The sequence below is a fragment of the Agelaius phoeniceus genome, chromosome 1, assembly GCF_051311805.1.
Source record: "Agelaius phoeniceus isolate bAgePho1 chromosome 1, bAgePho1.hap1, whole genome shotgun sequence".
Taxonomy (NCBI): Eukaryota; Metazoa; Chordata; class Aves; order Passeriformes; family Icteridae; genus Agelaius; species Agelaius phoeniceus.
The window spans coordinates 72,701,985-72,774,073 of record NC_135265.1 but is presented as its reverse complement, the minus strand read 5'-3'; positions in this window follow the sequence as shown (position 1 = coordinate 72,774,073).

Here is a 72,089-nt window from a genome sequence, read left to right as displayed (position 1 = left end):
TGTTCCACATAGTGGCAATGATAGAGGGAAAAGACTGAAGAGAACAGGAATGGTAAAAGGGTAAAGGAAAAAGATCAAATACTTGAGCAAAAATGAGTACAAATCAGCAGAGTACAAAACAACCCACTATCAAAATGATACAGAGACTCAACAGAGGGGCTAAGGAGAATTTTTGATCTTGCTAGATTGCATGCTTCGTGTGGTTTCCTTTCACATGAAATATTCATGTGCCTAATAATGTGACTTATTGGTAGCTAAAAAGTTATTTTTCTTTCCATGAGCATATTTTCAGAGTTAAGAATTTGAAAATATTTCTAATTTAGTAATAACAAAAAATGTTGAACCAATCACAGAATCACAGAATAAGAATATGCTGAGTTGGAAGGGACCCATAAGGATCTTTGTGTCCACTTCTTAGCCCTGCACAGGCCATGCCCAAGAATCACACCATGTGCCTGAGAGCATTGTCCAAATGCTTTTTGAACTCTGCCAGGCTTGGTGCTGTGACCATTTCCCTGGGGAGCCTGTTCCAGTGCCCAACCACCCTCTGGGTGAAGAACCTTTTTCTAATAGCCAACCTAAACCTCCCCTGACAACTTTAGATCATTCCCTCAGGTCCTGTCACTGGCCACCGGAGAGAAGATATCAGTGTCTGCCACTCCTCTTCCTCTCACGAGGAAGTTGTAGACTGCAATAAGGTCTCTTCTCAGACTCCTCCAGTCTGAACAGATCAAGTGACCTCAGTTCCTCCTCAAATGGCTTCCACTCAAGGACCTTCACTATCTTCTTAGCCCTTCTTTGAATGTTCTCTAATACTTTAATGTCTTTCTTATATTGTAGCATTCAAAACTGCCCCCAGCACTGGAGGTGAGGCTGCCCCAGCTCAGAGCAGAGCAGGGACAATCCCCTCCCTTGCCTGGCTGGCAATGCTGTGCCTGATGCCCCCTAGGACACACTTGGCCCTCCTGGCTGCCAGGGCACTGCTGGCTTGTGTTCAACTTGCCATTGACCAGGACCCCCAGGTCCAGCATCTAATTCCTCAGTCTGTATGTACATCTACAGTTATCCCATCCCATCCCATCCCATCCCATCCCATCCCATCCCATCCCATCCCATCCCATCCCATCACTTTCCCTCATTGAACTTTATACAATAGTTGATTGTCAAGTCCTTTAATTTATCAAGGTCTCTTGGCAGAGCCTTCCTGCCTTCAAAGGAGTCAGTAGCTCCTTCCACTTTTGTATCATCTGAAACTTACTTAATATCCATTCCAGGCCTGCATCCAAGTAATTTATGAAGATGTTAAAGAGCACAAGGCCGAGGATGGAGCCCTGTAGAACCCCACCAGTGACAGATGGCCAGTTTGATTTTACCCCATTCACTGTAACCATTTGTACCTGACCCATCACCTCTCCATGATGTGTTTATACGGCTGTGTTCTGGACATTTTGTCCAGAAGGATCCTGTAAGAGACATTATCAAAAGATTTTCTGAAATCCAAAATGATTACATCAAATGTCGTCCCTTGATCAGCTGTGTGGGTTACCTTGTCATAAAAGGAAATCAGATTTGATAAGTGGAACTTTCCTCTCATGAAGCCATGCTGACTGTCACCAATGACTCTGTTGTCTTTTGGGTGTTTTTCAATACCGCCCAGAATAATTTTCTCCATAACTTTGCCATGCACTGAAGCGAGACTAACTTTAGTTCCTGGGGTCTTCCTTCTTGCCCTTCCTGAAAACTGGGACAATGTTTGCCAGTTTCCAGTCAGCTGGGACCTCTCCAGATTCCCAAGACCATTCAAAAATCATGAAGAAGGATTTTTCAATGACATAAGCTAGATATTTCTAGCTAGAATCTAGAGGATTCTTGGATGAATCCCACCAGGCCACGTAGATTTGTAGGGTTCCAGCTGGAGCAGCAGATCCTGCACAATTTCAGGGTCAGCTGAGAGCTGATAATTTTCACAGTCATGATCCTCCAGCTCAAGGCACTGAGACACCCTCGATCCATCATCTGTGTTGAAGACAGAAAATGCAAAGAATGCATTAAACACCTCTGCATTGTTCTGCCCTTGATTGTGAGGTGATCATTCTCATCCTGTAACAGGACAACGTTATTTTTACACTGCCTACTGCCATTAATATATTTGAAAAAACTCTTTTTATTGTCCCCCATAGTTCTGGTCAGCTTCAACTCCAGTTGAGATTTGGCTGCACACATTTTCTCCCTACAGCATCAAACGGCACCTCTGGATGATTCCTATATCACCTGACCATGCGTCCACTGAACATCTCTCTTTTTTGCCTTATTTTGAAAGCAAATACCTGATCAGCTCTACTTAATTAACACCATGAGACAGTTTAAGATTCCCTTGTATTCCTGATGCTCATAACACTTTAAATAGCAGAGTTATTTCTGGCACCTCTCTGAGTGGGATGTGTGGCATCTCCAGAGCACCCTATTCTGCTGAAGATCTTTCTGCAAAGAAAGAATCCCAGCTCACTTGGGATGCCAGGTTTTGTTTGCTTGGCTGACAGGCTGATGGGTGATATCTCTTCACCTACAACATGTTTGCTTTATAGAGACATATTTGTCCTTGACAAATGTGGAAGCCCCTGGACTCAGACACAGAGAGCAGCTGACAAGAGGGGAGGTGTGTTTTAACTGCTGTGATTTAATGGACGCTGGGGAGTTGAGCAGCTACTAGATGGGATCAGGTAAATATTTTATGTTAATAGTTACTCTGAACTTCTTGCATACAGCTAAGAATATGCAGCTGATCATTATATCCTCTTTTTAGGTTCAAATTTTATCATTCCAAAGAGTGTCTTTGAAAATAACAAAGATAACATAGTCTCTTTTTGCACAGTTGAGCTATCCAGGATTCAAGGGAGAGACTGAGGCACTTCCCCCACTTTGCTCAATCTAAAGTTCAACTAATGTCTTACACTTTGAGGCAGGTTTGCCTCAAAAACAGAAGTGAGGCAACAACCTTGTGAATTTCTGCACTGGACAGAATTGTCTAAGATTAAAACTATACACAAATCTCTGCAACTTTTAAGACTTGATTTATGGAGAGAACACAAAGGTAACTTTCTCCTAAACCAAGGAACCCGGGACTTTGACTATGACCTAACAGGAATCTGATGCCACACCAGAATGATAGCTGAGTGATCTCCAAAACACCCCCATGGGAGGGAGAGCCAGGTGTGTGGGCCAGAACAGGTCCGGAGTGATTTACACTCAGGTGCCTAAGTCCTAGGGGGATAGAATATAAGAAAATAAAGATAGTGTAGAAAGTAATCTTTCCCCTAAGGAGTTGCAGCTGGGCCAATTATCAAAGATTAGGAAGAGGCCTGACTTTAACAGGCCACAGCTGTAACCAGTGAGAAGAAGAGTGCTATAAAAGAGTGGGGTGGCTGGTTGGGAAGGGAACTGGAGTCAGTTGGCTCCTTTGTGAAGAAGAAAGGGTCAGTGCTCTGAGAGGCAGCCCACGAGAAACATCAAGAAGGTATGAAACTCTTGTGATAAGAAACAGTATAGAACCCCTGCAATAAGATGGCAACACTAAATGACTGGCAGATCAATAGCCAGTTTTTACACTGCAATTTTCCTTGCTGTATTGCTGTGACTGATATCTAAATGCTATCACTGGGATAAGTCAGTAGAAGTTTTCTTTCATCTGATTTTATACTGTTTGATACTGATTCATTTTATACTGATTCAAGGCTGCACATAGATTTCTTTCAATGAAATATATGTACTGGCTTTCAGTGATGCCTAGGAAGCCAGTGCAACACCCAAACTAGCATTAGTGCTCAAAGGTGGTTTGGGCTATTACAAGAGGAAAATACTTGAAAGGTCTTTTTATATTCAAAAAGAAGTTTGGGAAATATATGTGAAGAGGCAGAAGAGGGGGAAGGATGGGAAAACATATTATATGACAGCTAAACCCTTTTATTTACAGTGAAATTTGATGGTTCACTTGATTTAAACTCTTTTCCCATTCAGCAGATGGATGGGAAGGTGCAGATATAAGTGTTTAGCTGACAAGAAATCTCCTTTTCATGCATGAGTGGCTGGGAAGGCTGGTCAGAGAACTAAGAATTCTCTTGTGCTTCTTCAGCATTAGCTATTGTGGATGATGGAAATGATGAAGTACAAGGGACTTTGTGTATATGTACAGGCTTTCACATGCATTTTACAATGTCTACAGTCATTTAACTGAAGCAAGAGGCAGCAAATATTAAGTAGCATCTACATAAACATTGATTTTTTTTTTTTAAGTTCAGGTAACTGCAAAGATAAACAAAAACTTTACTTTCTATGTCTCTAAGCAAAGACTTATATCTAACCTAGCAGGTTCATGCTAAGAAGTTAAAGGGTTTAGATCTCACATGCAATATAGGTTTTTGCAAAACCTCTCACCTTCCTGCTGTAGGGGAAATATTTACAAAGTGTCAAGCATTAAAACATTAATTTGAAAGCAGGAATTATTGCTTGTGCAGGAAAAAGTTTTTGAGATGACTATGTTCCTTTCAGAAACAAAGTAAACTAGTAATAAAATCTGTGCAAATTTGACTTCTAGTTCCATTGAAAAAGAAAAGTGAAAAAATATTTGAAAAATCTGAATTTTTGATTTTAAACTGAGCTGAATGGTCAAATTCAGATAAATTTAACACAGAAAATATTACAGCAGAAAAAATATTTTGTCCTGTTACATTCAATTTAAGTGATAGTACCCAGGTTTATTGTTTAGTAAAATTTCAATCCATTTTGAAAGGAAAGGGGGATGTGAATTAGTTAGTAGAAATCACCTTTTTTTTTAAGACACTGAAATAAAACTTGTTTACTGATAAGGCCACTAGAAGGACAATTGGTGCAGGGACTCTATTCAGAGGGGAAAGAAAAGAAGCTAAAAGCTTTCAAATAGAGAGATAAGGGGAGAATAAAAGAATTAAAGATAAATGCTTAACTGATATGCTTCTGATTTTTCACATTAACTAAGATTTTACATGTCTCATACTGCTTCTGATGCAGATATTTTCTTATTATAAGGAATTTTTCTGTGCCTTGGAGACAGCCACTTTTTGTTTCACTGTACAAAAAGTTGGGAAAACCTGAAGGGAACATAATGTGAGTGTAAAAGGCTTGTCCAGCACAAGGAATAGCAGTTTGGGCACATTAACTGCCAGGCTATTATCAGGTAGTATGTGGATACCACCTAGATGCAGGCTTATCCAAGTGCATGCACATTTCAAATGGTTGGTTTGAAGAGAGACAAAGATTTAGCACCTGCCATTATCTGTGTGCTTTCATGTGTAGGTATAGAACTGAGATTAGAATTCTGAAAGCCTGGTTTATCTGGATCATCTAGGAGCCTGTGGTTTGAGATCAATATAGATATACGAAGATATACATAATTATACTGCTTATTCTGTAATAAAGTTATTTTTAAATAGGAAAAAATTAAAATAACAATCTTACTATTCTGATATAAAGCTAATCACCTAAGCAGTTTGAGAACTGGCAGAAGTTTTTATTCATAACAGGAAAATGCAGAAAATAATAGGTAGATAACATGTAAAATACCTGGTTCCTGATTGTTTGGAATTACTAACTTAACAAAGAGAAGTAAAACTGTATCTATTATATGTATTTATAGCACTGTGCAGTCTTTTATGCTCACCATTGGACCCATACAGTTCTGTTTGATTTTTGGAAAATTAACACTTATTATTACAATGCATCTCTTCTCTAAATGAATGGGAATGTTAGTCATTCCACTCAATAACTGGTTTCATGGTATGGCTGGAATAGTAATGCCAGGTATTTCATGAAATGCCTGAATAATTTAGGCTTTTCTTGAAATAACCATGAAAGAGCAGTGAAATAGTGAAATAAAATACTTGTGCCAGTCGTTGTGGTGAGTGATTGAAACTCAGACATTTCACAGAACAGGTCACACATGATAAGATGCATATTTAGGCTCACCCCTTTGCAGTTTGCATCTCAGGATGCATCCAATGCAGCTAATGGTTGCTCTAGGCCATGCTGCTGAGCTCTACTTCAGTTTCCTGATCCTATTCCCAGCACCCCAGTGTTTTAAAAGACCACACTCTGAATGGAGAACTGTTCCATTTGCATCCTACTCCTTTCTTTAAGTGGTTAATTTTCAGCTGGATTAACTCCCTCATACAGCTCAGCTGTGCAAGTCTACATGCCAGGCAGAGTGGTGGGGAGTGGAAATAACTGGAAAGGGATGGCAGCATCCAGATAGTGTCATGTTGCCAGGATTCTGTGCTTTTGCTTCTTTTCAAAAGGAAGCTTCAAATGTCTTACAAAACAATGCTGTCTGGATTAAATATCCAGGCATCAGTTGACTTCTATAGCTTGGCCACCTGTCTGAAAAAAAACCAAAAACAACAGTCCAGACCTCTGGGCTCTTAGACAAATTGTCCAAACCACTTGTCCATGTATGTTTGCAGTGTTAAGTGCTGAATTTGTTCTTGCAGCAAGAATATAGTAGGAATAATACTTGGGACAGGAGAGGATTCTTGTGAAAAAGAGATATTGGGTTTTTTTTTTAATGACTTAGGTGGGGTTTTTACTCATTTCATCATTAAATAACCAACAAAAGCCACCAAATTTATTCTTTTCCTCCATATCTTAATTATATAAAAACATCAGCACTTTATTTAGTCTTTAATTAACATAATCCAGGTACGAAGTTCAGCCTCAGCAAGGACACAAAGATATTGATTATCTGTCCTTCCCAACACAGTCAAAAATCACTTCTGTGCTGTGTTTATTAAAATATGTTCATAGCCATGACATTGAAATCTATCAGTGTGATCGACCTTTATTTTCAGGCAGTCAATAGCCATTGACCCATGCAGATAAATTACCACAGTGAATTTTGCTGTTGCTTGCTCAGACTCTTATATCAATACTTGACCTATTGAATGCTTATTCTTTTTTTTTTCCTTTGCTTTTACCTATCAAACATATGAAAACAATTCACACCGATTCAAACAAATGTATAAACAAAAAGCAGGTTGCAAATCACTTCAATGTTTTCTGTGCTTGCACGGGGACACACAGTACCTTTCTTATTTCTACCTTTTGGTGTCAGCAAAACACTCTTTTTGCTGGGGAAAAGGGAAGAGCAGGAATTGTGTTTCAAATAGGTGGTAGTTCAGATAAAGAATATGTTGTCCTGTGCTACAAAAAATGTTTCATAGGTTTTGTTGACCCAGATAAAATCTTTCTGAATGGCCATAGCATGGACTGTAACATTTTGGTCTTGATTTTTATCTAAACATGGCAGTATTTAGATATTATAACATTAGACTGTTTCCTCTGTCCTCCCAGAGACCTAGAAACCTCTTCAAAATATGAGAGCTTAATCTGGCCTTTCCCATAGATTTTGAGAGTTCCGAAAAAAAATCTTACTTAGACACAGTTCTAATAATTTAAATAGCTTCTGATTTAAAAAAATCAAATAGTTTCTTAGACTAAATTCCCATTTTCTTTCTTGTTACATAAAAAATGATTAAATTGACAGGAAGAAATGAATAGCAACAAATTATGTCAGTTTGTTTGTGTCCTTTGTGTATTTGATTTGAAAAGGGCATGATTTTTAAGCAGCTTCAAAACTACGTTCTGTTGTTGTTTCAGGAGACAAAGAGGGAATCTTAACAATCAGGTGGCCTGTTTCTCACTGTGAGGAGCAACATGTAAGTTCAGAGATGCAATTCCGATGTATGTCTTGTGCCATTGAGCTGAAAAATCTCTGACATTCAGTTTTAGCCTGTTTCCCCTTACAGTTACTGTTTGGAGGCAGAATGTGAGTTTAATAGAAAAATGTTGTGCTTTTTGTGTCCAATGGGATTATTATTAAATGACATGATTCTACAGAGGCAGCTTTGAAATATTCACATCTTTCCTCTTTCTTTTTTCTCCAGTCCCATATAAATATAATTGATTAAGTCTAGGAGGCTTTATATGTATGTATATCTCCATAGCGGCTGTATTTACATTAGAGGGTTTTTTAAAAGCAGTGTTGTGGTTTTGAAGCTAAGCCTCTGTTGGCCAGGGTCCTGAGGTTATTAATTGACTGCAATGGCTCTGATTATCCTCTCCTGAGACCTCCTTCCGCTCTACACCTGAGCACTACTTAATTTCATCCAAGGGCCAGCAGTCCTGGCTAAGATACAGTGCAGGTGTGCCTGTCTTTGCTTCCTGAATCAAACTTGGACTTGTATTGTGGCCTTGCTGCCTGTCCTGTCTCCAGCCTTATCTCCTGCTGATTCTTTCAAAAGAATTTTGAACAAAGAGTTTCTCCAGAGGCAGAGGACTTGGTGGGGGAACCACAAATCTGCTAATCTGTTAACCTTGTGACTGTGCAAGAAGACCGATGAACAATGGCAAGAGTTCAAGAAGATGAAGGTCATGCTTCTGAGACCTGGAACAGCTGCTTTTTGTGTGGGACACAGTGTGTGGGCCTTGGTGCAGAGGTCTACAACAGCCTTTGGAGGGAAATGTGCAACCAAGCCAGCCAGCTTGTACTACTTGGATCCTAGGCCTGCTCTGTTGGAGGAGAGCATTACTGATGCATTTCTAAGCTCTTCATGCTGGGACCTGGCAAAGGAACCCAATACACATATATCCAGAGACCATCTTTCAGTGTGCTCCTTTTTCCACCCAACAGTGGGAGCTTCCTTTGGAAATGTTCTATACTGCCATCCCCAGTATGTGCTTTATGTTCTTTAAATGCTTTCATGGGAGGATGTGTGCAAGGCTTTTTGTGGCATCAAGGTGCTTAACTCAGAGGAGAGATAAGCACTGCTGATCTGCTGACTTCAAGGTCTGTTACATTTTCTAAAGTTATTCCTCCAGTATTTTGAGAGTGGTCTCCTTGTGTGGAGACTAATCAAGTAAAAATCTGCCCATTCAATTTCCACCCCTTAGTCCTGTTGCAAAGTCAGCTGCACATGAAGCCTTGCCCTGGAGAAGACCCCCCCCCCCCCCCCCACACACACACACCCCCAGGCTTTTTTGACACAGTTCTGCTGTGCATCCCTTCCTCCCTTCCGTGCATGCAGTAGCTAATGAGCTGGTGGAGTGATCATCATGTCCCACAAAGCAGTACTGCAGATCTCATCTCTGGCCATCAAACAATAAAAGTGGGAAGATGGTGGGATGCAAGGCAGACTGTGACTGTGAAGGTTTCCTGAATGGTAGTCAGGAGATATTGGGCTGAACAAGACAGTAATAATTCACCTAAAATGCAGGAGCTCCTGACATTTCATAGCAGGATGTCAAAGACAAGGGCCTGCCACAGCCAACTGTGGGTACCAAATTTAGGGCATCCCAAGGGCTCCAGTCCAGGTTCACCTTCTGGACCCTTTATCTGATACGTAGCACCTCATAAACAAAGACTTCAGAAAGGTCACGCTCTTTGTCCTTTTCCTTCAAGAAAAGAAGTTATTGAAAATTGAGCAATGATTCATTCAAGTGCCCTGCAGTAGTTGCTGCAGCCATGGGATTAAGGTTACCCTGCTGCATCTACCTTGTAATCAACAGTTTCAGCTCAGAGTGAGCAGGTGGGAATGTTTCCATAATGAAGAGGGTTCTTTCTTCTAAACAATTAGGAGTGGAGGACTCCAAATCCTGTCATCTTTGGTCCTATACAAAAGGTAGAGAAGAAATAAACAGTCCTGATATACAGATATTCTATCTCATCTTTGCTGAGATTATTCCTCAGTTTGAAAGTAAGGTATTTAATAGAGAGTAACTATCTGGAAATCTACTCATTTCCTGTACAAAAAGAGTAAAATTAGAAAAGAAAGAAAAAGTTTAAAGTGAAGTGTTGATTCAGTGGGATTTTTTTCTTTTTAATTTTCCTGTGCGGAGCCAGGAGCTGCATTCAATGATTGTTGTGGTTCCCTTCCAACTCAGGGTATTCTATGTTTCTATGATTCAAGCACTTCTGATAAGACAAAGACTAATACAGTAAAAAGAATAATTTAGTAATTGTAGTCATGTTTATTATTGCACAATAGCATATTATGGTGGTATATAATTATAAAGGTGAAAAGTAATGGGAATTTGTGCTTGTCAGTGGGACTGTGAAGGAGATAATTGTGCTTGCAGTAGTCAAGGCAATTAATAGTAACAAATTGTCTTCCTTCATTAGGATTTTTTTTAATGGTACAACTTATGGTCTTGTAGCACTTTTTTTGCAAAAATCAATGGAAATTTGCACAGTGAACTTTAATAGACTCAATTATGTCTTTGGAGGATAAAACCCTCTGCTTGTTTCCTTGTTTTCCTTATCTGCAGTTACCTATCTCTCTCATCTCCTGCAATCAGTGTTAGAGGTTTTTTATGTCAGCAGCTTAAATCCTTCCCCTTTGAAATGAACATGAACCAGCACAGTGGCTTTGGGTGTTTGTCGTTCAAATTATCTTAGTGAATTACTCTTGTTGTATGGATGGTCTGTAGATTACACACCTGTACAAGCCACGGTTTATGATGTACTAATCCATTAAACTAATCATGAAATGCTGTTATTCTGTTTTAAGTGGCTTATGGAGTTAAGTAACACAGCCTTTTAGGAAGTTTGCATAATAAAAGCTTTTCTCTCTTTGGCAAAGCACAAGTGAAAATTGTCGTTTTACTGGGTAATGGTGGTAGGAAATAACCACATTTATATGAAGTAAATGTGATATGGTCATGGGCACAGTACAAGTCACAATTTGTTTTATACTTCACTCAAATATTTGTGAAGGAAATAGGTCTGCTATTTGCTTAGCCCAGTAGCTGAGGAAACCTGGTGGGAGGGATATCAGCAAACACTGCTGTCCTTTCAGATGAACTGTGCCATCTCAAGAGATTGCAAGTAATCCGGTCCTCCATTTGTGCTTCATCTGAAAGACTGTTTCTAATAGTTGAGTACATCTGTGTGCAAGCTATTGACTCAAAGCAGGTCTGAAAGGCAGAGCAAAAGAGAATCAATTTAGATGAGAGAGAATTTCTTACAGGTTCACCACTGGGCCAATTGCTTTTTTCTGTACTAGGCTTCCTTTGGACATTTCCTGTAAAAGAAGTAAACAAAATTCATTCTCACCACTAACTTAATATAATTCAAGATGTACTTTATACTCTTTGCAGTAGAAACAATTGGGTGTTCTAATCATTGTAAGTACTGTATAATTAGTCTTCCAAATGAATGTTTCCACTCATCAGGATGACTAAATAACCTGTTGAGTAAAATTCTTAATTTACATAACTAAAAGCCAATAATAGTTTCATCTCCCTTTATCTGATTATATTCTGATTTTATATCCACATTTCATTGGCCACCTGCCAGTCTCTAAAGGATAAGAGGTAATTAGAACCAGTGATAGTGCACTATTGTTATACTTTTTACAGCACAGATGCAGTTGGATGTTATTATCATATCTGGTACAATTTTGTGGATAATATCATTATGTCTCTGCTGACCATAAATTTAATTGGAAATGTGAATCAATTGAAAATGCATTTTAATCTCTGAATTGTAATACATTTTGTTTAACATAATGGTACTTCAAAGTTCTAACAGAATATGTACAGACAGCAAAATCACTGTTGCCTCTGTTCTATACTCATACATTTGTACAGTATTTTTTCACTCTTTTTATATAATCTACTGCACAAGATACCATCTAAAGTATACCAAGGTAGGGAAAATAAATATGAAGTACTAATTATTATTATTCCGGCTCCTATATTGCATTTCACATGGATCAGGTGACAATACAGCACCATAATAAAAAATAAATTACCTCAAGTAATAAAATTGTTTACACGTAACCATTTCTTAAAAATGACTGTTGGACAACCTTATTTAAGTGGTGGGTTTCAATGTAGTACCAACGGGGTTTGAAGTTTATGCTTTTTAGTTTTTTCTTAATTCATCTACTACAAATAAAACACATAATAAACCTTGAAATAAAGCAGATTGCTAATGCACACTTACACTTTTTTCTACAGAACAAAGAGATGGAGAAAATAAAGAACTTCTTTGAATAATAGCTAATCGCTGGCACAATTTCCTTGATATGTTCAACACAGATAATCTCCAATGTAGCAAAGTCAAATGTTCCATCACATACCCTGCTGATGAATCTGATCTGCATCCTGGATTCTGAAGCATTAAAAGCATTTTGTAAAAATGCATGCTATTTCCTAAAGTGTCATTTTGAAATCAGTTGCTTAAATTAAGTTTCTGACAAGTCCAAAGTGGCTAATTGTCCCCATCACTTAATACATTCATTATTGTTACAAATATTCTAATATCTTAGTTGTTTTGGATTACTTTTAAGTTTTTAATTTTTTAATAACTTTGGAGTTGGTTTGTCCTGAAGCTCTATTCTCTGGTTTGAGAGAATCACATCTCCTTTTTTCCCTGATGAGACTAAAAGTCCTAAGTTACATGTGAGACTTCTGTCCTTGGTTACTTCCATCACTTTAAATCAGTTCATGGCTTTGCTCTCTTGAACTGCAGAATACAATATAACAATAATGGTCAATAACTAGGACTGTCTTAATTTGTTTTCTGGATTTGTATTGTTTCTTCTCTCTCTGTATCAGTCTCTTTTAAAATTCTGTTCACTATTGCTGCATATCTTGTAGTTTTAGATTTCCTATTCCCGTTTTTCTTGTCTTTGAAAGTGTAGAAGGACTGTCCACACTGTGTACCTCAACAGACGTTGGTGCTATGCCCTTCTTGCTGAATTCACTCTGTGTCTTGTTCTGCCTTTCTTAAAAAGCTGACAAAGTACTCTTTGCTAGTAAAGATTACCAAGTTGGTGTTAACTGTGCTTCCAAAATATATTGTACTTTCTTTAACCATTTTTGGTGTTCCACAGTGGAAGGTAAAAACACCTTTAAAATTTTCAGCTCCTGGGACAGAAGTAGGTCAGTGGTCAGTTCACATCCATGTTACAAAATAGCATACATTTGATCATTCTGTGTGGAGTAAAAGCTTAAATTGCATAAACTCTGGCAAAGAACCAAAACCAGGATTATAATTTCCTAATATCACTTCAGTGCGCAGAGATGTGTTTGCTCCTACTGTAAGGAAAAATGGAGCTGTGAACTTTACACTGTGACTAAGAAAAGCTATAATGAGTGTGGTAAAAACTTCTTATTTTAAAAATTTAAAAAAAAAGGAGGAGAGGCTAGAATTGTTGCTATAATCAGTTTTCTGTCACATATTTGGTATGTTATAAGGAAAAAGATATTTTATGTCATTTAATCAGGTTTGGGAGGTCAAAGCACCAGCATTTGTTTGAGATGTAGCACAACACTTATGTAGGATTGACTTTTTAATAATAGAACTAACATGTAAGAGAAAACTTGAGGAAAATCTGTCTGGAGTAAGGCTCAGAAAGACATGTTGGCAAGTGTGAGAATGGAAGATTGTGGATGTAGGAAGGAGATAGAAGTGTACTGCTTATGAAGACCTGACATGGAACTTATGCCACTCTGTTAGAACAGAAATGCCTAAGTACTTGCAGCTCCTTGAGGTAGATTAGGAAACAATTATTTGAACTGTGATAAATTGCTGTTGATGACCTGGTAATTCAATTGACCATGGTCATTAGTGCATCAGCTTCTGGAAAAAAGAAAGTACAGGGAAGTAAAAGGAAAAAAAATTGGAAAAAAAACCCAAACAAAACAACAAACCCTAAATTGCCAAATATCAATCTGATTTGCATGATCAGAAAGGTATATTAATGAACAATAACCTGTATTACTTCAAAAGACCTTTCTGCAAGGTATCCTGCAGAGGCATTTTCTGTAACTAATGGTGATCAGATGGCAATTTAAATAACAATAAATAAATAAACAAACAGTACATTATAATTTCTAACAACTTGACAGTTTGTATTACAACAAAGAAAACTTTTTTTTTCTGGTTGATCTTTCACAGGGGTGCAATTAGCACACCTTTACTTAACTGTATATGGAAAATGTTAAACAAGGCTGGAATGGATTTTCCATCATTCTTCCACGTTGGAGGGACACTTTCTCATGTAGTTTGTTCATTTGTTGGTCTGGTTGAACAACTTGTCTAGAGAGATGCATAGTCAAGGAATTATTCTTTCCTTTATTATGCAGAGGCATTGTAGCAGGGGAGGCTTGTATATTTTATTCTTTCTTTGCTTATGTTAGATAAATACACCTAATCAATTGCTATACATCCCCTTAAATTCCTTCCTTTAACAACCTGACTTCTCTTTGGAGATGTCTTAGGACTTTTCATTATGGTTAATCACATTGGTAACTCTCTGTTCTTGTTTTATGTTATTTTCTTTGCCTGACTATGTCATTTGCTTTTCTTTTACTTCTCAATTAAGTTTGTCTCATTTTCTTCTCTTCCTGGATAAGCTTTTTCCTATTATTATCCCTTTACATTTTTATGTTCCATATCAAAATCAAAATATGTTATAGCCTCTCATATCAATGTTCACTTATATAACATTCTTTATTGGTGCACGCTCTTCTTTTAGGCATTTCTGCTGATTTGTTTTGTCTTGCAGAATTCTATCATAAAGAAACTTTTCTAATCTCTTCCCATGACTATAGCTGAAGTATTCCCCTAACTTTTTATACCTTCTTTACCCATAGGCTGTGACTTTGTGTTTGATCTTCATTCTTTAAGCATTTAAATTGTTTGCACTTAAATTTGGGTTTTTTCCAGTTGAACACTTTGGTCCTTTTTTTTTCCCCTCATCCAGTAATTGTATGTGATCTGCTATTTATCATTCCCAAGTGTCTAATTAACCTTCCCTTTACAGATTTGTGACTCCTTATGGATGCATTTTCTGCTGCTGATGCTGTCCATATGCATGCATGTGGCTCTCGTACTCAGATTCTTAAAGTTTAGGTGTGCAACACATTCCTGATTTGTACCTGCCACCCTTGGTTTTGCATATGAATGAGGTTATTCAAAACCAATTATATGTTAGAACATTTTGTAGGTAACACTTCTCAGGTTGTTTCAGCTAATATGTGTATTCAGGCTAAGGGTAGCAACTGCAAGAAATTTCCCCTCCACTCCTAAAGGTAAAGTGCAAATCTTTTTGGTAACTCATACACCTGGATAGATGAAGATTTTTATTTTGTCTTTGTATTATGTAAAGAAAGTCCTCATGTTGTACAGAGCTGCTATAGTGACATAGCCCAGATCTTTTATTCTGTCTTTGGAAGAGAGAATGTTTCAAAGAAAGGGTCTTAATGATGATTTATTTTTTTTTTTGAGAATTTGAAATTTCTGTTGGAAATTACTCTTTGGTAACAAACACAATTCAGGACAGACAGGACCTTCCAATGGCTTGGCAGTTTTGAAACTGGGAAATTATAATGGCTGTTTAACAGCATTCCCTCCTCTGAACCTTTGTGTGAGCATACAAATAATAGATGGGATTTTTAGGTGCCTAAAACTTCTCATCACCTTGCAAAGGAACTTGATCTTCTTGATGGTGAAGACTCTGCTCTCTTGTCTATAGCAAAATCAAGTATCTGACTGTTTCAGCCACTGCCCATTTGTGTTTTGCAGCATACTTATCCACCTTTTTGGGGTGGGGTGTTTGTTTGTTTGTTTTCCTGAAGTCCCCATCCCCATAGCTCCTAAAGTCTTCTTTCTATGAATTGTGGTTCAGGTTTGAAGACCTATGGTGAGTGGCTCATTGTGATATCCTTTTTAATGTCACCTTCAGTTTAGTGGGAGTGAAAGCACTGGCAAACTTTTCTCTGCCATTGTGCTGGTGCACAGAGACTTCTGAAAGAAATCATTTGCTTATGCTGACTGTGCCAGTCTAGCCAAGAATTCTGGTGTAAACCTTGTATATTAGACTTAGAAAATATTTAGAGCCTCTATGTCTGTTCTCACCTCCATTTTCGAAGCTGGTTTACAAATCCTCATTCTCTCATGGAGAGCTCAGGAAATTGCTATTCAGATTCAGTCTATCACACCAGGCTAATCTAGTTTAACTTTCTTCATCCATACTTATCAACCCATGGTTTAATTTGGCTTTTTAGGCCCCTCTTGTGATCATTGCCTGTTTTCTCAGTGGTTTAAATAGACCATGAGAGAACTTGAAGAAACGTCCTATATTAAGAAATCAGCTAGAGGGTAGAAAAGGGGCCAATGGTTCAAGGAGACACCAGAAGGCTTCCTGAAAAAGAAAGCTGTGTGCTTGTAATATATTTCTGTGCTAACTGTTAGTTTTAGGCGAATCTGGTGGCAGAACTTTCACTAAATCATCTTGTGTGATGAGAGCTGAATTTAAATATGATGTGGAACATGCTTAGATATTAGCTTCCTATCAGTTGATTATCATATTACACAATGGCTTTAACAAACAAATGTGGTATTCTCAGTGGTTCTGTTCAAGTTATCCTGCTAAATCAGGGAAAATAACAACAAATTGTGGTGATTAATCCTATTGCTGACATGCCTGTCCTCTGAGGATGACTTTAAATGGCATATTTCAAAAAATACCTAAAAATTGGGCTCATTCTCTAGAGTTATTCTGCTAAATAATGTGTCACACTCTTCTTACATGGGGTGAATGCTTAAAAGAGGTTCTGAACCTGCTTATGCTTTCTGAAGGGAAAGACAAGCAGCAATATTCCTTGCTGTCTCAAGTGGCAATCTGCTGATGCTTTCAACTATGGTGTGAAAATATTTTGCTTGCAAACCTTTGTGTGGCATTAATGAGATCACCTAATTATTAAGTCCCTCTTAACATCCTCACAGCATACTCCAGCTTAAAGGATTTTGCAACTAAATACAAGTTAGGAAAAGGATTTTTTTAAACAAACATTTGCAAATGTAATTCAAGGTTCTTAACTTGCAATTACTGGTATTGTAAAAGAAAGAAACTTGTATGGGGGTTTGAGGGGGTTTTTGTTTGCTTGGTTTTGTTTTGTTTTTTAAGTTTTTCTTAGCAACCTCATGGAAAAAAATCTTTGCTCCGATTTTCACTCAATACTCAGTCCTGCTGAAGACCTTCTCTTATGACATAATAATAGCTCTGCAACAAATTATTCTTTCTGCCTGTTTGTCACAAACTTCTGATTTCTGTTTTATCTTCTTGGCCAGAAAAGGCACCAGTACTAAAATTTCTACTGAAGTTTCATTGTTAAATGTAACATTTTTCATGGTTTCACTCCTCTTTATTAAAACACTTGAATTGTGACATTACATTTAAACTGAAGAATTTGTAACATATACCAGAAGTCTGAGTCATAAAGGTTGAGATCATTGTCCCTAGAGTAAATATATTTTTCATCCTGCCATGAGTGAGACTTTGAAATATCTAAAAATCACATGTTGAAGATGAAGTGTAATAAAGTAAACTATCACTGTAGTGGGATGCTTCTCTTTGATGTAAATATTTAATATGTATGAAGAGCCTTGGCCTTCTCCCAGCAGTGCACACAAAGAGGAGAGTTCCTAGTAATTTACCCCACAGAGCTCCAGAGAAGATTGACTGCACTGTCCACATAACAATTTGTGTATTGCTGTTCTCCCTGGGCGGTACAAGTGAAAATTATCTCTTGTTTATCTTAGGCTGCAAGATTAAAATTAAAATATGTGTCAGTGGAAAGGTGATTTATAGTTTTGGTGTGCTCAGGACTGACTCATTTCCTGCAGACCACGTAAAGTTGCTATTCTTTCTGCTGTGTAGAATGGGACTCTTCATAGCTGCCTTAAGGGGCTTGGAGACTTGCATAAAGTCAATGGTACCTAGGTCTCCAAATGCTTGATGACAAATGGAAAATGAGGAGGGGAAAAAAAAAATCAGAAGTTTTCCTCCCATGGAATATGCAGAAGATGCTCAGGTAATGTAGGGCAGTTGTGCAAGGAGAGAAATCACCTCTTGGAGTAATAGTTGAGTGAATTAACTCTTTTGGAGATCCTTTTATTTATCTTCACATAGCTAATCTTATAGGGAAGGAACTATCCCATGTGAAGTCTGATGGCACACAAGGCAATAGCAAAACAGTCTTCTGTTATGAGTACTGGGAAGGAAGCAGTTATTTCTCCTGTTTCTTAATGTTTCAAGGTGTTCTCAGGATTCAGGTTAATAGTAAGATAATACCGTACAAAGAAAAAAAAAATACAAAGAGAATAAGTGCTTATATTGTATTATTATTAAGCCAGAGATAAAATGCAGGTTTTTGTAATTCATTCTTTTAACTTATGCATTCTCTTTGATTATAGAGGCATAATTAAGATGGGTAATTACAAACTCTGTTTCCTAGTAATATATTCATGCAGTAGTAACTATAGTATTTTACAATACCAAGCTCATATGTAAAGCAAATTATCTATTTAGTTGGAATGATATCATTAGAGCCCAATTAAATTCTCTGATAAGTACAACTATTCATTAGTTGGCTGCACATTATCTAAGAGCCACTTGCATCTCAGCAACAAAGTTGGAATATTATCCTATCCTACATACATTTGCTCTCAAAAGCATAATACACAAGTTTAACAAGATCAGTTGAGACCATTTTGGTTTTCGATTTCCTAATTAACTTGAATTAAATTGCTGCTGACACATCTGTCTTAAGTTTGGTTTCACTGAGCTTCTGATCTGCTGCAAAGTCTCTTTCTTAGGCAAAGATTCATTTCTGGAGTGCAAAAAGGAAAAGGGGTTTTCAATAGGCAGCTGGGTGAGTTCCTCTTGAATCAATTGATTTGTGCTGTTTAATTTTAAAATACACTTTAATAGTATATTAGGTGCTGAACATGCTGGAGAGGTGCCTTCAGGTATTTAAATCAAAATAAATAAAATATTGACTAAGCTGAACTCAGTAGTTCACTTTATTAAACCAAAGAGCCACATGCCAATTTCAAACATTGCATTTGCAGGGACTTATTTCAGTTCAAATTAATGTTTAAAATTCTCTATTTTCAATTGATTTGATGCAAATTTTATGTGCAAGGACAAAATCTGAGAGGTGCTGTTACAATAGTCTGAAACTTGCAGGATGATTTTTCTTTAGCTTTGTGATTTTCTCTGCTATCTTCCAGGTTCATGGGCCAGTTTTTTTCATGGACCAGTTCCAGGGGAAGGGTGAGACAGTAAGGTACTGCTTCTCTGTCCATAGCACAGTAGAAGAAAGATGCTTCTCTCAGTTCTTTTTTTCAAAAAATTCAAGGGAGGATCATATCCCCCTGCACCTGTCCTGGATAAGGACTCTGCATGGAAAGTTTAAAACAGCTATAAAAATAATGGAGGAATACTTTCTCTTTATTTCAGTGTTTCATACCAATGGTCTGTGCCAGACCCTGATGCAGAATTCCTGTTCGGTAAGACAGTACAGGATTGAGGTATCTCCTGTCAATCTGAGTAGGAAGGTTCATCCAGAAGATTCCAGTTTCCAGTGATTTACCAGGTAAGAAAAACTATCTGGATGGCTGAGCCCAGAGAGCTGTGGTGAATGGAGTTAAACCCAGCTGGCAGCTGGCCGCAATTGGTGTTCCCCAGGGCTTAGTACTGGGGCCAGTCCTGTTTAATATCTTCATCAACAATCTAGACAAAGAGATCGAGTGCACCCTCAGTTTGCAGATCACATCAAGTTGGATGGGAGTGTTGATTGTGCTGGATGGGTAGGAAGGCTCTCCAGAGGGATCTGGACAGGTTGGATTGATAGACCAAGGTTAAACAAAGTGAAGTGCAGGTCCTGCACTTGCATCACAACAACCCCACGCAGCCCTACAGGCTGGGGCAAGAGTGGCTGGAAAGCCTGGTTGGAAAAGACTTGGGGGTGCTGGTTGACAGCAGCTGAACATGACCCAGTGTGTGCCCAGGTGACCAAAAAGGCCAAAGGCATCCTGGCTTGTTTGGGCCAGCAGAAGCAGGGCAGTGATTGTCCCCCTGTACTGGACACTCACGAGGTCGTACCTCTGATCCTGCATCCAGTTCTGGGCCCCTCACAGCAAGAAGGACATTGAGGGGCTGGAGCACATCCAGAGAAGGGCAACAGAGCTGGCAAAGGACCTGGAGCACACATCTAAGGACCAAGTGACTGAGACAGTTTGGGTTATTCAGTCTGGAGAAAGGGAGGCTAAGAGGAGACCTCATTGCTCTCTACAACTACCTAAAGGAGATAGGGATCAGTGTCATCACGATAAGAGAAAATGAGCTCAAGTTACACCAGGGAAGGTTTAGATTGGATATGAGGCAAAATATCACCATGGAAAGTGTTTTTATATGTAGTTTTATAATCATTTGGCATTCTTGTCATTTATGCATTGTGAACATGTTTATAGACTGCTTTTCATATTGGTTAAGTCCACTGATTTGAATATTAGTATTACTTTGTTTCAGCGAGGACTGGTATATATATAAGTGATTTGAGGCAAAGAAAATGACTAATTTTATTCTGTTTCTGGCTTTGTCTGATTTAAAGACATTTAATATCTACAGTGGCAAAAGCATCACTGCTTATTTCTTAATAATTCATTGTTATTCTTATCCATTAAGGTATACCTGAAGGTAATATGTATTGATACAGTAAATATGCTCCATTTCTGAAATAATGTTAGAATTCAGGGCCAAGTAGAAAAAAAATTGTTTTTTCCTTTAATTAGGCTCAGCTCCTGTTTTAAAATAGTTTGCAATAAAGTAAATTCATTGTAAATGAAAGACAGTTTCACAGTAATAAGCAAAACAGAAGCACCCTTGTTGAGTGGTTCAGATTTGTTTGGCATAAATAGAACTGGCCTATAGATTTTTTTTTTTTTAAGTAAAAGGTGTCACTGCTGTGATCCTCCAGGAGCCTGTAGCTTTGAGCTAGATTTCCTACACCTTTTAAAAGTGAGGTTTCCAGTCACTGAGATCAAATGTAAACTAGAAAAGCAAACTTCTTAAAGGGTAGTAAAAATACAAAGTGAGTTGGAAATAAAATAGTCTTATAAGCCTGTATCTTTCTCCAGTTCTGGGTTCTTTGAGCGTGAATCCTTTTTAGTCTTACTTTCAACCCAGTAAATTGGGGCCTTTCTAAATCACAGCAATTGGTATACAATCTGACTTAGGTCCCTAGGAGAAGCCCTATTTTCTCTCCCCTGATGTCTGACTCTGGATGCTCACTGTAAAATGACAAATATTCTGGCCTCTGCTGGGTGAAGACTCCCTGCCAGCTCTCTCCCAAATTATTATATTCTTTCCCTTTCTGACAGCATCCATATTTTTTTCTTGAGCAACCACTTAGGGAGCAAATTTTTTAAACCTTTTTAAGATCCAGATTGCCTACTGCATGCCTTTCCCTCTTTAAATTTGAACTTTTGTCCTGTGTACTAAACATCTGAATTCTGTTGTCAAATACTGGAGTTTTTATCCCCTATGCAAAGGATCTATCTGCCTTTAAATCTTTTGTTTTCTGACAGCATGCCAACCAGGCCAGAGTTAAATGAATCACTGATGTGTCTGATACCAGGAACACAGATTATTTTATGATCAGATGACTATTTTAGAGTAAAAATTGTGCTGAATTTTTATAAGGAAGGTAAAATGCTCTAGCAGCCTTAGCATCCCAGTTCTATTGATGCATTGTGTGCTGGCTAGAGAGTAGCCTGTGAACTAACATAAGGCTAGAAAATGAAAGATCATAAGTATCCGAATCTTTTATACAAGAGAAATTCATGAGAAGGACCAGAATTGTCCACAGCCAGAATTTTCAGAGCCCTCACCTGAGATCTGGAAGGCCAAGATTAAAGTCTGCTCCAACATGTCAGTCACAAACTTCCCATCAGGAAAGAAAGGTGGAAATAAATGACACTGTGTGGTCTTCATCTTCCCTGAAGTCCTTACCAAAATTGTTCTTTAACTTTTTGGTTCTTTTCCTCTTCCTCACTTGCATATTAGTCTGAGGACTTTAGTAAGAAGTAACTTATGTGTGGTAGGCCACAAGGAGTATGTTTTTACTTGATCACTGTGGTCATCAATAATACTCCAAACATTTCCCAGAGTTGGAGGGCGCAGATTAAAAGCAAAGTCCCTGTTTCAATAGTCCCTGTTTAGTGTAGTAAGCTTTTTTGCCACTTGTTTGAAATCAGCAAGGGCAACAGCAACAAGTGTTGCACCCAAAAGAAGCAGCTTCCCTCCTTAATAATACTGGTATTTTCCTCTTTCTTTTTTTTAAAACTGAATCTTGCAACTACAAATACAAAACAATGCCATAACAATAGTATAATCTGCAGGTTAGGCTGACCAATAGCATTTTACTGTTGGGGTGGAGGTAGATGTTATAAATCATTAAATATTTAGGACTATGCACTTCAATTACCAAAAATTTCAGTTCCATTCCTACTGCAGTAATTGTTACCAGATGGGGGAATACACATGGTAATCATCAAATGTTTGGAGTTTTCTTGGTCCAAATATATAGCATTTGCACCTTACAGGTGTACTGAGAAATGATGCTCATAAGAGAATAAGAATGTATTAAACACAAGCTACGTATATCTTAAAATGGCAGATAAGATAAAATTGAAAGACAGTTTGAAGTGGAATGAAATGAGTGAAACACCAGGAATAAACTGAGTCTGTTTCTCTCACTCTAGATCATGCTTGTTAACCACATTGGCAAATATAGACTACTTAGCATAGGTGTTTACCCAAGTCAAAACTGTCCAACTGAAGAAAGGCCAAGATCCAAAAAAAAATCCTGTATGAATGTTTCACTCCACTCAGTGTTTAAGCTTGAAAACTGTGTTTCTCTATGAACTGTGAGTTGTACCTGTGTGTGTTGGCCCCTACCCCAGTACGATGCATAGCTACAGCACATAGTATTTTATGGATACTTTTACTTTTGCAGACCCATGCCAGAGTGAGCAAAGGATGCTTCTACCAGGGATCAAAAATATCACTACATGTGCTTAAATTTAGGTAGGTAAACTTGACCTTTTGTCTAGGTTTTTACCGAAGTTAATTTGCACAATAAGACAGCATTCCCATTTAACTAGATCAATTTAATACTTATGTTAATATCACACATTTCAGTGTTATTTGCTGCAACACTTTCCATGTCAAGTATTATACATTAATAAGATTTATTAGTAGGTAGTAAACAATTTTCATCACTGGCTTCATTAAAGAAAAAAACCATATATGTCCAGTGTGGAAGATAAATTCAAGGACAAAATTAAAAAAGGCTGGAATCTAGAAGATTCAATTTAGTCTACATCTTCATTCTTGATACTTTCCCCAGATACTTGTTTGCAGAGTACATAAGAGATAAAGTATTGTCCCAGTGTCTGAGTACCTCATCACAGGAGGGTTTGGTCTGGTCAGTCAGCTGAAGCACAAGTCACCAAAGGGACCAAAGGTGAAGCTGATCTTTTAATCTGTTCATTAACTTGTCTGTGTGTATAGAGACAATAGACCCAGTGAAAGCAGGGAGCCCTCTCTCCTCTTGTGCTGAGGCACGTTAATATCCCAGGAGGCCGTAGAAGAAAGAGAACCTGCTTTGCTGATAGGAGTTCTCTGTCCTAGTGTGCTAAGCTCAGATTTCAGATGAGAAAAAAGAAAGATGAAAGCAGATGGTGATCCAATCCAGACAAGGATTTTTGAGAGGTCATATCTCCTTAGAGTTGCCATGGTACCTATTCAGTAAGAATACATCTGAATTGTGGTAATAAAATGCAACAAATTTCTTGAGGACCAGTAAGTTCATTGAAACTCTTTTCTGGTTGCACATTGATTACATTTTGGATTTTTCTACTGTTTACAAGACCTCACCAAATAGTCTGCTCAAACAGTTTTTATTGTGATAATTTTCTTTAGTCTGTTTTTTCTGATTGCTAGCTTTTCTTTGCATCCAGTGCTTATTGTTGGTTCAGCTTGGATATCTGAAACTTGTAAAGCAAAACACTCAATTGTGGACAATATGAGCAGCAAATATCCTTGTTCCCATGTGAGCAGGGGCAAAAGTGTATTCACATAAAACTTTCATAAAATAAATCTCTCTTCTCTTCATGAAGTTTGAAATAGTCAAGTACAGAGCTTTAAAAGTGTGCACATTTATAGAAGACTTTATTAACTGGTATTGGGGCTGTCCCAATTTTAGGACTTGGGAGTCTCCTGGGTTGGGTTAAGAATTCTCAAAATGGTGACTCTGAATTTTTCTTGTTTGTGCTGTCTACCCACACTTTTAAATCTTACCACTTCTCTCAGGCAAAATCAGAGGTGATTTGCTCTATAATATTCTTTTGGGAGAGGGATGAGAGAAAGCTCACACATTCTGAAAGAATCTGAGCTAAAATGATTAGCATGTGAAACAAAAAGGATGCCTGTGAGTTTTTCCTCTAGTTATATATTCCTCCTCACAAAAATGGAGTGCACACTGTAGAGATTTATATGCTTTTGTATTATTAGTTTTACTTGTGTATGCAACCGTATTCCTATGGGTAGCTTCTATAAATATTCTTTAGTTTTTATACACCTCTCCAATTATTTAATCTGAAAGCACTGGATTTACTCAATTCATAATAAAGTATGTCAGCTGAGGACTTGGCTGTACTACCTCATTCTGGTTAAGGAGGCTAGATTAATTAAATTGAAACATTATATTGTCCATTAAACTATTCCAAAGATATAAAAACTTGAAGCTTCCCTTTTCTTTCTAGTTGCAAACCAAATCTTAGCTTATGCCTGTAACAAAACAAAAAGGAAACAAAAAAAGTAACCCATAATATAAGCATATATTATGCCAATTAAAGGCTGCTACTTTGAAAATTACGTTCAGTTCTGAATTATGCACTCCAAATATATAGAGGCAGAACTCCTGCTTCTCTTTTTATGTTTTCATGGCAATACTAACTCGTGGAAAGAATGCAGGCATACAGGTGCTATAGCTGACAATGGTAGGTACTAGACATGTTTGCGAAGAGGAAAGTGTGTTTTGGAGAAGCTCTCTTTTTCCTTTCTCAGTGAGATAAAGGAGGGGGAAGCAATAAAGCCCTCCAGGCTAGGAATCCCAGGCACAAAGGCAGAAGTAAAAGGAAAAGCCTCTGAGAAGTACATGACATTTTTATGCCTGAATCTGCATATCAGCCTACCTAAATCTCTTTCATTTGGGCCTGGTGATTTCAACCAACAGGAAACTACATGGAATGAATAATGAAAAAACATAATTACCTGGGATATAGATGCTGATATAAACTTAGGATCAGATTATTTCAAGGCTTTTAAGGAAGGATGGCTCTTGGCAGATACTTAGAGGGAAAGTCATCCCATGTTTTTCCTATTTCTCATCATTTTTTCCCTAAAGATTCTCCTGTTGGAGACTTGCTAGTGGGCTAAATGGGTTTGTAATCAAAATCCCAGGGGCATCACCTGATCAATTGTGACTCTAATAGAGATCCTGAGAAAGACAGGGGATTTTACAGATCTTTGGTTTATTTATTTTGAACCTTGATGAAAATCTTGTTGAAGCCTATAGGAAGCATTCCTTGATTTTAGTGCATCTATTTGCTTCAGTTCTGTGAACTAACACAGCAGAATGTCACAAGCCTTCAGAAAATAACATATAGAAAAAAGAGAAACAGACCCCTTCTGTTGATTCAATTTCCCTTTTATATTCATGACTTCCATTCACATATGTTGGGACATACTGGTTCAGTCACTTGCAGAGCACCTCTACCTTGGAGTTGCTCTTTACAGGTCCTTCCAACCTCCATCACTCTGCCTGTTTCCTGCTCCGTGTCAGAACCACATGGCCTTTTTTTGTACAATTGGATGTTTTTTACTCTTTTGGGGAAGATCAGTGCACTTGTCTCAGTGCTTGAAAACAATGGGAAAGGAAGGCTTCTTTAACTGTCTTAATTCGTCTTTCCTTAACTCTCTGCTGAGGGACACTAAAATTTGACTCAAGACTACACAAAGTTGTTTGCATGTGCCTTGTTGCCCTCTACCAGCCCCTCTGGGATTACATAGTGTTGGGGAACATCTTCCCACAAAAATGTTTATCTATATGAATGTCTCTCATGTCCTGGGTGGGTTCAGTGCTGGTGTAAATGCCTTTTCCCACACTTACTGAATTTCATAAGGAGAAAAAAAAAATGACCTGGTTATGATGAATTATCATTTTCTTTTAAAATGAAGAAATTCCAAGCACAATTTGCTAGAATCAATTGTTTTATTGAACAATAGAAATGATACCTTCTATCCAAATTAAATGCAATTGTTGGATTTCTCATTTAAAATTTTATAACAAAAACAAATTGGGATGTTTGTGGATCCCAGGTTTTGGTGTGATAGTTACAGCAAGAGATGAACTATACATTCTTTAAGAGTGGGACATGCTTGAACCCCATGTCAGTTCTCCATGAGTAGCCGTGACCTTTGCTGTACCAAGCACTTTCAAGATTGCAAATTACTGCATTTAGCCAAGGCAGAAAAACTGATATTGTATATAAATTTGGTTATAGGGTTTTGTAGGATGTTTCTGACATAGCCTGTAAAAGAGGCTGCCATTTCAGACAGTTAAATTTTGTGGTCAATGTAGTCCATATTAAAAAGTGATTAATAAGGGGATTGTCAATGCAGGCTTTATCTATGAGACATTCTTTTGGGGGACTTTGATAGTGATTTTAAAGGGGAACATGTTTTCAGTGAAAAACTGGAGAGCTGTTTAATGCTTGGAAATCAGATGTAACAAATGCTCTTGGTAAAATTTGCCCATGTCTTAAAATATGAAGTAGTAAATGACAAGTACTCATATGCACCCATCCAGAGCAATTGGACAAAGGGTTTACATTGAAGAGGATGACTTTTGACTCTGCCAAATGCAATGTTTGCAATCAAGGGAAAGTACACTGCTCAAATGTGAGATTTGGTAATGTTATCCTGGTCTTTGCTACAGTTGAAAATGTTCAGGGATATGATGAGATGAATGGGAAAAACCTTACAACCCAAGAGATCAGTGAGAAGCTATTCTAAAACAGGCCAACAAGGATACATAGAAGAAACATTAAGTATGCCTTAGTGAGAATAATAGCTTTTGTTGTGGAAAAAAAAAATTAGTCCAGATATATTTTGATTCCCCATGCCCTGAATATTCTAAATCTTTTTAGGAGAGGCTGTTATTCAAGAAGAAATTTTGGCAGGGGCCTGATGCAGAAACAACTGCATAGGGCTTTGTTACTGAGCATGTCAGTCAAAGTATCCATAGGGCTGTCTTTTGTCTTCTAAATCTATTCAAGCCCCAAGTCTTAACTCTGCAAAGGATTTTTCTTGGAAAAATATTTGTGTCTGAAAGTCATAATAAAATAAATCAAGTAAAAGCAGTAATTCTGCAGAAGTATTAGTCAAGGATTTATAAATTCACTGGCATTCCAAATTGGAATGAAATCTGTAAAACCAGTCTGGGTCAAGTGTAACAATTAGCTGTTTGCTTTGTTTTGTTTTATTTTACAGCTTTTAAATAAAGAAAATTCAGACTAAATAATCTCAGTTTTCAAGTGGTAGAGCAGTCATTATGGCTTTATGAGAGTTATTTACAAAGTTTTTCCCAAAATAAATTTTCAACAAAGCCAACCTGATTTTATTTTTACTCTCTCTTTGAGGTTGTATATTGCCATGACTCATACATCCACAACTCTTGAGTCTTGCTCCACAACTTTTTACTTTCTTAAGGAGAAAATGTAACACTAGCGTTCTGTTTAAGTGCAACTGAACAATATTTTCATTTTGTTCTCTATTTGTATTACTACTTTTAGTGGTGTCTTAGATTCTCATGGTTTGTTCTCATGTATAAGATGTACAATGGTCTGAATTTAACAATTAAGGTACCACATTACTTTGAAAGACAGAATCAGTGAGTCAAGCTGAACCTGTATGCGTGTTTGGCTCAAGTTGCCAGTGAAATTCTACAGGATGAAAACAATGAGCCATGGAATAATTCCCTCCATTCATTACACAATTTCATGTAAATGAAAACCCATTAACATTAATAGGTTTCCCCTTAGTTTACATCAGTGTAGATTGAAGGACAATGAGATCCCATGCACTCTTTAGGAAAAGAAGAAAAATCAAGCCTATCTGTCTCCACCATGGAACTTAAACAGAGGAATCACATGATGAATTTTTACCATCAAATGTGCCATCTCTGACATCACCTGCAGAGTACTACATTTATGGCCACATAATGTAGTGGCCATAAGCACTGAAGAAATATTGGTTCACAAAAGTGATTTATGTGCCTGGAGGTGTGTAATATAGCTCCAGAAGGTGGTCTAAGGACCCAGCAGCCTGTGCATTCTTCCCTGCTATTACATTTAAGAAATTCTGGAAGAATCAAAGAACATCAATGCCAAAAAATTACCCAAAAAACCCAGCTTTTTAGAGACTTCAGAAAAGTTCAAAACACTGCATATTCTTGGTACTCTCATGCTTTCACCCACAGATTATTTAAGAAAATTGTTAAAGACATCCCTCTTTTTTGTAAGTGTAAACCAGGGATTTTGACATACAGGTGTGTATCTTCTTGTATGGTGGATGAATACACCTGCAGACAGGTTGAGGTTTGTGGCTATGGATAGAGAAAAGTTTTTATTCATCCTCTGCTTTAAACTCTATGGCTTTAGCTGTCAGCTACTTAATGAGCAGGAGTACTACACTACATTTGGAGATACAAAGATTTCTGGCATGTCCCAGAAGCCAGAAATTTTTCTATATACAGAAAAATACAGGTCAGGATGGTAAAATTAAGGGAGTGATTAAAATCCATGGTAAAACTAATGTGTTCCAATTCTTCTACATATAGCAAATACATCTGATATTTTTGTAATGTCACAGTGAAAATAACTTTCTTTAGCATCAGAATGAGATCTGACTATACAATCTGTACATTAGCAGAAGCTTTGCCATAAAACTTGCAATGCTTAGATTTATTTGTCATGAAAGTGATCAAAGGACTGAACACCTCTCTTATGAGGAAAGGCTGAGAGAGCTGGGGCTGTACAGACTGGAGGAGAGAAGGCTCTGAGCTGTCAGTGTACAAGGTAGGCTTTGTTTATTGATGAAGAGAACAAGATACATAGCTTTACACCGAAATATGATAGGTTTAGATTGGACAAAAGGAAGACATTTTTTATTATGAAGGTGGTGAGGCACTGGCATGGGCGAAAGACATGAGACAGAGACATGTCCAGAAACAATGGGAATGCTCAATCAGTGGGTACTATACATGGTCAGGTTGAACAGGGCATTGAGCAACGTAATCTAGTGAAAAATGTTGCAGACGTGCCACAGGTGGGTGGATTTAGTTGATCTTTAAAGGTTGCTCCAAAAACATTTTATGATTGTGGTTTATACTTATGAAAGAATTTTTTATCTATTTTGGTATTAACATTTGTAAAAAAAATTCAGAATGTACAAAAAAGTTTTTTGTGCACTGGTATTAAATCACATCACCTCGGTAGGGGTTTTGTTAATGAAATATGAAAATACTGGATAGAGGACTCTAATTTTGACCCTATTTCCTTCACAAGATAATAAAAATAAATGAGAGGAGAAGTTCTTAATTAAAAGGAATTTTTATTTTGCCTTGACCTCAGTGGAAGTTTTACCTTTGGGAGTGGAGGAAGTGATCTGACATACAAAAGTGTTGGGATTGCTGGTTACCATCAGCAAGAAGACATGAGTTTTAATCCACCATGTGATGTGTATTTGCCACAAAGCTTTGGGCAGCTGGTTGGAAAGCTGTCCCACAGGAAAGGACCTGGGAATGCTGTTTGACAGATGGCTAAATATGAGCCAACACTGTGCCCAGGTGGCCAAGAAGGCCAATGTATCAGCAATAACATAACCAGCAGAACCAGAATATGGATTGTCCCCTGTACCAGGCGCTGCTGAAGCTGCACCTTGAATCCTGTGCTTAGTTCTGGGCCCCTCACAGCCAGAAGGACATTGAAGGGGGCTGGAGCACATCCAGAGAAGGGCAACAGAGCTGGTGAAGGGTCTGGAACACAAGTCTGATGAGAAGTGCCTGAGGGAGCTGGGGGTGTTTAGCCTGGAGAAAAGAAGGTTCGGGGGGACTTTATCACTCTAAAACTGCCTGAAAGGAGGGTGTATCCAGGTGGGGGGTGGTCTCTTCTTCCAAGCAACAAGTGATAGGATGAGAGGAAGCAGCCTCAAGTTGTGCCAGGGTAAGTATAGATTGGATATTAGAAAAATTTCTTCAGAGTATGGCCAGGCATTGGAATCAGCTGCCCAGAGAAGTGGTGGAATCCCCATCCCTGAAAGAATTTTAAAGATGTGTAGATATGGCACCCGGGGACATGGTTTAGTGGAGGTCTTGGCAGTGATGGGTTAATGACTGGACTCAATGATCCAAAGGTCTTTTTATATCTTGAAAATTCTATTATTCTGTCATTTAATAAAATCGAAATATATTGGGAGAAAAACAAGATCATACAGAGCATGTAACAAAATACTGCTCATGTGGAGGTTTTGAAAATCTTGCAAACAGCACCAAATTCTGTGAGCTTAGAGTCTCAGCACTTCCTAGTTTGTCTCCCTTGTTTTGCAGAGTTTAAATTAGGTTGGGATCTCACACAGGAAGTGTCATATGTATTGGATTTCATTTGTTAGTAATTGTAATTTATTTGCAAATGCTTTTTTTAAATCAAATTAAATTTTCATAATAAATTATGCATTGGAGCTCTATTAAGTTCTTTCCTTTTCTCTTGCATAAGAATTTTGGGGACTAGAAATACTAAAGTTTTATTTGGAAATAGGTGGATGATATATGGGATTATTTTAGTTAGCTTGTGAATTGAGCCGTTATTGGGCAGAAGTTGCACAAAAAAACACAGGTGTTAATTGCTGTCTAGACAAGACCTGATGGCCTGCTGTATTTTTAGTCTCTCTATGGTATTTTTGCAACAAAAACAAACTAGCATATCTTAGTTTTAATTAGGGGCTGAAGTTCATCATAGCTTCCAAAAGGGCCTGACCTTGCAGCAAAGTACATGGTTCCAATTTTGTTTCTATCTTGCTACTTTTGTTAGTGCTTTTGTGTTAAGATGGTGGGTTTTCATTGTGATACAAAACTTCACTTGTAAATGATGCTTCAGAGCCCATGGCTGACCCTACGGCATCAGAGCTTATTAGAGCACCATGTGCAACTTAATTAAAACAGAGGGAGAAAAAAAAGTTCTTACCCTGAAGAATGTTGTGCAAGGCTGCTCATATTCCTGGAAATGTGTTAAATTCATTGCTGCAGGTATACACAGGGCTGCAAAATACTTTCAGTGACCAGTCTGAACTGGTGTCTCTCCTGGTGAGTGCTCTCCCTCAGAGAGAGAGACCACAGTAGAGAGGAATCATTCAGGTTTGTGGAAGGCTGCACAGCCTCTCAGGGCTCTCAGAATACACCCCCTTGTGCTGAAGGCTAGCTCTGATGCAGAGTGGCTGTGTTGCTGTGAAGAACTGTGTGAGAACAGGCTGGGAGGTGTTTTTCCCTGAGCCCTTCTCTTACCCAGGGGTTTTGGTTTTGCTCAGCCTCCTGCCCTTGGTCCTTGACTGCTTGGCAGCGGAGCCTGTGGCTGTTCATGGACTGTGCTAATCCTGACCTGATCTCATGTATTGCCTTCCTGCCTTGATCTCAGGCCTGCTGCATCCCTCTGGGCTGGCTTAGTGATCTGGATTCTTGGCTGAGCCTGCTTAGTGTCGCTGAGAGAGCACCTCTGCTCTCCATGTTCACATCCTGCAGTACTGCAGTCCTTGTCAATAAGGACACTGCCCATGCCTGCCTTGTGTCATCCTCAGCCCCTGGCTTGTTTCTCTGTAAAGAGCAGCCCACTTGTGCCTCCCTGAAGGAATTGAAATGTGTTTATGCTGGCTTACTGCTGTTGCTCCATTTGTTAGTGATTCACATCCAGCCAGAAGAAAGTTTTCTGTCCTGCTATAGCTCTGGTTTGTTCTTTTTTCAAATTGTTTCTGAGAACAAGAAGACAAAGTGAATATGGATTCTGACCACGTGTTTTCTTATACAGGGACTAAGACATGGCTGCGTGTATTAGACAAGGCTCATCCTATTCCTGATTAAATATTCATAATAGTAATTACTTGTTCATATTACAATACCTCCTGCATCTCCCAGCTAAGAGTAATGCTTCATTCTGCTAGGTAGTAAACAAATAAAAGTAACCCAGGGGGAATAAATAAACATCAGAGAGGACAGGCAGGATACAAGGAAATAAATAGAGCTGATCAGGAAACAAAATTTTCTGCATTAGAAGAAAGCAAAACCAAAGCAAGATTTTGTTGAAAACAAAAACATTCCAGTGTTGTCAGAAAATGGTTGCAATTTATTAATTTATTTATTTGTGTAGTAAAATTATTTGTATGCTCCTGGCTGTAAACCTGCTGCTGAACCTTTTGGAAGGACATTTCTATCACTGCAATAGTTAGCTGCCTGCTTCTCTTAGGTTCATGGCTGCCCCTACTTCTCAGCTGTTGGGTTGCCTGCCAAGGCAGGATGCTGTGTGACCCAGGGAGATGTACAGCCCCTGTGCTGGTAGCTGGGGAGCTCAAGGTGGCAAACTAGCATTTGCTGTTGTAAAACTGATCCATTTTACTTAGCTGGGGTAAGTCTGTTACACAAGACTTTAGGGGAATGTGGTGGTAGAGGCAAAAAGAGGAGTATCAAGAATACAGATTATCCCAAGCTCCATCTTCCTCAAGAAGCCAAAGAAAGCCACAGGACAGAAGGTTCTTTCCCAATTGCTGTGTGTATCTGCATCCCACTGCAAATAGATTTTGGGCTCTTGTGATACATAAGTGCCTACCAGCCTTCAGTGGGTATGACAGATGAGTACAGTGACCAAAAATCCCCATCACTACATACAGGAAATGCAGTGCCACCACCAGTCAGTGGAGCTGAGAACTTTTTGGATATAGTTGCCCTTGGTGCTCTGTCTGAAGCTAAAAAAAAAGCCCTGTAATCCTGCTGCTGTTTCTAAATCTATGCTTTTTTATTTCTCTCAGACTAAACATGCCTGAGAATATGAATCATTGCAATTCTAATATAGTAACTAAAAATAGTTCAGCTTTTACTGAGATACCGGCTCATGGGGGATACCTAGTCCTGATATTTTGAAGAACAACTTACTCATCACTGATCATGGAATAGAGTAATTTACGAGGATGTACTGTGCAGAACTGATGTTACATCATGAATGTATTTATAATGATTCATATTGCTCACCTGTCCCATGAACATGTGATGCTTCACAAACATGATGGAAATTAAACCACATGTAAGGAAATGCATTAGGGATTCTAAATTTTTCCAGATCCCACTAAGAGGTGCTAAAGACACAAAGGAAAGAAGATCCTATTCAAAAACTGCACAATGTATGCTGAAACTTAACTAAACTTCTTGAGAAGTTACTTATGCAAAAAGCACAATGTCTGTAACTTTCTCTCCTGTTTAATCTGTGGTAGGCAGTTTAGTTTTCAGGTTACGTATTTTTTAAAAATTTTTTTTACAAAAGGTTTTCCAGATTTCATGACAAACTTCTTTCTCATTATGCGTGTAGCTGAGAGCTCAAAAATCATCTCAAATGATCTTTTGATGAAAATTGCAGAACTCCACTAAAGCCAATGGACTGCTATCCATTTACACAGGCCAAACATTCTCCAAGCAATTTGTTTCTCTGATGTGTGAATACTGAAAAGAATAGTAATGTGAATAAGTTCTACTGTAGGTTCCATTTTGTCACAGGCATATTCATACATAGGTATCTTGTGTAAGACATTTAGAATGGGAGGAATTCTGTCACAAAAATTGCCTTTTAAACTGTTTCTGCTCTATACAGTTTCTCCACAGGACTGAAAAATTAACCAGTTGTGCAATCACACATTTACAAAAATAGTTCAGAGTTTGTAGCATGATGATAAAGTAAATCTAGCTGAGGGGCCACAGATATCAGTTAAAAATGCCCCAAATATCTCAACCATATGACCCAAAACACTGAACTGGTGATAATTCAAATTATTAATTAAAATTAGTTCTTTTATTTTTCTTTAGGTGAATATGTAGTACAGATTTGTATCAGGCTAAGTACAGCCTACCTTTCCATAAGTTTCATAAATCTAGACTAAAAATAGAAAGTTGTCCTAAGCTGTATCATGTTCTCATTATTTCAACAGAATTGCATTCACATTTGATCTAGATCTAATGCCTAGTGTACTTCATCGCTAATAACTTAAGCTTGAAAACAAGGCAGAAACTTTCTAGTGGCATTTTCCTTTGGATTTTTTTGCTCCAAACCTTAAAGGCAAGGAAGGTTTCACTTGAACTCAGATCTGAACCACATTTTTTTCTTTGAAATGCAGCAAGACCAGATTGATGTGGAAAATCAGAACTATTACATTGTTTGCTTGCTTTTTGACTGCTAGCAATGGAGTCAAAAAAGCAATGGAGTTTAAAGTTTTTAATGCAGGGATTGTAAAGTAATTTTCAGCTGTAGATTGCTGGAGATTGAAAAAGGCGGATTATATTGTGCTGCACTGATTTGGGAAGATTAGTGAAAAAAGTACAAGGTTAGTCTAGATGTTTTTAGGTTAGTCTAGATGAAAACAAACAAGCCTTGGTATAGGACCAATAGAAATTTGAGTGCTTAATTGCTAGGGTATTTCTGAGAGCACCTTCAAAATCTTTAATTCTCCAGAAAGGGTAGAATTGCCTGCCAGGGACATTTGAATGGATTGGAGCCTTCAGAGAACCAAAATTCACAATAGATTAGAACTGTCTGGAAATTCAGTTTTTGCTTTCAGTAGAAAAATGTGATACAACAATAAAAAGATTTATTGGAATAATCAGTGGTGGGAACATTTTGAAGTGTTTTGCTGTCAAACTCTCCAAGTGACTTAGTTCAAATGATACCTAAAGCACACTGACAGATGAGAATTACCTACAAAATGCACTTGTGTTTACAGCTTGCTTCTAAAATGGATTTTATTGGGAAAGAAAAAATAGCAGATCATCTTGTAAAAGAGCTTAGTGCTTAGATTAGTGTGTTAATGCATGGATGATCAGTTTCTCATTGTGAAGTGGTTTAAGCCCAGTTTCCTCCAATAATGAGAAGTGGGAAAGCCAAGTTTTGGGGTGAGGGCACTGTTTAATCCAGGTAACTGGGAGCTATTTTACTCAGAGAGCTCCCATGGAGGAGGAGGAGAAGGAAAGACAATTTTGAGCCTAAAGAATGGTCAAAATATTCTTTTAGGAAGGAGAACTTTTGGACTCTAAACCTCTTCAAGCTAATCTAAATCTGAAATCTAAGGTCTCTCCCTAACAAATTCCTTACCAGTGCCTGGCACTGGATCCTTGGAGGATGTGTACTTTCTCTTGCATGTAGGGAAGTGTGCTTTCCATCCACAGGGGCCAGAAAGCAATCCCCAAAGTCTTTCATTAAGACTGTTCTAATTGTGATCCTTCTGTAACATTCTCCAGAATAACCAAGAAAATCCAGGCAGCAACTTCCTACTCTTTACTTTCCTTGAAACCTCCCTTGAAGCTTAGTCTCTCACAAATTAAACTTGTACAGAAGGGAAGCATTGTCTTTCCACACCTCTGCATGATCTAATTCCAAATCCCTATCTGTTCAGGTAGAAAAGCTGTCAGAGACCAGTGAGATGTGGTGTTGTTGGAGTTTTTTCTCCTCCAAACAGCCTGAATGAATCTTCTACTGTTTCTTTCACTTATTGACAATTTATGCCTGTATTTTAACAACTGTCTCTGTAATGACTGGTAACTAAGCATAAAAATTGATTTTCATTGGTATCCCTCTCCCTTTTGAAAGTTTTGCTTATTAGAATCTTAAAGCCTACTCTGTACCATAATTTTCCTGCTTGAAAACAATCTACAAAATCATATGTGAAATTCAGTGCTTATGAAGGACTGTAACTGCTGCTGTAGGATCACTCAGATGAAACTGCCTGAGCATTTTGGATAGCTGTGGTCTTTGTGGAAGCGCAGGCTGAGTAGATTGGTTTTGGTTTTAAGGTCACCATAGAGATAGAATATAGAAAAGAAGAAGGAAAACATCTTTTTCCCTGTTTTAAAGCAAGTATAACAGGACATTACCCAAGCAGGTAGCATACCACCTGAGGTGTCAATTGCAAATGTATGTGTTTATTAATAATTCTAAATACAGTTGATCACTGTCCTCCAGCCTATTTTAAGTCATTTATGCTTACTTTTTCCAGCTATACTTCTACATGGGAACTGGCCTATTAAATCTGCAGTCTTAATACGTGTTTAGTGCTGTGTTGTTTGAGAAATCTCCCTTCTGCCCACCACCTGATAAGTACTTTCTGTCTTTATGTGGAGTTTTACTTGGCTTGTGTTTTCTCTCACACACTTGCACAGCCTGTGGCATCTGTCTTTTCTAATTCCCAACGGAGCTGAATCGCAGAAAAACCTTGAGTCAGGTACTGAAGTTCTGTTTGTATTAATGAGGATAAGCACACAGATGGTAGCTGAGTCCACAGGAGTGGCATGTTAGTGCTGTTGGCAGCCTTGCATATCTGTAAGCCAGGTGGTCTCTTCTGTCTCACTCTCTTGGAGGGTTTTTTGTGAGCTCTTTCAGATAAGTTACCTTTGTAGTGCATTGTCCATAAAATGGGTGGGAATATTTACCTGCCCATTGTAGGAGGTAAGCATAGGAAGGGAAGAGTAGAAATCCAAGGTCACATAAGCTTTGCTATTATTTTGGTAATATCTGAGTAACATCTGGAAATCCCAGTCAAACCTGCAACCTTATGCTGTAAGGTATTATACAAACATTTAGTAGAAGAATGTAAGAAGCTTCAAATCAAACTAGGGAAAACAAAAATGGAGACCATAAAGAGGCAGGAAGATTTGAAGGTGATGCTGTTATATTAGGAGGTGTTACTGAGTTGGAAAATGTTATTTATCCCTTAAGATTATTAGCAGACAATGGTATAATGCAAGAATGATTTTTTTCCAAAATATTTTGGTGTAAAATCTATGAAATAAAAATTACTTTTTTTTGAGAAAAATCTGTACTTTCTTTTTTAATAGTAATGTGGTGCACCACAAAATTTTCAATCCCCTCCAAGAAAAGAATTGCTAAAGCCCTACCCAATCAGTTTTTCTTATCTGAATTACCATACCTCTGTAAGAAAATACTTGCAAGTTATTACTGAGTAGCTAGAACAGTAGTTAGAATAGGCTAGTTTGCCTATTTCCAGACAGTTCTAATCTATTGTGAATTCTGTGGTTTTGTTATTATAGTAATTATAGGTTGTCTTTATTCGGATTTTGCTATGTGCCAATGTGTCCCAATTAATTAAAAAATATACAATTAATGACTAATGAGCTCATGACTGTGTGAGCTTAGAGACATTGAAACAGGAGATTTCTCTATTGAGAACATATATTCTCAACATAAGGACTGAGCTTTGGATTTTGAGATACTGAAAACAGAATCAAACATATTCAAATGTGAATATTAAGGTGTTTGAGGCTGATTTCAGATTATGTACTCAACATCAAAAGAGGTCTATGTTTTGTCAGTGACCTGAAGTACAGGTGATGATGCCACTACAGGTGTCTCTCTCCCAGCAGAGCTTATCATTCATCTTAGTTTGCTTTCAGTTTGCTTCAAATTTCAGAACTGCTAAGGAAATGCATCCTACTTTTACCAAGGCAGGAGTTCAGAAACCACTTCCATAAATTAGTGTCTAAAGGGTCGAGCCATGGTTTTGCTGCCTGCAGCATGCACTTTGGATGCTATAATAGACACACAAGAAGTATCACACGAAATCATGAAAGGTTTGTTAGTGTGTCTGATGTTGAAAGATAAAAGTTCCTCATTATACTATGGAAAATTCAGCATTTTAATGTTTCCTGACCTGCTTGGTTATGTAATGCTCTTCAATATGCTGCTGTCTTTCCATGCCACAGACACAGCCTGAGGAGGAAAGGTGTGCTTGTCATCCCCTTGTGTTGCAAGGCTTGGACAAGACAATGCTGTGGTCAGCAGAGCTCAGATTGTAGCCTGTGTCCCACAGCTGAGTCAGAGCTGTGGATAGACCAAGCTGACTCAGAGCCAGTTTTCCAGTGAGAGTGGAATCTTGGTGTGGGAAACAATTTCTGCTCCCAGTTTTGTATTTGTGGCCTGCTGGAGGGGGGAGTGGTGTATTAGAAATTTGTGAGTGGCAGTGTTAATAAGGAAAGCTTCTTTTTTTTACTCAAAAAAAAGCATGACTGTATCATGGAGTGTGTCTTAGCCCTTTCAGTAAGGTTTTAGATTAATTTTGTTCTTAAGCAATGCAGAGGCTTCTTCATAGGCCCCCTGAGCAGTTTATAAATTTCTGCTGCTCCCGGCAGCAGGATTTTAGAGGTTGCAACCACAGGTAGAACAAAAGTGAGCAGTTTCCATGAAATACCTCAAATACTCTACAGTACTAAAAATAAGGGGATTTTCATATTCTCCACAGCAACATACAGACCATTGCAGATTTTATATGGAATGTGTTCATGTACTTATGAACCCTGGGGAAACTTGCCTGATTGTTCCTGTGAATTATGGTGACCCTATTAACAAAATCTTTATGCACAAAAGGCTGTAAAAATAGAGACACTGATATGTTTTGTCTTCTTTCAGACAATGTAACTAATCTAAATGAATGCTGTTGGGTTGGGCTAGCAAGTTTAATCTATAGATAAGAATTTTGAAAATTGATGTACTATTCCTGGAAACACCATTTGCTTTGTGACATGATAGAAATATGTCAAAATGAGAAATTATCTAAATAGAAGAAAAAAATAAATTAGTATCTAGGCAAGAAAAATGTAGTATATGTCTCTGATTTATTTGCCTGCAGGATGATTACTGGAAATGTCAGCCAGGTAAATATGTATCTGCAATAGTCTGTAGTTTGCACCCTCATCAGTTTTTCTCCCAGCAGAAACGGTATCTTTAAAATAATCCCTGTGTGATTAAGTTCTATTTCTGTTTCAGGCTGAAGTTATGTACTTGATATCCACTGATAGCAATATCTTCCTGCACACCTCATGTCTTCATGGACTCCATGAAGTGCATCTGTAGGTGTCTGTCTCTGCTCCTGAACATGGCCTACTCACAGGTCACCTCAGGGGTTTGGGGGTTAACCTTTAGTGTCACCTCTCTGCTGCCCTGACTCTGTGGAAGCAATCACAAGATGCTGCCAAATGCTTCACCTGCCAGTAGAGATTCAGTAGAGATATTGTGATGGTGTTCACAGGGGTTTTTGGAGGAGGGAAGAGATGAGGATCTGACCCCATGTTTCAGAAGGCTTGATTTATTATTTTATCATATATATCACATTAAAACTATACTAAAAGAATAGAAGAAAGGATTTCATCAGAAGGCTAGCTAAGAATAGAATAGCAAGAATGATAACAAAAGCTTCTGTCTCGGACAGAGGGTCCAAGCCAGCTCACTGTGATTGGCTATTAATTAGAAACAACCACATGAGACCAATCACAGATCCACCTGTTGCATTCCACAGCAAGAGATAACCATTGTTTACATTTTGTGCCTGAGGCCTCACAGCTTCTCAGGAGGAAAAATTCCAAGGAAAGGATTTTCCATAAAAGATGTCGGTGACAAGATATTTTTTACAGTATCGGATCTGCTTGCTACTTCAATCCACTCATTTCTTCACCAGCCTTTTAGTCCTGAAAATTGGAGTGTCTTTTAAAAAAACCAAAACAAAAACTTAATTACCTTTGAACAAGAAGATAAAATGCACCAGACAAATTTGCCAGCATTCATAGACCCCTGAAAGCTAAAATGGCTTTCAAGTCTCTCGACTGCTAGACTTCTGGAATTTTTCAAAGTAGTTTTGGAAAAAAACAGGTTTAAAAAACCCAAACCACAAGCCAACCAATAAATCAAGCAAAAAAATCACAAACAAAACAAACAAAAAAAACCCACAAAAAATACCTGTGCCCTCCCACACCACCTACAACAACATAAGAAGCAGAGAAGAAGAAAGGTTAAATAAAGAAATGTGTTTGATCACAGTGATAATGGTGTGTAGCTGAGCTAACTTGGCTTTCATTGATCTCTGAGGAACCAGATTTGTTTTCAGCAAACAGTGCATGGCTAGTTGTTTTGCTTGGGCTTGTGCATGCTGGCAACACCAAAACATAATTCAGCTCTTTTCTAGGCCTAGGTTTTTTTCAGTGTTATGACGTGGCACAAGAATGGGGATAAGGCTGCAAGGCTTGTATTTACAAGACTGAAACTTCCTATAAAATGGGATCCCTTGAGTGTCTAATCCAATCACTGGAAACAGACACAGATGTTGCTTGTTCCACATGAGTTAAATATTCGTTGTCTTTTTGTAGTATTCATGACCTTGTCACTTACAGGTGTTTTAACCTTTGCCTGGCTTTGGGGACATGCTGTCTCTCCTGTCATTCCCAGATCTGATGGATATTTGGGAGGGCTCTTAATAAAGCTGGTGTCTTCTATTCTGAGGACAAACTCTGTTACATTTGCCAATAGTGTTCTTTCTAATTCCTACAACTGTTTGTAGTTAAACAGAATATTTGTACAGTTATTGTTTTAAAGCTAATTTTGAGAATTTTTTTCCCATTCTAAAAGGAGTTTGAGAAATGCTCAAGGAATAAAAAGAGTGGTGCTCATACCACTTTGTCTATTGAAATGTATCCTTTTCTTCTAGGAATAGGGTATTAATTCTCCTAGTTTTTTTAAGTGTTGATCCATGGTTGGGGTTTGCAGGCAGCAAAATGAAGGTGGAAAAAAATTAATAATTTATCATAAATCAGGCTCTTTCAGGAGCATCTGAATTCACAATGAATACATAAAGCCGAGGTCATATAGTTTAGCTTTGATAACAAAAGTCCATTTTTAAATGCTAATTAACCCCCCAAGTGTAAATTTTTTTAAAAAAATTAAAATCTCTAATCATTTCACTTTGAAGTTGCATTTTCTATTAAAGAAAAAAAAATAAAGGAAACTATACATTTGTCTGGAAGGGACCAAACAGCTGATTAAAAGAATGAACTCTAAGCATAAAAGAAAAATTTAATGACATCTCATGAACAATTAAAAAGACGATTTGCATTCTTCTAAGTCTATTAAAAAAAAAAAGTGGAGTTTGACTATAATCACATGCTGTGAAGGAATAGAAAAAGGAACATTAAATGCTTTTCATGATTCCTCCTGAACCTTCTGATAGCACAACAGGATGCTTATTAGCATGCACATTGCTATGACCTGGTTTACTAGAGCTTTGCATTTAGGCAGGTGTTTTAAATCAGGTGTACAAATTTGTATTTTCTTTTTTTCTGTCTCAGAACTCTGATTCAAATATAGACAAGTTTTGCAACCTGTATGTCTGTTCTTTCCATAGGGATTTTCTGGCCTCTTGGATACAGCAGATGACTTTAGATCTTGCTCAAATATATAAGCCTTTTGAAAACTAGCAGAAAAGTGAGTTGTCACTCTCCAAGGGAAATTAATTTCCTTTTTCAGTGGGTGAATGTGCATTCTGAATGTGCAGAGAATTTGGTATGTCCTTCAAACCCCACAATTTATCAAGCATCAATTGATGCTGTGTTGTAGCCCCAGTAACAGCTGTGGCACAACTGAGAATTCCATGTTAATTTCAATCTCTTTGACTGTCTCCATCTGTAACAACAGTGTTGTCTCATGTGAAAAGGGCTTGGAGGGGAAGAAACAGCCCATGCAACTCATGTCACAGCTGTAGAGGCCAAAGCACAGCTGGGAGCATCTATGAGTATCCGAATGAGATATGAATGTGTTTGTGCCCAAAATCATAAAACTGAAAAAATATCTAATATTTCTACAATAATCTCTTAGGTGCTAGTAAGTCTAATTGTTCTGATCTAAAACAGGTGGAGAGACATAAGAGAGCTCAGAGCCTTGGGAAGTTCTGGGAATCTTGTTTTTCCCTGCATGCTCACTCTCACACAGTTCACTGATCATCTCTCAGTCACTCTTTTTTTGGGAACAGCTCGTTCTGAAGAGCCAGACCCTCCCTATGAGACCCTGGCCTTCCACTTTTTAGTCACTTACCAAATAAGCCAACAGAATCAGCTACAGGAAAAACAGCAAAAGGTCATATTTGATATTGCATAGAGTGTTGTTTCTGATCTGATCAATTCAGATTCATGGTGATTTGAGAGCATAAACTTCTTCACTACTTCCTTCACTTCCTCCTCCAATTTCTATATATTTAAAGGGGAAACCTTTCTTTGTCTTTCATTTTCTTCCTTTCTCTGTGTGGTTTACTTTTTTGGTTTGTTTTTCTTCTTTTTTTTCTTTAAATAGGAAAATGATTGCTCAAGCTGAAAAGCGACCTGTAATTGTTATGCAAGCATGTAGGGAAGGCACAAGAGCAGCCTTCAAGGGATTAGAAATGTTGAACTGTGCAACTCTAAACGATGCTCGTCTAATTGATGCTTTACTTAGCAGGGGAGAAGAAAATTCTAGCAAATAGTTAGTGGTTATTTTGCTTTCAGAAAGAACACTGTCACAGACATCTTCCTACAAATGCCACATCAGTTGCTAACAAGTTGTTCTGGGAGATCCTTCCTGCTGATTTATGTGCTACCACAAAATTCTTTTCCAGACACTGTGAACACGCTGTATTTCATTTAATTGATTATGAAAGATTGCCTTGAACATGGACAAGAGAGCTACTTTTAGATCCAGGGAGGACAGGAAATTAATTTCATGTCTTGAAGATGAAACAATAGGAAAATAGCTTGTTTACTGCCTCATTTGTAGAGTTGCTAAAAGCTGCCTATTATGCATGGAGTCGGGAGACCACGTTGCTTTTAATCCACATCGCAATTTAAATTTAGTAACAAACATATTTCTCTACTTTTACTCGCCCAATTGATCCCCATTGAAATCACAAGTTTTCATTTCCCTTCCCGAAAGGAAGTAAAATTTCCTTTTGGGAAGGGAAAACATATCTTGTGAAACAGAAAAGAAAGGCTTCCAAACACTCTGGTAAGGAGGAGACAGGATCAAAAGAAATAAAATTTTAAAAAACCCAAAAAGACCCAGAAAATTGGGAGATTTAGTGCCTTCCAGAAAATGGTCTGTGAGGAAATGAGCTACAGTGCAAAGGACCAAAAGAGGCCAAAACTAACTTCACAGATGCTGCAAAAGCAGGGGAAAAATCAAGGAGGAAGACACAACTTGGAGGGGAAGATATGAGGGACATGGCATGGATACTTAAAAAAAAAGAAAAACATCTTCCCCAAAGTAAAAGCCATCAAAAGACATGGCATACCATCAAGTGCAGGGACATGCACCAGAAAGAAGAAATAAGGGTGTCTGTAGGCAAGGCACTAAATTTGGAGTCAAGGGACACAGGTTCAGATCCTGGCTCTCTCATAGAACTTTTTTGATGTTAATCAAATCACTTTTCTGCCTCACTGTGGTGCTCTGAGATGAAACAGGTGCTTGGCAGGGGAGTTGGTAACATATAGGGAGTGGGAGCTGATGAACAGATAGACAGGTTCTCTATTCCCAATGTTGTTTTTTGTTTTGGGTTTTTTTTTACTTGTGGGGAGTTGGTAACATATAGGGAGTGGGAGCTGATGAACAGATAGACAGGTTCTCTATTCCCAATGTTGTTTTTTGTTTTGGGTTTTTTTTTACTTGTGGGTTGGCTTGGTTTTGTTTGTTTGTTTGTTTTTTTTTTTTAGTTGTAGGGAGTCTAGTAGAAGTTGTAAATTATGTATTAAGAAAGCTGACACCAGCTGCAGAACTGGTCAAGAATACCTGCCACATGCAGATAGATGTTTACTTAGAAAACAAGGTGCATGTGGCTGTCTACTGTGAACTGCCTCTGAGATGATTCAGGACATTTTAGAAGAGCAGGAATAATTCACATCTGGTTCCAGGGCAGGCAAAGATGGGCCGTAATTGTTAGTGGTGACACTGTATAACTAGGTACACCCAGCATGTCCCATTGTACCTCTGATTCACCTTCATCACTGCACTTGGGGAAAAGGCACTTTAGCCAAGCACAGACGTGTCCCACAGACTAGCAGCCAGCACTGGACTTGGTGCTAGGAAAGGAGTAGGCAGCAAAGCTTGAGACTTTTATGATTTGGAATGACAACCTCTAATTTTATGTCCTGATTTTTCTTTCTGCATGCAATGAGAGCTTTCAGGTTGTCTTGAATTAATGGGTTTTTTAGCAGAGAAAAGCTAAAGGATCTCTAGCCAAGATATGCAGTCAGTACAAAATGTCATTAATAATAAATAACAAGGAAGCTGTTCCTTGTTTAACCCATTCAGTCCACTGAAATGTTCAAGTTCTGGTGATATAAAAATCATAGATATTCATGAAGCAAGCAAGCTCTTTTTCACCTCCCCTTATCTTGTATGAGCATTTAAATTTGTGCTTCTGGTGGCTTTGTTATATGATTTCTTGAAGGAGGATTCCTGCTGCTATGTGGATGTCACCTTCTACAAGTGACAGGAAGATTAAGTGAAATGCTGTACAGGGTAATTATAACAAGGCTATTGGCAGCCTGTAACACAGTGTAAGTGACACAACTAATTTTGGTGTTCAAACATAATGTATGTGGCAAGTTTTACCTGTAGCTGTACTATCTACAAGTTATGTTTTCTCCAGAGGCATGTGTTGCATATCACTTTGACCATGAGTCAACCATAAACTCAGCATAGCCCTTCTACACAATGTCTTTAAGAGTGTGAGAAGCTGCCTTGTGACATCTATTTCAATTGCAATTAATTGTGTCACTTCTTGGAGATCTTGTCTCATGGCATAGATTTTTTTTTTTTTAATTCGTATTGGATGTTTTTTATCTGATCCTCTCCTGTGAATTTTCTCTGCTAAGAAAAATAACGAAATTATATACTATGTCTCATGATCTGGAGAGAAATTTTGACAGTTTTTATGTACTTACCCCTGTGAGATTGATCAGATTCTGATTATGCATATGTTCACTGACTCCATCCTGATATGCCCTTGACTTTCTCATAAGCGACACTGCAGTCATTCTGGTTTGAAATCAAAACAACACCAGAAAAGCATAATAATGGAATTAAAATCTCCACTGTGAGTCCTTTGCTTGCCCTGTTCTGTTCTTCCACACATAAACTCTTTCAGAGTAATTAACTGCCATAGAGTCAAAGCAGCTAATGAAGCTTTCTCCACCAGCCTTGCCCCATTGATTAGAGACTCAAGAGCCCACATGTAGTGTCAGGGATGAACTGAGTTATGGAGAACCATGCAGTGTGCATCCTTCATGCAATTATAAACCTCTTAAACTTGTTTGCTTATATTAATAGAATCTAGATTGAAGGGATTTTGCAGATGGCTTTTAATAGTCCACAGAGCTTAATTTTAAATTTTGAAAAAGCAAATTATTAATTTTAAAATGCAAGCAGATTACACATCTGGAATAACAGATATTTTAGGGGTTGTTTTTTTTTCTCTTTAAATTGCGTGGAAAAGGAATTTTTTCTCTTCAAGCCCAGAGAGCATCACCTTGGATGTTCAAAATGAATGACTTTTGAACATGGAGTAGCCATTTATATCTGTGCAAATTGGCTTTAAAATGTTGCTGCTGTAATTTTCCAGTGTTTCATATCTGCTAGAAGGACTGTAACAGGAGAAAGAAGACAAAATGAAGATTCTTTCAGTTAAATCCAGATTTGCCTTTGAAAGGAGAAACCTAGATTTGCAGGGGTTGGTATTTCTGGAGGATTGGGATAGTTCTTGCTCCCACATCAACTCACTAGAGAAGATAGTATTTCTATATTCAAAGCTGGCATGACTAGAGACTAAGCCTGTTGAACACTTGTTGTTGTGTGTTATTTCATTGGCCTAACTGTGGAAAATCTGTCATATTTCTCTTAATAACCATGACCATGTTTTGACATTTAATTAGACTAGGCAGGATAATTAATATTACAGTGATGTTGTTGGGGTCATGCCCAGCAACTGCTGTTTTGTTCCAAGGAGAGTCTTAAGATAGGATCTGGATGGATCTTCTCCTGGGGCATGCCCTGGCCAATGCCTATGAGGTGCTTTTAGAAGGGGTAATGAAGAGAGATTGCTGCAGTGTGTGCATTACACAACTTGGAGTTTTATCCTGTGCATAATGGAGGTGACAGCTTGGATGAAGGATACCTACTGAAATTCATGCTGATTGATGCTAAGTTTATGAGCTGGGAGAAGACACTACAGAGGTGCTCATATCCATTCATTTGAAGAGATATACCCTATTGCCTACTGTTCAAGATAATATTGTGTTCCCTGTAGGCCAAGGCAATTAATACTTGCAATCTCACTTTCTCTTAAGCAAAAGCCTATAGTCTTTAATGTCAGAGGTGGAGGTCTCCACCGAGATCTATGACACCTCATTTTAAGAAGGAGATTAGGATCTGTCTAGACATCTCCAACAACTTTTTAGCAAGGTGGTATAGCTATATAATTTATGCCTGAAGTCCTGTTGGAAAGTATTTGCTTCCCCTTTGGTGATTTTGCTTAGAGAGGAAAATAGCCTTCTGCGCTCACAGACTGCTTTATCATTCCTTTCTCTCACAGGTATAGAAGTGTTGGTCTGTCTCTTAGCCAGGGCTCAGCTCTGTTTCTTTGGCACTGTACACATGTACAATTTGTCTTGGCTATTACATGTAGCTCTCTCCCTCTCATTTCTCCATTTCCAGCCTTCCCAAAGTAAGCTGTACTGTTCCTGTTAAACCCACAAAGCCACAATATCCTGTGGAAGTTTAAAATGAGGTGCTCTCTCTCCTTGTTATGACTGAAATTTTTAAAACATCCATTACTCCTCTTAGGGATCCTGGCTCCAACTTCAGGTTTCAACAAAAACTCCAAAACAAACCAAAGTTGAATCTTCATCTCATATAGTGAAGGTGAGTTATTTTCACTCAGAGAGGATGCCAAGATTAAAATGATTTTTTAAGTAGCTTTTCATGCATCCTTAATTCCTTTCATAGGTGAATTAATAAAACTCGAGCAGTATTTTGTATTATACTTGTTTTATGTGTAATTGTAGTGTTAGGTCACTCGCATTTTCTTAGAAGAAAATGACTTATTTTATTAAATCTGGAAAATTGAACCATTTAAAGTTGTTAAAATAATTGAAGAATTTAAAGTTAATTGGTATTCTGTGAATAAAAGAGAAGTCAAACATATGGCAATTTACATCAGTGGAATTAAATCACAATATACAATTAATTTCTTTGCCATTCCGTTCTGTGTTGTGAATGTCCATTTTTTCATACATTGACATGAAAGACACCAAGCAAGAGAGAGAGGAAGACCAAACCCTGTGTCCAAATCTGAGACATTGTACTTGACTTTCATGCTTTTCTTCATCACAGCTGTTTGGGGAGTTTTTATAAATTAGGAACTCTGGGCAGGGGAAAATTTTAACTTAAATTGCATCTAAACTACTCCATAAAATGTTTAAGTGACAAACCAGTACAAGAGAACTGAGACCAAGAAAAACAGCACACTGACATCCCAGTGCCTTGTAAAAGGTAAGTAAAACCAAAACAGTTCTTGGAAGGTTTAGGTGCCCCCAACTTGGACATCTTGTAATTTTATTATGTGGGCTGTTTGTCCAACCTTTAGCAAAGGTCTCGTGGAATAGGAATAAGTTAGAAAAAAAGGAAATCAAGGACAAACAGTTGATTTTATGGGAAAACCAACCAGTAAGGGGAGAAGTGATGGCCAAGAGTATAAGAATTACTTGTGAAAAAAACAGAAAGACTTATTGAGCAGAGCACCCCAGAGAGGACTTGGAAAACATCCACCAAGGAGATTTCTGCTGCTTTAGTGTGCTTGTGTGACTTAGCTGTACCTTTGACTTCAGAGCAAGCTGGCAGTGGTAGTCTTGGTGCTCATGGTCACTCACAGGACAGGTTCACTTATCTTCATATGCTGTGTTTCTAATCACCAGTCATTCAGACTGGGACACCAGCTACTGTGTGTCATGATTCCCTGTGAAAGATCATACATACGAATTTCATTTTGATGTGTCAGGACTCACTTGGGGACAGAGTCAATGAATTTTAATTACCTTGCTATGTAAGCACAGTTAATGTTTAAAAAACCCCACACATTATAACAAAACATAAAAACAAAACCAATCAAACAAAAACTATTCCTCACTACTTGCATTTTCAGTAGTCAGGCTACTAGACCTCCAGCAAGAGCATAGTTTGTTTTTATTTCAGATATATCATGATAGATGCAGAGCAGATTACTTATGGAAAAGTAATACCTATTTCCATATGGACCTTTCTACGGAAGTGGGATGGAAGTCTGACTGGATGTTTGTTTCAAAAAAGAAAATACTTTTTTATATATGGAAAAAATACCAATAACCAAGTCAGTCTTTTTGGATCATAAAGGTATTAATGACAGCAAAGAAGGACAAACAAACATAATGAGCAACACAAACCAGAAATCTGCACTACAGCTGTCAAAGCAAATAGCAAACAAAGGAAACTGTCTGATTGAGTTCAGCCTTCAACACTTCAAATAATTCCTTGCCAACTTTTTCTCTGTAAGCTGTGGTAAAAACTTATTTAAATCATCCCTGCTGTCATCAATGCTGTTTTCAACTCTGCAATTGGAAAGATGTACTACCAGTAATCAGTTAGGAAACACTACTGCTTTTATAGTGCCATGGCCCATGAAAAAGTTGTGCCATATCAGGACCACCTTCTCCTTCTTAGTGTCCTTGGAACCAAAGATGACCCCTAAGAGGAACAAAATAGGGGGTAACCTTCTGTCTGTGCCTCTTTTCCTGAGAACTGAATCAACATAGTTCTGAAAATCTAAAGGACGCAGAAGAAAATTAATGTCTGCATTTCTCTGTGACTCACCTAAGTGTATGTAACTAACTGGAAAATCTGTTTCAAACTTTCAGTTGGCTGAAGAGCAGCTTCTAATTAGCACCTTATGTAGTAAGTTAAATAAAGAGAATCCTTATAATATACATTGTAGGAAAGGCAGAAGAGAGGTGAAAAAATACTACTAGGTATTGCTTCAAGGCATTAGTTTTCTATGGTTTACCTAATGAGTGCTGATTTTTATTCAGAATATATTTTTTCACCACTGCTTTTCAGGGTACTCATTGTAAAGAGAGCCAGCTCCCCTCACTGAGGACTCAGTACAATACAACACATATTGCCTCTCAAATTTCATGAGAGTGCATCCTGGGACCTGGAGAGAATTGCATAAATTTAGATATGATTCATGCTGCTTATTAACTAAATGCTTCAAGTGTTGCTAGTTGAAGTTGCCATGTTTCAGTCAGCAAGTTTATACATCAGACTCTAGTGAACTATAATTGATCTGGGTCATGGATGCACATTCATGGATGTGACAGTGTAAAGCAAGATTATTGCAGATGGCACAGGTGGCAAAGTCTGCAGTTGCCCATGAAAAAAAAGCAAACTATTAACACTACGATTTTATCAAACTGTAACTTTTGTCATCCTATTGCAAAAGTCCCATACCTCCTGGGTGATTTCTGACGGGCATCTCCTCACAGTACCAACTCCTTCTTCATAGCATAGCCAAAAAACTCCATCTCTCCTCACAGCACAACCAACAAACTCCAACTCTCTCCTCACCCAGCTAACCCACTCTTCTATAGTACTCATTGGACACAGCTTTGGCCTATCAAGGGCAGGCCTGTTCCTAATCTTTGGTGATTAGTACAGCTGCAACTCCTCAGGTGTGAGACCACCTTCTGCACAATCTTTATTTTCTTACATTCTATCCCTCCACATGTAGCTATTAGGTTGTGAGGGTTTTTTTCATGCTGTCTGAACAGTTCCATTGTGGGGTTTTTGGTTTGTTTTTGACAGTAATATTAGCATAACTCATCATATCCATGATAAGCTGTCACACCTACTTCCCTGAAAAGCTTTAATACATACATGCATTTCAGAATCAAATTTTGCATGCTTATCAAGGTGTTCATTTTTTCCTTCATAGTTTGCTTAGGTGCTGCTGAATTATAGTTTGCTGAAAAACTCTTTGCTTAGTAGACTCAGAAATTTTTTTTTTATATTGCCACCACTGCCACTGAGCATGCTCCCTCCCCTATCACTTGCTGGGGATATTCTAGCCTCATCCTGTGAGGCCTGAGGCCAAGATTTCAAAAAAGAACAGAATTTCCCATGCAGGTGGAAGTAGAGCAAACCATCACTGTGATTTGGCAAGGTTTTCTATAGAATTTATATTTGTACAGTTTGCTTTTACTGCAAAGTTTGTATAGCGATGCTATTTAAATGACTGTTAAAATGCTTTTGCCAGCATATGTTCCTGGCTTTTCCATCCATATTTTAGACTATGAAAGTGTTACTATCCTTGGTTTTAATGAAAACACTTTGGTCAGCAATAAATCACGTAAGGAGATCACTGAAAGTAGGGAGGTGAGATTTCCTGTCTTTTAGATGAGAAAGAGTAGAAAGGAGTAAGGATAGTCCCCAGGAAAAAAAAAAATACAGACAAGACCTTGGAGTCTAGACTGCAATATGATAAAAAAAAAAGTGTGGGTAGGTGTGCAAGGTGCTATGCTTCAGGAGGAATTTTTTGTCAAAGGACTCTTCAGAATGAACACTAAACTGAAAGATGGCCACAGAAAATAAGTGTTGTAGAAGAGAGGTCTTGAATCAACATGAATTAACTGAATCCACCTTGAGAAGCCTGCTTTTTTGCTGAGGAAACTGAAATGAAATTTCTATGTACAAATTGAATTAGGGGAATCATTCTGTTTAAATAAATCTGTGTTTCCTACCTTTACCCATGAATATCTGACAGAAGGAGAAGTAATTTTAAGCAACGAGAGAGTTTACCTAATCATCTCTAATATCTAGCTTTATCCTTAGGGAGAAACTCTGTTCAGAAATGGTTGCCTCTCTATCCCTATATGAATCTTTTCCTCTCAAGAAAAATTGAAAATAAACAGCATATATTTGCAGAAGGACCAAGGAGTTTGCTAATGTGCAAGGGAGAGTTTTAAGAAACAGGATTGGACATTGGGGAAAGCAATTGGCAGGAGATTTCATGGACTTAGGAGCAGGTGCTCCAGGAAGTTCACATGAGCAATCCAAATGCAAAAGCAGCTCTCAGATTAAAAGGCAGTGCTTGTTCTTTGTTAAAATTGTAGGCCTAAACACTGTTGGCTCCATCAAGGGCATCAGCTGGATACCCTCTCACTCCCAGCAAAGATCTGATGGCTGGCAGAGAAGATATATGGCCCAATCACAATCAAGTTCAGTGGGACAGTTTTGTATGCAGGGAATATAGAATGGAAGAAAGAAGACAACTGGAATTCACATAGGTAAGAAGCACAGGGTGAGGGAGACATTAGACTCAACAGCTTTGGAAAGGATGTGGCTCTGGGCAAAGGCTGTGTGGAAAGAACTGGGAAACAAAGCTTTAAAAGGAATGGGAAGAAAAAAACTAGGTCCCTGGCAGTCACACTATAAAAGTAGGAAGAAACCCACAGCTGCATATTTGACAAAATGGCTCTGAATCAGAAAAGAAAGGCAAGATGACAAAACTGTATCTACTCCTCCAGAGATTGCTCCAGCTGTGGATGCTAAACTTCTTGAAGAGTTGCACCATTTACACAAGTGACAAGAGATATGTGTGGCAGATGAAAGGGTTTCCACCCTGCTCTCTGAGTCTTTTACAGATGGGTTAGGGAGCACAGGGTGCAGTTTCTGATCTTTGACATTTGGGTAGCTTTTAAAATTTGTGGATATTCTATCAAAACCTACTATACTTAAGAGTAATTTGAGAAAGCAGTCAATTAGCACTTCCTATTCCATAAGTGTGTGCTTTCAAGTACAACCTGTGAGAAAATGGATAAAGTTGCATGCGGAATATGCTGTATGTTAAACTATGTGTAGGGACACACTTTAAAATGTTCAAATTACAATATTTAACAGTTCTGCTTATTCAGTGAATATTCATTTGAGAAAACCTGACTTCATAAGATTAACACATTTTTTCTCTTATTCTTTTCTTCTCCTTTTTTTTTTTTTCCTGGAAGCAATGGAATTGACAGTCTGTAATTTGGAAATAATATATGCACGATTTCAACTCTCACAAGTCACTTTTTTAATGCTCTTGCAATAGTGAATAATGATCTGTGGAGTTCTGCCTGAAAGTTTGGCAATGTGGGTTTTCTCTGCACCTAGTTTTTTTAAGGATTTATTCCAGTGACTTTAAAATGGATATACTTGGCTATATGAATTATTGTACTTGGAGTACTTCTTACTTTTTGGGATGTTGTTTCCTCTTAAGTATATTGGATAGGAAAAGGTATAATTAATATTAATTTTAATTTATTATTTAAAGGCAAAATGAAAATTCTAATATAAAATTGTTTTGTTCTTCCACATATGACCTCTAGAGGGAAGTAGTCTTTCAAAGCTATAGAAAACAGAGACTTATTTCACTTCTCTGTCAAAGCATGCCCCTCATAATAATCATAATTACCCACTGGCAATGCAGAGGGATGCTAGAACTCATTGTGTCTTTCAATCAATAAAATGCTGCGCTCAAAATTTTCAAGCCAGTTTCCTCTTAAAAGTGTCTCACAAGCATTTCTATTTGTGTTTCATTATGGTATAAACTGCATAACTGGACCATATGTTCAGCTAAAAGTAGGATTTCTTCTGAAATTCTCCCTACTATTCTAGAAATAAACAACAATAGAATAATTTTTTTTGTTTCCTTGGTGATAAGGAGATTTCATAGGTCTTAGAACTTTACAAATCTGAGGGGATCTTCAGTCTTTCAAACCACTTGTTTCATTTTACCTCAGTGTAGCTCATGAAAGTGTATGTTACGTATATTTGCAACATGAATGCCATTTGTGTTAATACTGTAGTACTCCTGGCAGCCATCTCCAAAGATATGTAGATAGGAAGACCAGGCGATCCTGGATCCAAAAGTTTAAACCTTTTAGTCAAGTAGAGAATTGGTCCAGTAGATACAAATTTAGTTTGACTTGTTTAAAAGTCAAAAGTTAGGAGTTCTAGTTCCAGCAAGATCTGTAAGGAGACAGAGGGAAAACCCCATCCCAGTCCTATCCATATCTTCCCTATTACTTGACATAGTCATTGATTAAATTACTGCTCTTCAGAGCAGAAATTTCAGCCACAAACCTTCCTTTCCAGATGACCATTCTAATCAATAATCTGCTTTGTCAAGCTCATTCTTGTACTATCTGTAGCACAAGATACCATGAATGCTCTTCTGTTTGTAAGAAAATCCTCAGGACGATGGATTGTGTGCCATCAACACGTATATCCACCAGACAGTGCAGCCAAGCTGATGGACCTTGAAAGAAGTATGTGTCTTTTCAAGCTGAGAAAAATTCATTTCAGGTCCTACTTCTACCAAAGAAGTTCTAATCACAGGCCCTTTACATAAAATAACTTTTGTTTTCCCTAGAGTTCTTACTTGCCTGGGTTGTTTTTTTTTTTTTAAAGTGGTGGCAATTACTGGATTATCTGAAGAAATCTGATCCAGAAGGCATGTTTTGAGAATGAGTCTTCCTTCAGAACATCTAGGAGTAGGAAGATAAAATTTCTTCAGTCTGATAAAGGATAAAAGCATGAGATGGATAACAAATTTTGCATGAGATGGATAACAAATGTATTCAAGGCCAAAGTACTTCCAGACACAGATGGAAGCATAGATTTAAACACCTGCCTGCGGAATCTGAAAATCAAGATTCAAGACTCCTATGGAGTCTGGATCAAGAAATCTTAATTTATAAGAATGATAGCTGAATTCTGATTAATCCTGACCAGAATTTGTTATTAGATTGAAAACACACTTCCAAGATTTTTCTAAATGTATTCAATTACATACAGCCAAAATGAAAATCTGGAGTTTGATCTGAAGGAGACCAATTTAAAACATTTTATTTGTGCAGAACATGATATTTGTTGCTGCTTTGGGAGAAAATAACAAATTATTAGCAAAATAGTATGAGAAACAGGCCTAATTTCTTGCAATAATTATAAGTTTAAATTTAACAAGTCTGAAATACTTGGAGCTGGATAAATATTTGTTACTAATATTCTCTGTTGCTGGCAAAAACTTTACCATCATCTTTTCCATAGAGAGTCTGTTTTACTAATAAAACTAAACCATGTATTTCTTTCATAGCAGCTTGTGTAGAAGCTCTTTAAAATGCAAACAGATTTGATGATGATGCACTGTTACAAACTACCCAACACAATTGCACTTCCACTTATCAAAATTATCACGACTTCTATTCCTGCAAGGGGAGGGAGACTTACACAAGTCCTACATACCAACAGTAACTTCTTTGGATGCATGCCCTATTAATGCATTACTTACCTACTGAGCCAATGAAGTCACTTCATTTATTCACATGATAATACAATTGGTCTTGGAAAGCAGTGGGATTATTTATCCACGTTCCTGAGGTCTTTGGTGCTTTTCCAGATCCTCCTGCACAATTCCCATCTGCCTGTTAATTGGGGTGGATGCTACTCTGCCCCTGATAGCTGACAAGAACAGCCTGGGGGCTGCAAGGGCAGCACTGGGAGTCCTGCAGTGAGAGCAGCAGACCCCTTCTAGCCTGCTTGCCAGAGTATCCTGTTTCTGATCTGAAGGATGATGAATTCACCAGTGTTTTAGGCTGGAAGCTATAATACCAGGAGTTCTATAAAAGAAAGGCAAAGATTTCACTCAGCATAAGATTAAAAAGCAGGAGAAAATTTTGTCTGTATCTGTTCACCCATGTTGATTAACTGGGTGGATGTGTGTGGAGTTTGTTACTTTGCCTATAAGCCCGGAGGGGAGAGAGGATGGAGGGGAGTAGAGATCCCAACAGAAATGGCACTGTGTCCCTGGAAGAGACTCTGTGGGGCTGTTGGATTTGCCCTGAAGGAACAGTGGGGAGGGTCTATTATGGACTGACCATAAACCCCATTCCTTGTCTCCCTGCACTGCTCAAGGGAGAAGTGATAGAGAGCTGGGAGTGAAGAAGTGATATTGAGCCTGGGAAAGCAAATGGCTGGGTGGCAGGAAGGTCTTTCATTTCTTCTCTTTGTTTCTGACCACCTGAATTTAACTGACAATCTATTAACAATATTTAACTGACAAACTAGCTTTCCCTGGGTTGAGTCTGTTTTGGTAAGGGATCTCCCTGTCTTTGTTTTGATCCACAAATTTTACATCTAATTTTCTCCCCCTGTCCTGTTGAGGAAGGAAAGCGAGTGAGCAGCTGGGTGGGCACCAGGCAGACAGTCAAGGTCAGCAACATGTCTGCATTTGCGCAGCATCAGCACTGACACCCAGCTTTGTATGCTCACTCTTAGTAACCACTGAAAATTTTGAGCTTTCAGGCATCAAAATTTTCAAATATGGCATAATTTTCAAATATGGCAATTTCAGGTAGTGCTGCTGTTTATCAGTTCACTATGTGGCATAATTTAGTACACTCAGTTATGTAAGTGGCATGGTAAAAAGTGTGCCCAGGTTTTCTATGCATTTCATAGTAACAAATATTGCCCTTATGATTCCCCTCACTCCTCAAAAAACATGTCATAAGGAAAATGTGAAATTTAGTAATCCATTCCAATTTACGAGCTGCTAGCAGTAGTTAACTTTGATGTTGGGAACTATAAATTACCACACATTGATGGTAGCTAGTAATTTTATTTATTTTCCCTGTGAAGCTTCCTGTTGTGTTTAAACTGTTGTAATCTTTAGAAGTAGAAATGCACACAGGATCTGTCTTACTGTAAAATTGCAAGACAAACTGAGCCATCATCAGATGCAGGAAAAGCAACTTTCTACTTTTTCTGCTTCAAATAGTAATTAAACTACATATGTGGGGGGTTTGGTTTATGTTTTTTGTCTAGCAGAAGAACAGCAGTTATCACTGTCTCCAGCAGTGCTATGTGAGGAGTTCAAGAGAAAAAAAAAGGGCTAAGCTGAAATATGCTCTCCAAATAGTGATGTACTAAAGGGATTGTGATATGTTCAAATGAAATGGAACAGTTTTGTAGGCCCTTAGGAAATGCTAATATGGAAGCAGCCATACAAGAGCAAAAACCTGTAGATGGTCTGGAGACCAGGGACTAGGTTGAGCACCCTGAAAAAGCAGCTCATATGATTGAAGTTAGCAGAATCCAAGGTGTTTCCTTCTGTTCTCAATTTGATTTGATACAAATGCTTTCTAATTACTGCATTTAAAGTTGAAAGACTTGCCTGTGGAAGAGCCTGGGCTTTTTCCAGTTATTTCTTTCTTCAAAGTCATGCTCAGCGTGAGCCAGGCTAGCTGGTGTCTGGTCTGGAACTTCTGCCCTGATTATAATGAGAACCAGGCTCAGGACTTTCATGTCATTGGAAAGAGAACAAGCCCAGAGTGTGTATTTCTAAAGGTGATGCAGTGCTGTCCAGAAAGCTCAAATGATTTCTTTGTTTCAAGACTTCATTAAATAAGACCATTCCTTAGGAGTTATTATGTTAATCAGTGTATTTGCACTGTGTGAATACAATCCTCCTGCTGAAAATTTGAGCTCTTTGTTCTACTGTATAGGTACAAGAGAGTCTGTTAGAACAAACAGAGAAATCTGCAGCAGCATGGGGTTCAACAGCTCTTTATTTAATTAAATATGTATGTAATAAATAAAATCCTTTTCTCCTGTCATGTTACTTCTGAATTTGTTTTTTATTTCTCTAGTAATATCCCTAGAAATTTCTGGATAGTGCTCTAAGAAAAGGAATGCCTTGATTAAAGGTAATTTAGTATAAATGACAGTGTTCATCTGCAGGACCTTCAGTAACAGAGATTAGAAATTTGTGTCAAATTCATCAGCTCTACCAGGGCTGGTGGCATGAATTGCCCCTTCTAATGGAGCAGTATGTAATCCTTTGGGTCAAACAGTTAAGAGAGGCATTACTGGTGCTCTATTTCTCTACACTTGTCCAGCTTTTATTCTGTCTTCTGTTTTAAGGAAGATGAAATGAATAAATTGAACACAAAATGTGAACAACTTTACCACCAATGTTCACCTTCTGAATCAATGTTTCTGAATGTTTCAGCTGAAGTGTAGGTGACAAATTCTTTACTTTTTTTAAATGCAAGTGTGAGTTAGTTTTAAGAGCAGAATTTATGGGAATAGAAAACAAATAAATAAATAAAGCAATTTTTTTTTTATTTTTAAAAGCAGGATTTTCCTCAGCTATACCATAACACAGTTTTAATATGAAACACAAGTTATGGCACATTTCCTGTGTGGCATCCCCTCACCCTATGAAAGAGGTGAACAGGAAGATAATGAGTCCCACCCATGATGGTGTTGTTTCTTTCCTTCTAACCCTGCTTGGAGGGTGGTGGAGTGGGACTGTAAACATGTAGGGTGGGTAGGAAAACACAAGATGAATCAGCAGCTTGGAGAGCACCAGCATTGACAGAAGAAAGTGTTTGACAGTAGTCCTGTAAAGTGCAGTCCTGACGTTGCCTCTGGGAATTTGATGACTTATTTCCTGCAGCCTGATACATGAGTGTCAAGGAGATGCATACAGGGATTGACAGACACAGGTGAATTCTTTTAAAGTGAGTCCTGTAGCTGAGTGTTAGGGAGGGAATCATTACAAATGTGAGCTCACAGCCTTAATATAGCTTTTCTTGGCTTCCTACCCCATTGAAGTTCTATTTGTAGCTCCTAATGTATTGTTGACCTTACCCTCACAGCTTAAATGAGTAATAGTTTTTCTAATCCTTCCTCTAGATATTATTACAAGAAAGTATTTCTAAAGCACCAAATTAAACAGTACAAAGTGCAAGAGAGGGAATTGTCACCCTGGATGTCCAACTAATTTCTTTAATGATGCTTCTTGTACTGTTTCAGGATAAGTTTCTTTCTTCAAAAAACAAACCCAAGTATTTGTCTCAGACTTGCATTCCTCTGACCACTCTTCAAGACATTTCTGGGTTTTATCTTCCTGCCTTTGACAAAAAGTGGTGAGTACGTGCTTTTTGTATTGTCAGCTGACCTCAGAACTACAGTAAGCATAAATTTCAAAAATAATTGAAAGAGATTATGCTATTTTTTGATAGTTTTTCAGTATGCCCAATCCAGTTCACCCAATTCAAGACACAAAAGATGCTGAATTTACTGAAGGAATCTTTGACCTTGAGGAAATAAGCACAGAAAGTACAGAAGTCCCTCGGTTACAGCTGATACAAAATGAAGATTCAAATGATGTAGACTGAGCTGTTATTCTTCAGATACCCCATCTTTCATTTTCCTTGAGAATCATCATTTAATTGGCCACATTGCCTTGAGAAGGTGAATGAAGGCAAGCTGGTATAACAAATAATGTTTGTATTGGGAAGCGGTGAGATGTGACACAAGAAATTAATGGGCCTAAGAGAAAGGAAGATAAAGCAGAAGGATAAGGTACATGCTTTTATTTCAGTGTTTTTGCAGGTATTTTTGGGGTTGGGACTCCTGAAATAATAACTCAGACAAATCTGCACATGCTAGCTTCCAGAAGACATGACCAAGGTTTGCTTTTTTTTTTTTTTCCCTTCTTAAAACCTGTTATTATAAAAAGGAGTAGATGCAGAAGGATTCAGTGGATTGTTCCCTTGGAATGGAGCAGTCGGGACTTCACAGAGACAAATCCATACAGAGTTCTAGATGAGATTTTTCTTTTACTCTCTGTCTTGTTTTATTTTTAATTTCCTTTTGCTACAATAGCTATTCCTATTCAATGTGTGACTGATAGCTACTAATAATTAACTGCAGTTTTAGCAAAAAGGGAAAATGGAAACCAAACAAGATCATAGAATCATAGTATGGTTTGGATTGGAAGGGACCTTAAAGATCACCCAGTCCCAACCTCCCTGCCATGGGCAGGGACATTTCCCAGTGGACCCCATTACTCAAGGCCTTTCCAACCTGGCCTTGAACACTTCCAGGGATGGATCATCCACAACCTCCCTGGGCAACCTGTTCTAGTGTATCACCACCCTCACAGTAAAGATTTGCTTCCTATTATCTAACCTAAATTTCCCCTCTTTGAATTTGTGCCCATTACTCCTTGTCCTAGCACTACAGTTCCTGATGAAGGGTCCCTCTCCAGCTTCCCTGTAGGCTCCCTTCAGGTACTGGAAGTTTGCTATGAGATCCCCATGCAACCTTCTCTTCTCCAGGCTGAACAGCCCCAACTCAGACTGTCTTCATAGGGGAGGGGCTCCTGTCCTCTTACCAGCTTTGTGTCCCTCCCAAAGTTCCATGTCCTTTTGTGCTGGGGACCCCAGAGCTGGGTGCAGCACTCCAGGTGGGGTCTCACCAGAGCACAGGGGGAGAATCACCTCCTTTGTCCTGCTGGCCACGCTCCTTTGGATGCAGCCCAGGGTTCCATTGGCTGTCTGGGCTGGGAGCACACACCGCTGGCTCACGTTGAGTTTTTCATCAGCCATCGCCCCCAGTCCTTCTCCTCAGGGCTGCTCCCAATCACCTCCCTGCCCAACCTGTGCGTGTTCCTGGGATTGCCCCGACCCTGTGCAGGACCCTGCACTTGGCTTTGTTGAACCTCAGGAGGTTTGCACAGTCCCAGCTCTCCAGCCTGTCCAGTCCCTCTGGATGCCATCCCTTCCCTCCAGCCCAGCGACTGCCCCACACAGCTCGGCGTTGGTGTCTCAGTGAACTTGCTGAGGGTGCCCTCGGTCCCACTGTCCCTGTCACCAACAGGATGCTGAACAGTATCAGCCCCAGGATCGACCCCTGAGGGACACCACTGGTCACTGGTCTCCCTGTGGACAAGGAGCCAATGACCACAACTCCTTGTGTGCAGCCATCCAGCCAGTTCTTTATCCCCAGGTGGTCCATCCACCAAATCCATGCCTCCAACTTGGAGACAAGGATACCATGCAGGACAGTGTCACACACTTTTCATAAGTCCAGATAGACAATTTCAGTTCCTCTGTCTCATCCACCAACACTGTCGCCCCATAACAGAAGGTCACCAAATTTGTCAGGCATGATTTCCCTTTGTGAAGCCACATTGGCTTTTACCAACCACCTCTTTATTTTCTGTGTGCCTCAGTCTAGTTTCCAGGAGACTCTGCTCCATGATCTTGCCTAGCCCAGAGATGAGACTGACCAGTCTGTAGTTACTCATGTCTTCTGCTTTCCCCTGTTTAAAAATGGGAGGTTTTTTTTCCTTTTCTGGTCATTGATGGCTTTAGCTGACTGCCAGAATTTTTCAAAAATGATAGACAGTGGCTTAGCAATTTTGTCTGCCAGCTCCCTCAGGACCTGCGGATGAATCCCATCAGGTCCCATGGACTTGTGCACATTCAGGTTCCTTGGATGGTCTCAAACCTCTCCTACAGTGGCCTTAGGGTCTTCATTCTCCCAGTCCCTTCATTTGCCTATCCTAACTGGGCTGGAGTGGCTACAGCACTTGCCATGGAGGACTGAGGCATAGAAGTCATTGAGAAGCTCTTTCTCTTTGTCTCTTTTGAGACATTTTTGCCCCATTTTCTTCTTGTTGGGATGCATTGCTTCCCAAGATAGCCAAATGGGACTGTAGGAGGATATTAAGAGTGAAAGACAGATTGGCACTGAGAGTAGCCTGAACAGGCAAGTCAGTCCAAATAACAGTTATTCCTTTTTCCTAACAATTTTGATGCAAGTACAATTTACTGTGTGTAAATAATTCACTCAGCTTTTCCTGTCTTATGGTAACATTTGAGACATTTCTTTCTCCATTGTCTTCTGTCAGCCACAGAAGAAAGGAGAAAAAAGAATGTTTTGCTTTCTGGAGTCCACAAAGTAAATGATAGCAGAATGTTTTGTGGTTATGTTCTTTGAGAGGATTTAGAGAAGCAATTCATATGAGTATTATATTTGCTTATTAGATCTTAGATGGGACTGTTTGCCTTTTTGAATATTTCTGGCCAGTTTGTGCATCTGTGACACTATACAACAGTTTTGTAATAAATATCATCAGAATTTTGGTATTCTTGCCAAGAAGGTTCTGTTCTAATCAGAGCTAAGTAGCTCTGGAAAGCTTCAGAACTTTGCCAGAAAGTTTCAAAGTGGGGATGTGTGCTTGAAACATACCATCTCTTTAAACACTGTTGACCCCTTTGTTCGTTACTACATCTGATGTTTTTTTCCCATTAGACAATGCTAATTCCATGAAATCTGAGATTTTATGTAAGCCCAGGAGTGTGGAAGAAGCAAAGGGCTCTGATCACAGCTGACCTGCATCTTCTGAGGCTTTACTATCCTCCTGAAATAAACAAAAAAGTAACTACTCTTAGAAAAATGAAAGATAAACCATGCTAAAGGGAATGTACATCTCCAGTTCTTCTTGTCTTTACCAAGTGGTACATAAGTTGAGAGAGTTCAGAGTTTCCCTCTAGAATAAAACTGATGCATTTCTAGTAATCTGACCGCAAGTCAGTGATGAGTGCTTACAATGAAAGGACAAAATCTCTCTTAAACAAAGAGGCTGGTAGTTATGCAAAATGAAGGGTCACAGCAATCTAGCAGTAATTCCTTTTTTAATTTCAAAGCCTAAAATAATTAGACACATCTTGCCCTCATTTGTACCTGTGCAAATCCTGTTATTTCCAGCAAGGCTTTACAAAGAAGACAAAACTTATCCCTTGCAAATTAAGAAATGAACACATAATGAGAAAGAAATTGGTTGCCTTCCATTTCCCAGGGTGTTCATTTTTCACTGATGAAGATTTTCTGCAGTCTTGCAGGATTAGAATCTGGACCACAGGCTGTAGTTATGCTGTGGCAGCAAACACAGTCCATTTGGTTATATTTTAGGTGTTTGATTTGGTACTAGTTTCTTACTGTCCTGGAAGCTGGGGCGCATATTAATGTCCTCAAAGTGCAGAAGGTGTCCAAGCTGATATTTTGGTTTCCATTCTTTGCTGAAACATGAAGATAATTGCATGCATAAGTATTGTTCCTAGGAGAATATGGGACAGTATTTGAGACTGGTACTGTGAAAACTGAACATCCTAGTTTCAGTTTTGGCATCCAGTTTCAGCAGGATGCTGTGAGACTCCTGTTATTTTAAAGTACAGCCAGCTGTGACCAACCAAAAGATTAGCTGGTTCTCATAAGTACACTGAAGCTCTGAATGGACTATTGAACACCTCCCCCAGCTCCAATGAAGGGAATAGAAATTACAGGTGCACAGTATTTTATGGATAAGACCCTACTGGGCAATTTGTGCACTCACTTATGCTAGTGTGGAATCCCTAAAGAAAATTTAATGCTCTGAATTCACATTACACTGATCAAAGGGTCTGATTAACAGTACACAAAAGGGCAGTGCTTCAGATACTGATTTAAGGGACCAAAGTATCACACACACGCAGGGGGAAAAAAAAAAAAAAACTCCACTACAAAAAAAAACCCCAAAATAAAACCAAAAAAAAAAAAACCAAAACCAAAAACCACGACAAACCAAATAACCAAAATAGGCATTCCAGCATTCCAGGTGAGACAGTTGTGCTTTTTCAAATCATGCAAACAATGACTGTGACTTTATGGTATTTTTTCAAATTGTAATTGCATCTTCAGTTTATTACAGCCCTACAAAAGAGATGACAGTCTGCTATCTAAAAAATATTCTCTCAAAATAGCAATTATTTCTTTGCATTCAATCCTTAACACCGTATCATATAATTGTTGAAAGAGACTGAAAAGTTTTAACATATTTGTAAGCAAATATAATACAACTGTCTTTTGAAGCAAAATGTATTTCACTAATATTAGTAATTGCATGTTTATTACAGCTTCCTCTGCCAAGATAAGGGAGAAAATTGTACACAGCCTAGTTTTAAATTAGCTAATGCTGAACAATCTTTTTTTTTTCTGTCTATCATAATTTTGCCTAAAATTAGAGAGCAATTTACAGTTTCATTCTTCCATCTGCATTGTTTTGCTATCAAGTGAAATTCCAAATATTCTATGGTGTAGTTTTTTATTTCGTCTGTTATTTTTTCTTACTTTTGTGTTATGTTATTGACATTTTTTAATACAAGTTTACAAAAAGAGCAAAGCAAAGAGTTTACTGTGGAGAGTAGTATGGCTCATCCACATGAACCATAAATTGACAGCCTCATTGTAGTCATGTAGATGTTAAGAAAATGTTCACCTTGAGATAATAATATTTTTTTTCTCTAAATGAAGAGCTTTAAAGCAAAATATAATGTACCGCAGTGTTTATTGTTTCTGCTGCACAAATCCATGATAAGAGACTAGTATACCTAACTTCTGAAGTTTCAGTGCAAATAGAAGTTCTCAGACAGGTTTTCTGCAGTGTTTTGACTGCATTTTCAAGGGGTTTTTTTCTATACCACAATTGTCAGTTACAGGATTTTTTTGCTTTTTATTCACATATTTTATATTTTTATTTAATGGAAAGTCTGTTATTTGTGGTATTTTAAAACATATTTCATTTGCAGGGAGTCAGGAAGTGGCGGTGTTTTCTTCTGTAATTGATTTACTTCAGACCTAATCTCCTATTTGAGTCTACAGACCTCTTGGTCATAAAAAGTTTCAGTCTATGTACCCGTGCTTCTGGGGCACAGGCCTTCATTTTGTCAACTGCTTCCTCATACAATGAGCCTCTGTGGAGCCTCTTGTGTTTATCAAGAATCTAATAAAGTTGAGAAGGAGAGGATTTGAATTGGGAATGTAGTGTCAAAGTCACCTATAACCCATTTCTGTCCAACAAAGTAATTCTTTCATATTTTGAATAGTATTTATCTAAAGTATATGGCAAAAGTACTCTCTTTATCTACCCAGAGTTCTTTATGGAGATTTCAAGGGAATGTTTTTTCCTATAAAAGTTTTGGAAAACAAAGTAAACATTTAGCAGATAATAACATACTGTTGTACTTTACTATAACTTGGTATTTATAATGGTGATAATAAAAAGGGTGTGAAACTACCTAAAGACAATATAAAATCCACCTGAACTTTCAAATGGCATCACAATGTACATATTTTTTCAATATTGAACATGAAAGACTATTTTAAGCATGCTATGTTATCAAAACTCCTTAAATAATTTTAGAGTGCATCTGTAATAGAAGGTTGTACCTAAAGACCCTTATTTTTACATTATTGAAAGGTTATTTATCTCCAAGTGTTCAAAATATTTCTGTATGAGCAACATGTATAGCAGATGTTGAGCAAGTGCTTTGATTATCAGCTGTATATTGATAAGTGGTCCCTGAGGTAATTTGATATCCTGGGGAACAAATTCACAGTGAGACAGACTAAATCAGGTTAGGGAATCCTTTACCTGCCAACCATTAGCACATAGCAGTTTCTGAAGCTGTGATCTGCAGTTAGCTGGGTGTAAATCAGTTTATTAACTTGTAGAGACTCTTTTAACACAGTTTCTGTGTGTTTCCTCTAACAGTTTCCTCAACATTCTGATGATTCATTTCTAAATCTTTTGCTGAATCAGTGGGGCTGGGAAAGAATTGGTGGTGGCCAACTAAAGAACCTGCAACAGAGATGATGAGGTATGTGTATACTGAGTGCTGCAGCTGTGATTTAAGCACAGTGTATTACTTGACCATGTGTGCATGGTTAGGCAAGGTAATTCTGGGTTTTTTAAAAGTTTTGATCATTTCACTAGAGATGTCTGTGGCAGACAAAGAATGTCACCCTACTAATTTTTCAGCGTCTCTTAGCCTTGAATGACTTGTAAAGACACAGAAAAAACTTGGCAAGTGGGAAGGCCAAATTACATGTTCAGGAGAAACAAGTTTAAATGCTATGTGGAATTATACAAAAGTTTATAACTTTGGTAAGAAAAAACTTCACAATTGATTTGTTGATTATTTAAAGTAGGAAGATAATTTCTCATCTGTTTGACTTAGAGTTATCAATATAATTATTAGTACAGACTTTTTAGTGTAATTACTTTTTTTTATAGTTCCTAGATGGTGTCTGTCTTTTCCATGAGAAGATTCTATTTAAGTTATGCAAAATGTAGAATTCAAACAGATTCAACAAGCCATTAACAAAACACTGTGTGGGAGGTACAGAAAAACATTTTTTATTCACTTTGAACATTTACAGGGCTATTATGTGTCTCTAAACCCTTCAGCTATTTTGTACCTTTCTCTGAAATTGTATTTTCCTCTAGCTGGTGCACTAAAATTGTGCCTTTGAAGGGTCCTTGGGTCTTAATTTGGTTATTTTGCAAATGACTTATTCTTTGAGGAGATGAGAGCATGCCACTCATTTCTCCTGTTGGTTGTGTAAAGTCACAAATTCACAGCAGAAGTAACTTTGCATTGCTTGCAGATGCAGAACATATTTTACACTCTGAAGTGAGATCTGCTGTGACAGTATGGCTGATGCACTAAGGGGGAGATGTGTTCATATTACACACTGGAATTAAACCAAGGGATTGCAATTACCCAGACTGTAGCAAAGACTACAGAACTTACGAATCAGAATATTCATTACAGCTGACATCTGATCCCACTGTCTTTTCTGATGAGCAGATTTTAAATTCATTTTTTCTGCTATCCTTCTTTAATCTTAAGAATTTAGGTAACCTATGACTCTATTTTTGATGTCTGAAAAATAAGGCCCATGTCTTTTCTTTTTACCCATAAGTATGAAGATGGGAATTCTGAGGAGACATTTTCCTGCCCATAGAAAAGGCTTTGGATTTTTGTTAGGGGGAGGGTGGGAAAAGGAAATTTAAGTACAGTGAAAAATTGTAACTTCTAAATATATTGTAGGAAAACAGAATATTAAAATGCAGCTGAGGTACATGGCCCTTAATAACAAATTAATTAAAGTTACTTGGTTAAAAAGCCATGAAACAAACATGTTTATGCCATGTCAAGAGACTTCAGCAGACTGTTCAGGGATGAATCTACTTGAAATAAGGAGAACTTTTAAGGCCTGAGTTCTCACTGTCCTCACCAAACTAACATCCACTGTCAGAAACAGCATTTTCTACAGAAAATTGATTTTGTAAGACAAAATAGTCATCCAGATATACAATCTTCTGGTACGGTTATGTTGGGAAGAGTTCAAGTAATGATCTAAGGGGTCTTTTTGTTTTGAGATGGGATTTTTTTCTGTCAAAAATAGAAATATACTTTAGGCATTTTCAGTCTGCAGGTAACAACAACATTTCATAGGTGTTTGGTTTTTTAGTCATATTTTGCAATTGACTCAACACTCAATTTTTTCAATTTGAGACCTCTGGAGTAGTTTTTTGGCCAACAAGGCAGGAGGAAAACTTTCTTTTTCCCTATCTTGTGTTTTGGACTACATTCCCTTTTTTTCTTGGTTGGGTATTTTGTTTTGTTTTGGTTTTTTTTGTTTTGGTTTTTTTTTACTTTATATATTGTTTTCACACAATATAAATCAGTAAATGCAAAGTAGTTCTGTATCCTGAGTTGTGACATTTGAATGAATTGTCATCAAGCAGGAATGAAAGCTGGTCAGTGCACAAAGACAGTCATGGAAAGCACATAGATTCTTTTCAACCAGTAAAGGAGCAGCAAGCAGAACTTAAAGCAGTATACACCTGTACAAATAATGGTGTTTCTCAAACATAACATGGCATTCTTACTATCTCACCTCGAAAAGGAGCTAATAGAATAAAAAAGACAAGATAAGAGCAGAAGAGATGATCAGAGGTGTGAGACAAATTGAGTAGATTGTTTTACTTCACAACAGAAAAGAGGAGCATGCTCGAAGCTGATGCAGTGGTACGTAAGGAATGGTTATTCACAGAACTTTCCAATACAAGAGGTTAGGGGTAAAAAATGAAGCTATCAGGCTTGACATTGTCACCTTTAAAAAAACAACAAACAGAGCTCAATGTATAAGGTAAGCTGACAAGTATGACTAGTATGAAAAATAAATGTCTACATTAAAGCTGAATAGAAATGATTGGCTGGAATCAATGGTCTAGTTACAGCCTATGGCTCCATGAGTCCCTATACCATTGCAGGTATAGGGACCATTTTTAGAGACAGTTTAAAGTAGCTTTTGATCTGTCTCAATGAGAAAGAAACAGCTTCTGTTCCTGTAGGTCTTTAGACTTTATCCCTTCAGGGATTGCCATCTTGTGCCCTTAGATCAAACCTCATTTACTGTCAGCTGCTGTCCTTCAGATTGATAATAGGACTGTGATCATAGCCTTCATTACTCTCTGCATTCTCGGCCATAGCTCTGATAATTGTCATTTGTGTTTTATCTGAGATTGGACAGTTGCTGGTTGATGTGTACATGTTTGTTTCCTCAGACTGACGTGCATTTAATTTAGTTCTGGACTTTGTTCAGCTGTTTTGTTTTGCTGGAAAGCCCTGGAGGGTGAGCCTACAGCCACAAATCTTTCCAGGTTTGCTTTCAGTTTGCAAATCCTATATTTGTAGCAGAAAAAAAGCTCTCTCTTTTCTCAGTGGGAGTGTTTGTCAAACCTTTTTTGGCAACAGCAATAAGTAGTTTATGGTCAATTTCATCTAACACTGGCCTCCCATAAATAAAGATGGGGAACTTTTTACACTGGTAGGCTCGGGCCAAAGAGGTTTTTCTTTCCGTACACATCAACACTTTCAGATTTCAGACACTAAGGGAAAAGAATATTGGTCTCCAGTTATGTTAAAAGCAATTCTTAGAATCTGAGAAACTGACTGAGATCTTAACTCATCATTGTCTCTATCACTGAAAAGGGAGGTTAACACTCACTTCATACTGGTTTATCTAAATGAGATGCCAAGTTACAAAACTGAATTTACACTCAAAGGAATCTCTTCATTGCTTCCTTATAACTGCTCTTATTTGGAAGTGCATGATCAGCACTGGCTTTCAAATACTGTGCATTTTTGTTGAGTTCTCTTTTCTCCCTGTTTTATTGCTTCTATTACAGGCAATTAATTAGTTTTTTCCCCTTTTTCATTCTTCTGTCCCTTAAATTTCTATCTTACTATATTTTTTCTCCTTGTTCTCCATTCTCATTTCTCCCTGTTTGAGCTTCAAAAATACTTGGTTGTGTTCTTCTCTTTCTCCTTCAAATTAGAATCTCATTTCAGGTACTATCCCTTTATACCATCCATAAGGGATTGTTTTCTATAAAACTTTTCTGAACACAGAATAAAGTGCAATATGAGGAAATTAAGTTTTCCAAGCCACTGGAGTGCTTTTTGGGATTTGGGTGTGTATTTAGGTTTTGTATTTTTTTAATAGTAGGCCTTTGTAACGTCATCAAGGAGTGAACAATGATTTCTTGGCTATTTCTCCTGGACTTTCCCATCTCAGTAGCAGGAAGAAAATATCTTATGCTCTTCCCCATTTATTTTGGATGCATGTATGAGTTCTTGCCTTATACAGTGAAAAGGGAATGAGCCTTAATTTCTCATTTTGAGAGCGACTTGAATAATTTAACAAGTTTCCCTTGAGGAGGCCAATATGGACATTGAAGATTTATATAATATATACCCATATATAATAAAATTTGGTAGCTATCTTATTTTTCTTGAAAATATCTTTAGATATGTTTCCCACATTTTTCAGTCCTCTGTTCTTCTGTTGAGTTTATACTTCACATGAAACAATGGGCAACAATCTATTCTTAACCCTATATCAGGCATTTTCAACTTCAGTGCAAATTTTATCCCCCATTTGTTGTCCTATGTATTTTCCCCTAAGTTAACTCCCTGTGCCTGCCCATTCATCCTTAGGAACACTCAAATAGAACCTGGTTACTCTGACATTCGAAGCAACCTTGTGCCTTCCATAGTTTGCTCTCCAAAGTAATTTCTTGAGAACTCCAGTTTTGATGCCTGTTCCTTGGGTCTCTTCTTAACTGTTTGATTGTTTGTGTCATCAGATGACTGGAAAGGTTAAGGTTTTTTTCTTATTCTATGTCAGTCCTGATGGATGCTTGCCCATTTTGCCTTCAAATGTTTCTTAATGATGGAGACTCCATAGTTTCTGCAGGCAGCCTCTTGTACTTTATCATTCTTACCTCTACAAAGTCTTATCTGCAGACCAAAACTTCCATAGACAACTTCAAGTTTGGTATTTCCACTTATAATAATCATGAGCATGATGAACATATTGTAAAGATGAAGACACCAATATCTTTTTTAATATTTTAACAGCACTATTTAACCACTTGTTCAACCTGGCTTTTTTCCCCCTGGTTTCTTTTATTCTTTTATTCCAACACTGGTTTCTTTAACCTGAGTTTAAATTCTTATTCTTATACATTTGAGTCTCCTTGTTAACCTCCTAACCTTTCCAGTTGGTTATACCTTTCATTGAAGTGTTTTGTAGACAGAATCCCTTGAGACCATTCCAAGGGTGGATAAGACTGAAGTGCTATATTCTGTATCTGATAGGCTCCATGCCTGTTCATGCCTCCCAGTACATGAGGTCTTTACCCAGTGTTGCAATAGCATGACGCTGTTGATGGGTAGTCAATTTGTAATTTTTATAATTATGTTGTAAAAGTCTTTGTATAATTCTGTTACAATTGATTTTTGCTTGCTTCTTGAATTGTAATCTCACTTCATCCTAAAAATCAGATATCCAGTTTTCCAGGATCCTTTTAAATTTGGTATTTTCACTTATTTTGTCCCTCCCATTCTGGTGCCATAAATAGTGTTTAATAAGCATGTGTTCATTCATCAAGTTTTTATTGATTACATATATTGATACTATAGCTAAGGAGGAGTCCTGTAATGATGTCCTCAGTTTTAGCATTAAGTTGTTGATAGCTAGTTTGAGAAAAAAAATTCTAAACACTTGGGCAGCCTCTTGAGACCTTTTGTAATTCCTGAGTCAGCCAACAAAAATGGCATTTGAGGTAAATCCTCTACTAAAGCTAAGATGCATAAAAGACCAGTTCATATATCCACAAAACTATTTTTCTGACAGAAAAGGAAAATAAATTAGTTTGATCTAATCTGCTTATGTATGCACAGCATGTCATTCATGTCTCTGTTTGTTCCCAGGTGTTTTTAAATCATGTGAGTATTTGAATGGAAATTTGAATCAAGACTGAGTCATCCTTTTTTCTTTTTTGCTCTTGAAGGATGTTTACCAGATTTCCCATCATTTAGCCTTTCTGTACCTTACCCACTCTCCAGAGTTGAACAATATATTCCACAGATCATCATTAATTACATGACCAAGACAAAAAGAACCTGTCTCCTAGGACAACCTGTTCCAGTAATTACTAGTGTCAGGGTGGAGTAGTTTTTGCTGTTGTTCAATCTGAACCTTCCAAGTTGCAATTTATGGCTGTTGTCCCTTGTTATGTTGTCTGCCAGAACTGAGTTATTGTTTGTTTGTTTAGAGAGTGTTTTTTCTGTTCAGAAGATCTTTATGGATGGAGTTTCTCTGTCTGCCTATGTTTCGGGCTTATAAGCAGAATTTTTTTCTTGGCCTTTACTGGAAAGATTATTTTAAGTGGAAAATACCAATAATGCCTTCTAATACAAAAAACCATATACTTACCAGTTTGATTTTGTTATAATACCTATAGCAAGTGTTACTTGCATTACCAGAGGCATAAGAAGTGTGTTTAATAAAAGTCATAAGTTTTTGTAAGCTATGATATTATGAAAAGTGAGCCTGTATTTATGCAGAACTTATTCACAATTTCAGAACACTGGTTACTGTTCCTGTGGTGTTTCTTTTCTCTGCCTTAACTTCTTTTAGCCAGGAGATTCATCCATAGACAACTGAGATTTTTAAGTTGATTTGGTATTGATTTAGTTTTTCACAGAGGCTCCACAAATTCCAATAAACTGAATTCATGTTCTAGGGCTGTAACTCTAAGTTCACCAGGCAGAACTACCTAATGTGATGTTACCCAACAGGTGAAAAGAAAACAGGAGACCAGAAAAATACCTTCCCCCTTAATCATGACCCTATTAATGCTGCCTGATTTGATGCTGGGGTTTTAAAGAACTAAATTCCTGATTTAGTGAAGTCTTTAAAGCCATGTATAGCTTTAATCATTTGAGTAATTGCAATGATGCTCAACACAAGAGGTGAAATTGAATTCTTTTCCTGAGAGGTTTATCTAATTTATACACTACAGTTTGTTGTATTCAAACAGAACTGTAATATCAACTAAAGAGAATCAGTGTTTTGCCTGAATTCCAGCTTCCTTGTATCATTAAATGAAAAACTAGATCATAGATTTGAATTTGTTAAATGTGCAAAGTTTAACCAAAATTGTTTTTAAAAAAACTGAGATGTCTGATTTTAAATTAAAGGGAATATTTTTCACAGCTTTATCTATTACAATATAAGCAAGTCTTATTTCATGCAACACTAACTTAAAGATGCTCTCCTAAGAGAACTATTATAGTATTTGTTTTCTTGTAGACAGTCAGTATCTTTAGTAAGTCACACGTGAAATTTATCAGGACCTATTAATTTTCTCTTGCTTTTAAGAATCACAGATGCTTGTATGTACTCTAGATGATTTACAATTTTTTTTTCTGAGAAGTCTGATATGAAAAGTATGAAGAAATACCTAAATGTCAATAAAGTTTTGACTCTTATGAACTGACTTCATAGATAAATTATAAATAATTATTATAGGGCTTAAACAATTTTTACCTTTTTGAGGCTATTTTAAGACTGATTGCACAAGTCTCAGAAAAATTGTGGGCAGGAAGGTGATACAATGGCTGTAGAGATGCCTGTAGCCCATATATGATACTATTTCTGTAGCTCATGTCCCTCCTATATCTAAGCCAATTCTGTTTGCACTTTGCAGTGGTGCAAGTCAGAGGAGAAACAGACATCTTAAGGGCACGACTTTAAAGATGGTGTAAGTTCAGGTGAGTCTGTCTTCAGATAATCAATTTTTTATAACTAGTTCCTG